This window comes from Pristiophorus japonicus, chromosome 15, assembly GCF_044704955.1.
Source record: "Pristiophorus japonicus isolate sPriJap1 chromosome 15, sPriJap1.hap1, whole genome shotgun sequence".
NCBI classification, from domain to species: Eukaryota; Metazoa; Chordata; class Chondrichthyes; family Pristiophoridae; genus Pristiophorus; species Pristiophorus japonicus.
This window is the reverse complement of record NC_091991.1, coordinates 49,782,170-49,854,258: the sequence shown is the minus strand read 5'-3', so window position 1 is coordinate 49,854,258 and position 72,089 is coordinate 49,782,170. Positions and strand designations below refer to the sequence as shown.

General features: G+C 46.1%; 1 protein-coding gene across 3 annotated transcripts; it reads right to left on the bottom strand.

Annotated features, from left to right (window-relative positions):
* Nucleotides 1–13,880: 13,880 nt before the first annotated feature.
* Nucleotides 13,881–35,872, bottom strand: cdkn1d (cyclin-dependent kinase inhibitor 1D). 3 transcript variants are annotated; one of them, XM_070900407.1, is made up of 3 exons: nucleotides 35,760–35,872; nucleotides 34,170–34,573; nucleotides 13,881–17,266 (listed from the first exon to the last, which is right to left on the bottom strand). In XM_070900407.1, the coding sequence occupies exons 2-3, from the start codon at nucleotides 34,564–34,566 to the stop codon at nucleotides 17,208–17,210; spliced, it is 456 nt and encodes a 151-aa protein (XP_070756508.1). In that variant the 5' UTR covers nucleotides 34,567–34,573; nucleotides 35,760–35,872; the 3' UTR covers nucleotides 13,881–17,207. The 3 variants fall into 3 exon arrangements, with proteins under 3 accessions (XP_070756508.1, XP_070756510.1, XP_070756509.1); XM_070900409.1 differs by lacking the exon at nucleotides 35,760–35,872 and adding an exon at nucleotides 34,948–35,255; XM_070900408.1 differs by lacking the exon at nucleotides 35,760–35,872 and adding an exon at nucleotides 34,952–35,254.
* Nucleotides 35,873–72,089: the final 36,217 nt, after the last annotated feature.

Here is a 72,089-nt window from a genome sequence, read left to right as displayed (position 1 = left end):
CCATTCTAGGATTCTATTTAAATACGCAATAATTTTTTTAAGTCATTCAGATGTTTAGCCTGCATTGAAACCCATCGCCATGTTTAAGAGTCTTGAAACCAAACTATTGAGGAAACCACATAAGTAGCTTATGTTTGCCTGATATGAAATGCACACTATCTCTTATCGCCCCCACTTGCCTAACTCCGGAGAATTGAGGCACAGGTTGGAAAGAGCTAAGGCTTAGGGGGCCCACAAATGTGCGGCAACCCAATACTGCAGTTTAAGCAGATTAAAGATCTTTTATATTACAAGATGTGTCCTGGTTGAACAGCCTAAGAGTCTTGCTGTTCAAAATTTACTTTCAATTCATGGCAGCACTCTCCCTGTGAACCGGCAGCAGTGAGGCAGCTCATGTGCAGAGTGGCCATGCCAGATTGGCACTGCACACGTGCAGTGTAATTGCATTGTGATGTCATCAACGAGTGATGTCACAATGCACAAAAAAAGCATGGCATTATGTCAGATCTCATCAAGCGGCCCCTATATAATGATACTATTGGTACCATGTTTACAAGACCAAGTTAGACCAGAGCTGGATGCTAAGACCTAGAGAAAACCTGGCCACGGGTCTACAAACTTTGATAGTTTTAGCTTCATCTCGCCAAAAGAAGTGAGACATGGAAGTCAGAAACAAAGGAAACCTCCTATAGGAGTGACGTAAACAGTGCAGCTTGGAGCACAGAGTACTGGTAAGCTTTGTGCTGCTTCTCCAACTAGGCCCATCCTTCTGGTAAATGTACAATCCTCCTGACACATACCATACTCCATTGAATGCTGGATGGATCAGCTGTAGATACAGAGCTTCAGCTGCAGCTCTGCAAGCAATCATGATAGTTGAAGAATAATCAGGTGTTCTCATATGTGATCTCCAAGTAACACCTTCCAGCAGCTGTGATTCCAAGCCTCGGTGATTCATTATCAGCTATATGATAGAAACTTGCCTTCAAAATGGTGGAAGGATAGCTTGTAATCTGCCACTCACTCTGACATTCAAGACATCCAAGTCCAATGTCAGTTTTAATTGTTACCTGCTGCTTAATATATGAATGCTAAGTTTTTCTTTCTTTAATACAGGTGGGTTTTGGCAAAGATATGTGCTCATTGTGAGTCTTACTCTCTCTGCAGGGTACTGCACGATAGTGCTGTAAGCCGGGCTGAGTTGTAACTAGTGCACAGTTAAATGCGTTGTTACAAGAAGTCTTTCCACAAAAACAATGGTGACATTATGCAGTTGGTTCACAGGGCCATGCTGCTGTCTATTGTTACCACCAGATGGCACAATGTACTTCTACCAAATGCTGAAGCGCTTGGCTGATGTAACAGTTGGTCAGAAAATATGTATGATGTTATTTATTCAATTCGTTTGTAAAATATATCTTTCCAAATAAGTGAATAATTTAGATAACTTACATTTATTAATCCCAATGTTATGATGTATGAAACAATATTAATTTTGCACTGAAACTGATGTGTGGTATGATGAAATAATTATATACAGAGGGTCTAATGAGTTAGATGGGTCGCTTTCAACTTGTGGACTTACTGAGCTATTAAGAAAATGGTAGCATTTCTATGAGTTGTAAATTTGCATTGTGCGTTATCTGTCCTTAGGTCATCGTTGAGACAATAGCATCACACTGAATGGCTGTTATAGGAACATAGGAGCAGGTGTAGGCCATTTAGCCCCTTGAGCCTGTTCCACAATTCAATTCAGTAAGATCATGGATGATCTGTGACCCAACTCCATATACCTGTCTTTGCGCCATGTCCCTTAATGTCTTTGGTTAACAAAAATCTATCAATCTCAGACTTAAAATTGACAATTGACCCAGCTTCAACGGATGCTTGTGGAAAAGAGTTCCAAACTTCTCACACTCTTAGCGTGTAGAAGTGTTTCTTAACTTCACTCCTGAAAGACCTGGCTCTAATTTTTAGGCTATGACCCCATCCTAGAATTTCCAACAAGTGGAAATATTTTCTCTCTGTCTCCCCTATCAGTTCTCCTTAATATTTTGAAAACATCAATCAAATCACCGTTTAATCATGTAAACTACAGGGAATACAACCCTATTTTGCATAATCTCTCCTCATAATTTAAACCTTGGAGTCCAGGTATCATTCTACTAAATCTACGCTGCATTCCCTCCAAGGCCAATGCATCTTTCCTGCGCTGTGGTGAATAGAACTGAATACAGTTTTCCAGGTGTGGTCTAACCAGGGCTTTATTTAACTGCAGCATGACTTCAAGTCCTCTTGATATAAATGCCAGCATTCCATTAGCCTTTTTGATTATATTTTGTACCTATGCATGACATTTAATGATCTATGTATATGGACCCTTAAGTCTCTTTGGACCTCCGATGCTTCTAGCTTTTCACCATTTAGAAAGTACTTCAATCTACCCTTTTTAGGGCCAAAGTGGATGACCTCACATTTGCCTATCCACAATCCATTTGCCACAGTTTTACCCATTCATTTAATCTATTAATATCTCTTTGTAGTTTTATGTTTCCATCTATACTGCTTACAATGCTGCCTATCTTTGTGTCATCGGCAAACTTGGATATGTGCCTTTCTATCCCGTCATCTAAGTTGTTAATAAATACAGTGAATAGTTAAGGCCCCAACACAGATCCCTATAGGACGTCATTAGTCACATCCTGCCAATTAGAGTTTTTTTTTATTTGTTCATGGGCGTCACTGGCAAGGCCAGCATTTATGGCCTATCCCTAATTGTCCTTGAGAAGATGGTGGTGAGCTGCCTTCTTGAACCGCTGCAGTCCTTTTGGTGAAGATATTCCCATAGTGCTGTTAGGGAGGGAGTTCCAGGATTTTGACCCGGTGACGATGAAGGAACGGCAATATATTTCCAAATCAGGATGGTGTGTAACTTGGAGGGGATCTTGGAGGTGATTGTGTTCCCATTCACCTGCTGCCCTTGCCCTTCTAGGTGGTAGAACACAGGTTTGGGAGGTGTTACCGAAGAAGCCATGGCGAGTTGTTGCAGTGCATCTTATAGATGGTACACACTGTGGCCATGGTGGAGAGAGTGAATTTTTAAGGTGGTGGATGGTTTGCCAATCAAACGGGCTGCTTTGTCCTGGATGATGTCGAGCTTCTTGAGTGTTGTTGGAGCTGCACTCATCCAGACAAGTGGAGAGTATGCCATCACACTCCTGACTTGTGCCTGTAGATGGTGGAAAGGCTTTGGGTAGAGATCATAGAAACATAGAAACATAGAAAATAGGTGCAGGAGTAGGCCATTTGGCCCTTTGGCTGGGGGAGGCATGCATTTGGACTGGGATAAGGCACTTTGACTGGCCCTTGTTGTCTTCTGGGGAGCTCTGTCCTCTCTTGTTTCAAGAAGTCAAAGTGGATCGAGTTACAATTTGCAAAGTCGGTGAGATCTTGGAATGGGCGGATCCAGTGACACATTCCTGTGAAACTTCAGGGTGTGGCTTAACTTCCAAGGGGACCAATCAGAAATAAGGGGTGGAGCCTGATGGCCATTTTTGAGGTACAAATAAGCACGTCCATTGTTTAACTTAATGTTGAGTCTGGAAGGCTATAAAGTGCGAAATTGAAAGATGAGGTGTTGTTCCTCGAGCTTCTGTTGAGCTTCATTGGAACAGTGTAGGAGGCCAAGGATGGAGAGGTCAGCGTGCGAGTGGGGTGGAGAATTAAAATGTAAGGTGACCGGAAACTCAGGATTATGCTGGTGGACTGAACGGAGGTGTTCTGCAAAGCGATCACCCAATCTGCGTTTGAAACATAGAAACATAGAAAATAGGTGCAGGAGTAGGCCATTCGGCCCTTCGAGCCTGCACCGCCATTCAATAAGATCATGGCTAATCATTCCCTCAGTACCCCTTTCCTGCTTTCTCTCCATACCCCCTGATCCCCTTAGCCGTAAGGACCATATCTAACTCCCTCTTGAATATATCCAATGAACTGGCATCAACAACTCTCTGCGGCAGAGAATTCCATAGGTTAATAACTTTCTGAGTGAAGAAGTTTCTCCTCATCTCAGTCCTAAATGGCCTACCCCTTATCCTAAGACAATGTCCCCTGGTTCTGGACTTCCCCAACATCGGGAACATTCTTCCCGCATCCAACCTGTCCAGTCCCGTCAGAATCTTATACGTTTCTATGAGATCCCCTCTCATCCTTCTAAACTCCAATGAATAAAGGCCCAGTTGATCCAGTCTTTCCTCATATGACAGTCCAGCCATCCCTGGAATCAGTCTGGTGAACCTTCGCTGCACTCCCTCAATAGCAAGAATGTCCTTCCTCAGACTAGGAGACCACAACTGTACACAATATTCCAGGTGAGGCCTCACTAAGGCCCTGTACAACTGCAGTAAGACCTCCCTGCTCCTATACTCAAATCCCCTAGCTATGAAGGCCAATATACCATTTGCCTTCTTCACCGCCTGCTGTACCTGCATGCCAACTTTTAATGACTGATGAACCATGACAGCCAGGTCTCGTTGCACCTCCCCTTTTCCTAATCTGTCGCCATCCAGATAATATTCTGTCTTCGTGTTTTTGCCTCCAAAATGGATAATCTCACATTTATCCACATTATACTGCATCTGCCATGCATTTGCCCACTCACCTAACCTGTCCAAGTCACCCTGCAGCCTCTTAGCGTCCTTATCACAGCTCACACCACCACCCAGTTTAGTGTCATCCGCAAACTTGGAGATATTACATTCTATTCCTTCATCTAAATCGTTAATGTATATTGTAAAGAGCTGGGGTCCCAGCACTGAACCCTGCGGCACTAGTCACTGCCTGCCATTCTGAAAAGGACCCATTTATCCCCATTCTCTGCTTCCTGTTTGCCAACCAGTTCTCTATCCACGTCAGTACATTACCCCGAATACCATGCGCTTTGATTTTGCACACCAATCTCTTGTGTGGGACCTTGTCAAAAGCCTTTTGAAAGTCCAAATACACAACATCCACTGGTTCTCCCTTGTCCACTCTGCTAGTTACATCCTCAAAAAATTCCAGAAGATTTGTCAAGCATCGTGGTTTGGGGAGGTACTGCCGAAGAAGCCTTGGTGAGTTGCTGCAATGCATCTTGTAGATGGTATACACTGCAGCCATGGTACACCGGTGCTGGAGGGGGTGAATGTTTAAGGTGGTGGATGAGGTGCCAATCAAGCGGGTTGCTTTGTCCTGGATGGTGTCGAGTTTCTTGAATGTTGTTGGAGCTGCACTCATCCAGGCAAGTGGAGAGTATTCCATCACACACCTGCCCATTATCCCTACTCTTTGTCTCCTGCTGCTCAGCCAATCTCCTAACCAGGATAATAATTTGCCCTCAATTCATAAGCTTTAACTTTAACTAATAATCTCTTATGAGGGATTTTATTGAATTCCTTCTTAAAATCTATATAATTAACATCCAAATAAATTCCCCTGTCCACTACTTTAGTCACATCTTCAGAAAATTCAATCAGGTTTGTCAGGCATGACCTTTCACTCCATCTTTAACTATAGACTCTAGTCATTTCCCAACAACCGCAGCTAGGCTAACTGCTCTATAATTCCCTGGTTTCCCTCCCTCACCTTTCTTAAATAGCAGAGTGACATGTGCAATTTTACTATCTAAAGGAACGGTTCCTGAATCGAGAGAACTTTAGAAGATCATAGTTAGGACATCTGCAATGTTTTTACCTACTTCCTTTAAAGTCCCTGGGAAGAAAACCATCTGGTGCTGGGGAGTTGTCACTCTTTATTGCTATTGGCTCTGAATTAGTGGTCAGAATGATAATGTACTCTCAGAGTACACCATCATACCGCCTTTGAAACTGACCACAACTTCGGGATTTTCCACATGCACATGTCCCCTCCCCCCTCCCTCCCTCACTACAGAGCTGGCAATCAGTGAAATCTCATAAATCATTGAAACTGACAAAAACTTCGGTTCTTCTGTAGTAAGTACGTTGTTAAATTGCTCACTAAAGGTTAGACCTAAAGTGATTAGGTGCAACTGGAGTTTTAACAACGTATTGACTGCTAAACAAATGTTAAGGGCCTGGAAAACTAATATTAATTTTGTGCAGTGTGAAATTTGTCCATTTTAATATTGAAAATTTTAAGAACATTTTCAAAATTTTTTTTTTTCACGTTTACATAACACAACATAAGAACATAAGAAATAGGAACAGGAGTAGGCCATACGACCCCTTGAGCCTGCTCTGCCATTCAATAAGATCATGGTCAGGCTTGCCTTTTCCCCATGCGAGAACCCCAATCGTTCTTTTGCTCTCTCTATTTTAAAAAGTTAGAATTTTAAGGGCATACCCACTTCCTTGTTCGCTGTCTGTGCAAATTTTGCCTGTTTGATTGGCTGTTTAGACGTCACATTTTACAATTATATTAGGAAACAGAGGGTGGTTAAATTCAATGTGGGCCCCTTAAAAACTGACAAGGGGATCCACATTAACTTCCGTTGAATTGAATTCAAGGTGGGAAAACCCGAAGTTCTCGACACAGGGGTTGGGAGAGTACTTGCAGAGTGCTTCAGGGCCAGTAGAAAACACCTTTGCTTCGCTCCTGACCACAAATTCAGAGCTATTATTTTCTTCATTACTGTTAATTTGCTTACGTTAATTTTGGTGAGTGCTGGACCCTGTTTTAATATTAGTGTCCTTGGGATGTCCAGCATGCTATCCTCCTCCTCTGCTATAAATACTGGCACAAGGTAATTATTTAACGTGTCTGCCATTTCCTTATTTTCAGTTATATTATTGCCATTGTCAGTTTTTAAGGGGCCCACATTGATTTTAACCACCTTCTGTTTCCTAATATAATTGTAAAAGTTTCTTGTATTGGTTTTGATATCCCTTGCAAGTTTCTTTTCATACTCTCTTTTTGTAGCTCTATCTGTTTTGTCACCCTCTGCTGTTCTTTGTATCTCTCCCATTCACCAGGATCTGTGCTAGTTTTTATATTCTAGTCGGCTTTTTCTTTTAGTTTTATGTTGTCCCTTATCTCTTTAGTCGTCTATGGCTACTTTTTTGGCAAGTAGAGCTCTTGCCCCTTAGGGTATACTGGTTCTGTATCACGTTACATTCTTTTTTGAACACTCCCTACTGACCTTCTGTTGTTTACCCATTAACAGATTTGCCCAGTTTACTGTGGAGGTGCGGACAGTCTCTGGGGCCAAAATTGCCCTTTTCTATAAGGCATGTGGCCGCCGAGTCTCCAGCATGTTAGAAATTTCCCTTCCACAGTTTTGAAGCAATGTAGGGGACTGCTCCGCTCATTTTCCCTTCGCAGCGTGCACGCGCCAGCTCCTTACCGACTGGCGGTGAGCTCTTCCCCAAATTGCCCCATGGGAAATTGCCCTTTTCGAAAATTGCCCTGCGGGAGCGACACAGCCGCCGGTCGGTGCCACTGACAGCTTTTTCTGCCGGTGCTCTTTCTTTGGCTTGATGCTACTGGCAACTCCATCTTATTTTTTGTTTGTCGGCTGACTATGGCCGTGGGTTCTGCCGGGCCGCCAACAGGCAGCCTGCTACCCCTTCTTGGGTGCCAGGCTGCTGGCCCAGCCAAAAACCCTCCCTGGTGGCCCAGTGTTTGCCACTAAAGTGGCTGCAGAGTTCACACCTTTAACTGAAGGGGAGGGAATTTGTGATGCGCTAGCACGATGACTAGTGGTGTTGGCCACTACGACCCACCCCCACTTCCGGTCAGCTAGTGACGGCCACTCTGCCCTGCTTCCACATCCTCCCTGATGGTGAGGCCCCTTCCACCCCGCTTCACAAAAAAGCACTAATTGCTGAATTTCTCCGGTTTAACCGCCCCATGCATTGGGGCAGCCGGAACACTTCAAGAGCGGTAGGTTCGACTCGTTTCGGGTGGTGAACAATTTCAGCCCCTCTGTCTCATCTTGTTCAAGTCGGCTTTAAGAAAGAAAGATTTGTATTTATATAGCGCCTTCAATGACTACTGGATGTCTCAAAGCTCTTTACAGTCAATGAAGTACTTTTAGAGTGTAGTTACTGTTATAATGTAGGAAATGTGCAGCCAATTTGCGCACAGGAAACTCCCACAAACAGCAATGTGATAATGACCAGATAATCTGTTTTTGTTATGTTGATTGAGGGCCAAATATTGGCCAGGAGACTTGGGATAACTCCCCTGCTCTTCTTCGAAATAGTGCCATGGGATCTTTTACATTCACCTGAGAGAGCAGATGGGGCCACGGTTTAACGTCTCATTCAAAAGACAGCACATCCGACAGTGCAGCACTCCCTCAGCCCTTCACTGGAGTGTCAGCCAAGATTTATGTGCTCAAGTCCCTGGAGTGGGATTTGAACCCACAACTTTCTGACTCAGAGGAGAGTGTGCCGACCCACTGAGCCACAGCTGACATTAAATCTAGAATCTTAGTAGCTGTTCTGCGTTTCTCCCTTTTAAAAACAACATTGAACTCAATCATATTATAGTCGTTATTAAATAAATGTTCACACACCATTAGGCTGTTAACTGAATCTGGCTCATTTCTCATTATTCAATCTAACATGGCCTGCCCTCTTGTTGGTTCTGGGACATATGGTTGCAGAAAACTATCCTGAACATATTCAAGAAATTTGCTACCTTTCTGACATGTGCTAGTCTGCTTAACCCAATCTATATGGAACTTAAAATACTCCATTAAAATCACTCTGCCTTTACTACATGCTAAACATCTGACTAGGTTCAATAAGAATTTGTAATATTTTACTGTTTTTAAGGTACAGAAGGAATTGGTTTTATTTGTGATTTGCTGTGTGATGCAGCAGATAAACCAGAAGAGGAAGAATAAGAGAAGGGAGGATTAATGCAAATGAATTACTGTTTGTCAGGAATCCAAACAACTGAGTTAACTCAACAATTCCAACTTCTATTAGTCATTCAAGACACCTGCTTGAAGTCTTTTTTAGTTTCCAGTATGAATAAGGAATCAATTTTCTGAAAGAAAAGTTCTGTTACCATTTTTTTGGGGGGGGAGGGGGGGTGACGAGGTGGGGGAGAGTTTACATTCCAGCCTTGTTTCAATATTATTTATTCTATTCTGGAAAAAGCTCTCGAAAAGATGCAACTCTGTTTTTTAATTTTCTTTAAAAAACATTTAGAAGATTTTCTCTTTCCCCGTGTCATGAACCATTTGTCAACCAAAAAGGCATCCAACTGGTTCCTGGGGCTTTAATACTTTCCCTTGATGGCATACCAACTCAAGCATTAGCTGCATGTGCAATACCCCCCATTCTACCCGCTACAGTACAATGTGTTGACCAGATATGCTGCCAGCTCTATATTTATTTTTCGGTAAAGTGTTGTGCTGATGGAGGTGATGAATTCAGAAGGATGGAACACATTTTGACATCCAAGGGATGATTTTTCTTGAAGTGTGTCAGTTTTAGTAGCACACATTGCAAGAGGATGCAGGCCCAGAATGGCCGAATAGCACCTGTCTCCTCTGTGATCGTTTTCGCCTGAAACGATCGTAACTATGTAAATGAAAGGTAAATAAAAGTGATGTGACATCACCGCTGCCTGCAACCAGATTTCCTGCCTTTGCGTTGCTCACAGGTCAGGAGCAAGACCCGCCCATAAAACAGGGCGCCAGGTTTCAGGGTGAAGTGTTCCTGCAGCACTTTGGTTAAAATGTTACAGGGGTTCATTCCTAAAAATTGGGACAAGACCTTTTGTGGAACTCTACTCACTGCTGGTAAGAAATTATTGTTATGGTCACAGGGAACACCTTTAAATTAAAAAAATCTTGGGAAAGCTTCAGTGGTCTCTGCTGACCCGAGTGGGTGTTCCTTTTTGATCAAATGAAATCTTGCTTATTTGGAAGAGGAGGAAGAACATGCAGGGGGGCTGGGGGGTGGAGGTTAGGCATCATATGAGGATGAAGGTGGTACCCAAGTCAAAATATTTATTGGACCGGTGAACACTCTTGGATTTTACTGACAGCAGGGATAAGAAAAGGAGCTTTGTGCCCTGCTGAAGACCTGATACCATAATCCATGGCAAGAATGACCTCCCTATAGCAATGTAAATCATCACTACTTTAAATATCTTTGCATTGGAGTCATTCTAGCTGACACGTGATAACTAACACCATCACCAAGGCGACTAGAGAAAAGCCAACATCCTGAGAATTAATGTTTTAAAAATTGGTGCATAGGAGCATACAGCTCTGCATGTTTGAGTCTATACGTACACAAAGTTTTCTATGAAGATCAGGCATATCTAGGTTAGAGCTCTTGGATTCTACTGTGTAAGAGGATTTGCCAAAGTACATGGTGGTTATTAATGGGACCAATTTAGTCCTTTAGGCTTCTGTTGGAGAAGTGTGCCCCCTATATGAACGAGCATATCAATCCATCAATGTTCATTTGGTGTTTGCTAATAAGCACTGAATTATGTTAGTGATTCCTCCAAGAAGCCAGCCCTTTATTTCTATTCAAAGAGGGGTACAAATGATTGCCTCATAATGCAGGTATCAAGAAAACTGCTTGGGTGGCTGTAGTCACTTTCACAATTCAGTGCTTCTTATCATGCAGCAGATAAACATTGATAGAATAATATCCCTTCCTATTCATTTAGGGAGCACTTTTTGATCTCTGTCAGCCATGCTCCTTGAGGGGACTGCTTCAGGTTGTGGCATTTCCAATGATGTGTCTTCAGCCTGACCCTGCCTACTTACTGGATCTGGTGACGTTATCGGAGGTGGAGGAAGGAGTGTAGTGATGGGGTTTCCATTATGAGAGACAGAACCTCTTCCCTCTGCCTTTGTGTCCAGCCCATTCTCGAAGTGAGATTGTTAAAAAATGCAGGAAGACAATTTAAACCCACAAGTCATGTGGCCCAAGAAATTGACTACACAATAAAGGCACTTATTTTATTTGTGTTCCTGTCTCAGGAGAGAGCAGCCTCCATGTTCCACTCTGCCACTTTCATATCTGATGCCAGGTGATAGCCTGCCCAGGCACCTCCAAGGCAAATTTGTTCAGGGTTTTTCAGAATAGGATTACAGGACTCATCAAAAAAATGAGCATTAAAATACATGTGGTTAATTTGATGGGTTGCTGTCTGTTGATATGCAGTTTTCAGTCTGGAATTTTTATTTTTGTGATATCCAAGTTGCTTTTAGAAGAACAAAGTTGTGTATGAGGTTTCTAGTAACAAAACTTCCTCCTTTTGTGCTTTCTTCTGTTCCATAAGGGTAACTTTTGTTCAAGTATTCCTCCATTTTATAGGGTGGGGGGGGGGGGGTAATTTTAATGTAGCTGATCCAATGGGAAACTGATGGGATGGGATCGGCTGCCCGTCTTAAACTGCACCTGATTTTAATGGGCAGCAAAATCGGACTGGGTGTAAAATGGGCAGCTGATCCCATCCTGCCAGATTCCCACCAAGCACGTTAGGTTCTAATTGGTTTGAAAATTGCACTGTGAATATTAGCATACAAATACTTAACACATTCCTATGAAATTCTTTATAACATAAAGGGGTTAGTTAACTCCTTTGTTCGAATAGCAAAGGAATTTCATAGGAACTTGTTAAATGTTTGCACACTAATATTCGCGTAACTTAATTTGAAGGCCATAGCTACACAGATCTGATTTTTTGCTTTAAAAAATGTTAACTATTAACTGAACAGAGACCATCAGTTGTGCCAGGCTGCTCTGTGAAGTCAGAGCAGGAGTATTCCCATTCAATTCAGAACAGCTTCCCTGGAAATGGGACCATTTTAAAATACAATCTAGAATTACTGAAACCTGGGAAACCATCACAACAGCTACGGAAGGAGAGTTGATAACATGGTTGGCACCTCCTGATCAGTACTTGGTGACGGGGGTGAGGGGGAAAGCTGGAGATCTGACATCATGGCACATGCTGTTTCTAGTTGTATATATGTGTAATCAACTGTGACTGGTTAATGTCTATGCAGGAGGTACTGATATCATCATGTTCTTACTTCGGGCATAGCCACCGGCCAAACAATCCCATGCAAATACTGGGATTAAGTGGCAGCCATTCTGTACTGGGACTAGGTGCACTGAATGGATGCAAATATGGGAGAGCGATGTACTTAGGCTTCTTCCTGGTGACAAGGAGGTAGAGATTCTGCTGATCACCTGCCGTAACTTATGTGGACTGGTGGAAACCCTCGAGAAGTGATGTAAATGGCCAAAAACAGCCCATGATGATGTCCGAGTAAGAACTGAGCTGACCATGTGCAGTTGTGTTGATACTTCATAGTGTCACAATGCCTGCCAAATCTGCATCAGCACTTCTATTCGTGCACTCTCAAAGAATGATGGCACTCTAGAAAAAATTATATTGGGTGGTCTCGACTGTAGAAAATTAGGTTTACAATGCGGTTGCTACCAGCTGCACAAGACCCACACACCAGGAGCAGGCAGTATCAGATTAATATAAAAGAAGCTTTAAACGCCACCAGCATAAAAGTGGTTCCTATTTACTCTGTAAAGCAAATGGGGTATAATTCATGATTCAGAATTGAATTATGTGCACTGTAGGCTATAAACACAGCAAGAGGTGCCAGTACTCCTCATAAAGGAACTTAACAGTCGAGATGGAAATAGTTCTGGTCTTTGAATTTACATAACTGAAGAGTGTTGTTCACTGATCACACAATGAATTAAATTAAATCGGCTCTATTTTCTGAAGCAGGTAGACGATAGTTGCGATTAAAATCTTGGGGTGAACAGTTTTATGCCTAGTGTTTGATTTATGGTTTGCTAAGAACTGGAGACAATTGCATGTAAGGTTTTTTCTAGCTTACTCTGACAATCTTTTGAATTTCGGTTTGACTGTCAAACAGCAACTGACACATTTCACTTACTTCAACTGTTACGTGTACAGAAACAACTCTATGATACCAATTTAAATTTAAATTTACTGCTTTCCACTATACAACATTTTTGGGGACGTGCAAGATAATTGAGCTTTGCTCTACAAGGCCATTAGTGTTCATAGAATCATAGAAATTTACAGCATGGAAGGAAATCATTTCGGTCCATCGTATCCACGCCGGCCGACAAAGAGCTATCCAGTCTAATCCCACTTTCCAGTCTAATCCCACTGGTCCGTAACCCTGTAGGTTACGGCACTTTAAGTGCATATCCAGGTATTTTTAAAAATGTGGTGAGGGTTCCTGCCTCTACCACCCTTTCAGGCAGTGAGTTCCAAACCCCCACCACCCTCTGGGTGAAAACATTTCCCCTCAACTCCTCTAAACACCACCCCCCCCCGCCTCAATTATTTTAAATCTATGCCCCCTGGTTGTTGACCTCTCTGCTAAGGAAAATAGGTCCTTCCTTTCCACTCTATCTAGCCTCTCATAATGTTATACACCTCAATAAGGTCTCCCCTCAGCCTCCTCTGTTCCAAAGAAAACAACCCCAGCCTATCCAATCTTTCCTCATAGCTAAAATTCTCCAGTCCCGGCAACATCCTTGTAATTCTCCTCTGTTCCCTCTTTCCTGTAAGGTGGTGACCACAACTGCACGCAGTACTCTAGCTGTGGCCTAACTAATGTTCTATAGTGTATAGTGTTGCACAAATTATCAACATAAAAGCATTGAAAAAACAGCTGCAAACAGTTGTTATCAAAACAAATTCTGCATATTCCTGTGACATTGCTGCAGTGTTTATTCAATACTGTCAGAGACCAAGAATTTTCCAGTATAATTGCTGTGCAACACCACCAAAGGACTGTATGTTTCAGTCTCTACATACCCTCATTCCTCAGTAGTGAAATAATGAATTACCTCGTAACAGTAACAAGCTACAAGAAATCATGCAAATGTCTTTTATTCATAAAGATACCATAAGATACAACACATACCAGAGATTCTTCTATATAATTTAAAAATCTCATGATTGTTTAGTAGGTACATGTACAGCCATACTGTACTGAGCCATATAGGTCACAATATTTCCAGAATCGATCCCTCAACCCCAGTGATGATGAGCCAGTTATTTACAACTGGAGATGATAAAACCAGTGAAGGTGCTTGTTCCGATCACTATTCAGTGACCCCTGCTGGAATGCACATGCATGGATATTGGGTGAGGGTAGGTTTGGGCTCAGATGTCATGGGATCACCTAATATCCATTAAATTCTTTAATGGCCTGCTGAGACTCATTGTTAGGTTCATACATGAAGAAAGGCCATTTGAGTGAGGTATCAAAAGGCTACTGGCCCCCATGGAACAATATCCAACGTAAGTGCTTTCAGGCAGATGTGGAGAATTTGGAAAGGTAAACTATTTTTTAAAAAGGTATGGTTATCTTACACTTGAACAGTGAGTGCCGGCAGCACAGGTCACGGATCAAACTTGAGGGTTTCCTTGGTTCTAATGTTCCACATTAAACAGTGCATTTACCAATTAAACCATTGGAGGCATTCTGTTTTTTCTAAATCTAGGTAACTTATTCACTAACTCCAGTGACACTGACAAACCCATTATAAAGAACAGAGCCGCCTCCTCTGTCTTCTGCTGACAGCGGCTATTACAGGTATCAAAATATCTCTCTCCATTGTCATGTTGTGAATGTTATTTGATTTATTTTACAGGGCTCTGGCATGTGATCTGATAAGTGACAGTTGATTTAACTATAATGCAACAACTCAGATCTCACTTAGAGAGGGGAAAACACTTGGATGGTAATATTAACCCTCACACTGCTACCTGGACTGATGACAGAATAAGGGATTCCTTCATTAACGTTACAGCCTGGGAAAATGTACGAGGAGAATCTAGTCTTTACATTTTAGTATAATCAGATGAGCATCAAATGAACTCTGCATTAATTGGCTAAAAACAAAAAGCATGATGTAGAGGTGTTTTAAGATATCAGGTTGTCGATTTCTTGTCTACAGAATGATGAGTGGGAAGCTGTTTGTTTGAGGTTATAGGGAATGAAAAGGAAACTATTCAAGACAGAAAAAGTTAGGGTAGGAAATAAAATCATGACAAAAAGAATATTCCTGGTAAAGTTAGCTGGTATTGTTGCTGATAACTGGGGAAGAGAACAAGAGCAAAAGAGAAGCAGAAGACGACAGAAAGATGACCGATTTTTTTCTCTCTCATTGGGTTTGTAGACGTCTATAATACTTTATATACTGAATATAGAACTACGGCAAATATCAGTCCAACCAGAATGACATAAAGCAAACATTCACAAAGCTGTACACCTTTTCTAACAAATTAGTCGCCACTCAGGACACAAAATTGGAGTTAGGATTTTATGGAGTAAGGATGAAGGTTAATCTGAAATAAGTAGTTTTGATAGTTAAAAATTCTGATACAGTATTTCCTACACATTAGTCACGTTAAAAATGGCCAAACTCTAGTTTTTCATGGAAGCTGAAGGATTCTCATGTTCTATTCAGCTGAGCAAGCTGGTAATAGTTTTGTAAATAAGAAATTGGTAATGCCCGTACTGACAGGTCATCATCATCATAGGCAGTCCCTCGAAGCGAGGATGACTTGCTTCCACGCCAAAATGGGATGAGTTCACAGGTGTTTCAATGAAGGACCTAATATTCCAGATCCCGAACTACATTGTGAAGGGTGGAAGATGCCTGCGCTTGGATTTTTTGAACATGTGGTGGCTGGTGTGCTTCAGAGAGCTAGGTCTTGGTCCAGTGGCAAGGATTACCCAAGAGTAACTGGACCAGCTCTGCTGCACAGAGCGCGCATACATATCGCAGTGTGGGCTGGCCCGTGCTGCCCCTGGGCCCTCGCCTCTCCTGGGCCCCGGTCACTTCCCTCTACGGACTCTTGCCGCTCCTTCGCCCCTCCTGCTGTGCCTGCCCGCACTGCAATCAGCGACCTGGCTTCGTAGCCGTTGCCCTCCTGCAGCAGCATGCGCTGCTCCCTGGAGTGGTATGCCACCACACGCTGCTCTCTCCAATGGCCCCGGCCTGCTGATGGTCTTACAGGCCGGGATTGTGCTGATTTCCGGGCCGGGCCACCACATGCTGCTCCCTCCAATGGCCCCGGCCTACTACACTGACAGGTAACAATGGGGCAAGTGAGGTGTCATTTCTGTATCTGTAGATTGCCTTTTTTGACGTTTGTCTAGTTAAGAATCAAGTCACCAGAATGCTCATGGCATCTTTTCCTTCTCCAAAAAATACCACTCTGGACAGTTAAACTCTTCTTGCAAAGGTGAACAGAGTAGGAGAAACCTAAATATGGAAAAATCAGTAATGTTCAACCAAAATTTAAACAAGCTTGGTATACAAAAAAACAGGGCTCAAAGAAAAGTATCTGAAAAATAATTGGACTCCCAACAATTCTGGGGAGGACGGGGGGGGGATCGTCTGCCCAACTACCTTTCATGCTCCAGTGAGGGGTGCATAATCTTTCCAATTGCTTCCTTGGTTTTCTGCTCTTTTCAATCTTGTGGACAGTCTACACCCTTACACTGATGAATCAAACAGGCTTCAAGATTATCTGGGGCAGCCTAGCTTGTTTAATTTTCAGTTCAAAGCAACAGTATTGGAGATTACTGATCTTTGGCTAATGTGACAGAGCCTGTAATTTGACTATACTGTTGACAACCTCAACATCACAACTCCTCAATGCAGCGCTGCCGTGCAATACATTTATGTGAAGGTAGAGACTAAATCAAAGGACTGCAAAAGAAGACTGCTTCAAAATAAGAACAAAAACAAAAATGAGATTGTGTGCTGAGGTTCGCCATGAGGAAACTGCTACTGAAATTCATTTTGCACACGAAGTCTTTATGCTATAGAACAGATGGGAATCATTTCTTTAACAAAAAGAGCAATAAGAAGTCTGGGTTTGACTTTTTCCAAGACCAGTTAATTGTTTTTGTCCTGCAAGGGTTAGCCTTTATTTTTAGCATCCAAAAGATGTCCGAGATAGAAAATCCAAAAGCAAATGTCCAAATAAAATGAGGTGTTCAATATTTGTACTTCATTTTTTTTTAACCCAATTCGTAGATAATCTGTAGTTTAACAAGAATTCTATAAAGTTTGAATATAAAAGATCTTCATGCTACATTTTCTTCAGGAATCCACGGCAGTTTTATTTCAAATGATGCTCAGTCCCTTTGAGACCATCGTGAGGTTTTCGATCCTGGAATTCTACTTTTTTCTGCTGTGGTGGATTGGACGGGTGCATCTCTTCTTCGCAGAATAGTAATCTGAGAGAGAAACAGAGACAGACTGAGCACACAAAATCAGTGCAGCAATCAAACGCAACACACAGTAACAGTAAAAGCCTTTACTATGATGTATGAAATAATTTTGCCCACTTTGGACCACCTATTCAAAAAGACACATGGGCTCAGATTTTAAAGGGGGGGGGGGGTGTGGACAGTGTGCATGACTCCCTTAGCGGGCGGTGAATCCAGGGATGTGGCAGCCCCGCCGATCTCGACAGCCTGGTCTCACTTTTCTTGCTGACCCGCCCAAACCTGGCCACATCCACTATCTGGCCGGGTGGTGGGAGTGGGTGTTCGGCGGCAAGTAGCCGCAGCCAGGTAAGTGGTGAAGGGGGCTCTGGATGCATTCGGGGGAAGAGGGATTCTCGGGTGAGAGAGGCCCCAGCCTTCCTTGTGAGGCCTGGAGCTGTTCCTCTTGGCCCCAGGAAACCTAAAATGAAATGTAATTACTTACCTGCCTGAGCCTCTTCTGGCCCAGAATCCCTCTTCCTGACAGGTCTGGCCTATCGGGCAAGCTTCATTGCTCCTCTGCTTAGGCCTCTGACTTATACTGCAGTTGGGTTCCGATTCCATAATCGGGACCCGATCTGCATATTTAAACAGGACCTCGCTGCCTTCCTGTGGGTATCCCGCTCGCCTGCTCAAAAGAGCAATTTAACATTGGGATATGGCAGGAAGGCAGCAAGATCAGAAGGGGTAAGTGATTGCCCTCATTTTAACTCTTCCCCCCCACCCGGTTTCTTCCAGGCCTGCAGGCGGGGGGACTGGGGGATGTTAAAATCATGCCCATGGTTCAAATGTGCACTGCTCCACCCCAAAGAAAGCAGTACCTTATTTTAAGCCAGCTTCATTCATTAAAACACCAATAAGTGCTGCTTAAAATGCCAAGCAGTTATAAAGTAAAATCTTCATACAACTAACAGTTGAACATAAATGTTTTGGCCATTCAAAGAATACTTTTCAATTTAAAATTATAGGCACCCTGCCACTCGAGGTAGCTGACCAGCTATACAAGTACAACAGCTCCAGGCGAGTCATGTTTATTGGTTGGGTAATAAAAAACAATATGTTCACCCTTGGCGACATGCTGTGCTACAGTGATATGCAGTGAAAGGACACAATTGTGATCCACTTCCCGACGTGCTGAGCTCCTGATCACAGTTGTGTCACTAGGGGCAGGTGGGTGCTGAGCACAGCAGAGGCCAGCCAATTTCCCTAGCGAGGGATGCAGACACGAGGGAAAATCATCCATGGGCCACTCGGCACATCTTCTGGAGACTCGACAGTCGACAGTAATATACATGGTGCACTGCAGCTTCCATTTGTGCTGGCATAATAAACTGCAATACATGAGCAGTATTTAAAACTTGAGATTCGTTTTTTTATATTTAGTCGGTAAAGCAATCCAGTGCGAGTATTTAAGATTCCTAAAAAAAAATATTTTTAAATTACAGCTTTAAAAATAAAATTGTAGACTGTGAGATAATGCAAGTGCACCCCACAGCAAGGGGTGGGGGGTTGCCCCTCAGAACACTTCTCCATTTAGGATCCCATAATGGGTTGAGTACCTGTGGGCCCAGCTATTGATTTTATTCTTTTTCTATCCTATTTATCATGAAATCCAAGTAAATATCAAAAGTAACGAGTGCTGTACATTGAATACTTCTACATGTACATGTAATACTGCTACCTGTACATCGAATAAGTCTATCATTTTGGTTATTTTCTTCACAAATGTGGTTAGAACTTACTTGTGAAGGCTATTATCGTGTGAACACTGCAACCATCTTTATACCATTTCTGTAATCACTCTAAATGAATGTATTTGCAGTTAGTCTTCATGTTCTCCTGTAATATGTGCAGTTTGGCAGCTATTTTTGCCATGGCCACAAGAACCTGTCAGTAATTTAGGGTGCATATGCAAGTGTGAAACTGCCTAGAAACAGGCTGTTGGAGTTATCAGTCGTTTTATAGGACACTAGTATGGAAATGACAATTACAACTTGAGATTTTTCACGGTTTTGTAAATTTTACTTTACAATATTCAGCATTAGTAATTTACAAAGTTCATATTTTGAAAGCTGTATAAGGTTTGGATTAAAATTCCAAGACACTGTTGTGTCGTGAAAGGATGCAGTCAGGGAAAACCACAACATACCATATAAAAATAGAAAGCCTCTAGGTCCAATTTTAACCCGGATAGGAATTGGGTGGGCAGGGACTTCGGCAGCATAAGATTCCGGCAAATTGAAGACCTTTGCCTCGCCTGCATGACCCAGTCAGTTCAGGAAGGGGGAGGGGCATGGGAGGCCTAACCTTTCCTTGTGAGGCATGGAGGAGCTATTGACCTTTTTATTTCTCCTTGGTGTAGATTGAGTTGGTTGGGAAGGGCTGTGGAAAGGCTTGAAGTGAAGGAAATGAGCTGAAATATGGCAGTTTGCCTGAGCAAAGGGAATATGTAGCATATTCTTGGTGGGGAGGGAGCTCGATGTAAAATAGCAAAAATAAAGTTGACCAGTGGCAGGACGTGCCCATTACTGGAATTAATTCTCAATTAAACAGTGCAACACCAATCTCCATGACTCTACATCAGCTCCCTCCATAACACCTGCTTCCTCTTCATCATCCTCTTCCGGTGGGCCTGCACTCCTTTGTGCAGCAAGCATCAGACCATGCAACTGCCACCTGACCTTTTAATTAGATGGTGGTCTTCAGTCCCGAACAGGGTCACTGTCCTTTGGTGTACATCCTGGAGCAGCACCTCCACCTTTACAGCATCAGAAGAAGAAGTGTTGCCCACAGGTTTCTGTTGGACCATTGTGAACAATTAGTCCATTTTTTCCACAAATGCAGTTTAATGGTGAGAAATAGTCATTAAATAGCTGCTGCCTCACTCCTATCCAAGAGCCTACAGGCCAAGCTGTCTGGGCAAACTGTTCTAGTATAAATAGCCTATTCAAATTAGGAAGGGATCAATTGCAAAATGCCATGTAGCCTGCCTCAAGCTCCCGGCACAGGTGCAGCTAAATTATTAAAATACTATTGAAAAAAAAAAGCAAAGTTTAAAAAGCTGAATGTCTTTCAGTGACAGATTTGTAATTCTGGTTCTTCCAGTACTTGTGCAAATTCATTTAAATCTTATGTATAATATTATTGTACTGCTTTTATGGGATTGCATTCCATTTATTGAAGTTCACTTTACTTATCCCAGATTGGCTGATTTGATCTTCTGATTCACTCCCAGCCATGGCCCTCCCAATTACATACCTGATTGGCTGACTAAATCACATGATCAACTCTAAGTCTTGGTCCTACAAGTCACATCCCCCAGATCTGCTCTATTCCTGCTCTTCCCCACTCTCTTCATCCCTGCAGCTGCCCAGACTACCATTCATTTTAACATAACTTTACATTTATTTACATCAGAAGTCCTATGTAGACAACAATCTACAACTGAAGTAACTCGTCGTATTTTACATTCGCATTGCATTGTATTGCAGTATTGTCATTAAACTACATTCCTTTCCGTTGGAAGCACTGAAGCTCTACAAGTGCTGTTTCACCAGATGCCCTTGATAAAATATAGGAAAGCTAAATGGTTCCCACTGATGGCTCGTAGCATTTTGGGTCTGACTGGAGCTGGGGAGTCCTCTCAGCCATCTTTTGCCAAAGTATTTTTGCCTATATGGACGTCAGCCCAGCACTGGGAAAGATCTCGACCACATTGTTAATGCTGAAGGTGAAACATTTGCATCATCAAAATGTTGCCAAATCTACCCTGCAATATAAACAGGCAATTTGGCACCAAGAGAAATCAGCACAATTATGTAACTACTTCTATGTACAAGGGCCATTAGAATCACGGTTTATTAGTATAAAGTGGTAGTTGTTCGTACAATAAAATGTGGCTGCTTAAGTTTACCTTTTCCAATTACATTTCGACTGCCAAGTTAGAACCATTGTGAAAGATGTATATCAGTGTATTTTTATATTACACTACACACACAATATTGAAATGGGTTCAAATTCTAGAAACTTCCAATAAGGACTCAGCTGGGAGGCCTGACATAGGAAGGAACTTTAGATCTTATGTAACACAATAGGAGTTATAATACAAACCACCGGTGAGGATTTTTAAACACTAAATTCAAGTAATCTTTCACATTTAAACTTGAACCAAATGGGTTTTGTAACCTTCAGAGACAGTCTAAATCAGAGACAATGAGACAAAGAAGTTTGATCAATTTATTCTAAAATCTGTAATTTTTTCCACGTTTATTATCAGAAAATGTTGAGTTTAAAATTAAAAAAAAAAAGACAAGTGGCTGCATTTTGAAAACTTTGATTAAACAAACCGCGATTACTTGCATACACCTGTGTTTGTTTATATTATATTAAGAGCACATAAATCTAGGCTGACATTCCAGTGCAGTGCTGAGGGAGTGCTGCACTGTCGGAGCAGCCGTCTTTCAGATGAGACATTAAATAGACGTCTGCTCTCTCAGGTGGACGTAAAAGATCCCATGGCACTATTTCGAAGAAGAGCACGGGAGTTATCCTGGCCAATCATCATCATCATAGGCAGTCCCTCAGGGTCGAGGATGACTTGCTTCCACACTAAAAATGAGTACTCAGGTGAAAGATGCCTGTGCGCGAATTCTTTTAACGTGGGGTAACCGTTGCACACTAGCTTGACGGAATAAGGTCTTGGTCCAGTGGCAAGGGGATCCAAGACGACTGGAGACCAGACTCCGCCACAATATTTATTCTGGCCAATATTAATCCTTCAACCAACATAACAAAAACAGATGATCTGGTCATTATCATATTGCTGTTTGTGGGAGCTTGCTGTGTGCAAATTGGGTGCCACATTTCCTGCATTACAACAGTGACTACACTCCAAAAGTACTTAGTTAGTTGTAAAATGCTTTGAGGCGTCCGGTGGTCATGAAAGGTGCAATATAAATGCAAGTCTTTTTTCTTTCTTTATTAGGATCCTAAACACTCAATTTATTACAGCTGTACAAACAACTCCCCGTACAGTAACTTTTTGTGTTTTAAATGAATTAAGATGCTGCTGGTGGCAGAGAAGATGGCGAAACCCGGTAATGGGTAAAAGATGGTGGTAGACTGGTCAGAAGGGAGGGCAGGGGAAGGAGGTAGCGATGTTACGCGATTGAGGAAGATGAGGAGGAGGGGGGAGGGGGGGAAGAGGGGAGGCATAAGGGCCCAAAAACTGGTTGCACTGCACGTTAGGCCACACTGTACTACGCCCATCACCCCCACCCCTGCCCCACTCAGTGCTCACACCTAAACATGCCCCATGCTTCCAGAAACCAGCTCCTTAATATTTCCAAATGACTTAATGCTTGGGACCTTCAGTTATTCAATCATGCAGGACCCCGGGGCACCCTCCCATATCCCGCGATTCACTCCAAGTCCTTTCAGATTCCAGAACTACCACAACTGATCTGCCAAACCCAGTAAACCAAACCCTCCACGGTAGTACTAGACCCCAGAACTGCTCCAATCCAACCGAAGCCCAGCAATACCTATAACTGTTGCCAAGGCCCACAACCCTACCTCCCACTACTGCTAAACCCCACATACCCACTTCCAATCCACTATGTGTCACTTACCATTTACCTGAGCTTTATAAAAAGGCACAATAAAATTAAATCCTTACTAAAGCAACATTAATGAATGGTTAAGCCCACTGATTTATAGTTTTCATGGAAAAATGAACAGAATTGTGGAAATTGATTCTCAAAACACTAGTAAACATCCCCGAATACCATGTGATAAAAACTTTATTTTTTCAGTCCCTATAAATCAGTAGCCCTGATAATTTGTGTGTTACATAGCTTAACATCCCTACTGTTATAAAACACATGTCCTCTGACTCACTGTGACCAATGTCACCAGAGATCCATTGATATAAGTATAAGCAAATTTATTCTAAATAAATGTCTTGTGGCTGATTAACATTTAAGCAATAAAGAGAATCACCATGTCTGTTCCCTATAACTTCAAAGATAATTTTAACAATCACACTTTAAAAAAGGGGGAAAAAAAAAGACATTTCTGACCTACAGCCTGAAGAGCAAACAATCTGAACACCCCAGGTCTTTGAGCACCTAGCTGAAACCAACAAGCACATTTCAATCTCAAAGTTTGCTGATCAAACAACAATTAAGCTCCAAATGGCCTTTGAACCTGTATGTTCATATAACAATGATTAGACTTGTGGCCTTAAGGAGGCACAACATTAGCAAAACAATACATTCTCCATTACATAATGTAACAGTCCTGCCCGTACAATACATCTAGAGATGAAGAATAGAACAAAAAGCATGGATTTCTTAAAAAGTCATGTTTAACCAGCATTATTGAATTATTTGAAGAAATAACAGAGAGTATACAAGGACAATGTAGTGGATGTGGTAAACATAGACTTTCAGAAGGCCTTCAATAAGATGCCACGTAAGAGACTCATGACAAAGGTCAGAGTGTGTGGAGTCAGGGGCCAAGTAGCAGAATTAGTTTAAAGATGGCTGCAAACCAGAAAAAAGAGGGTAGGAATTAAGGGAAGTTTCTCAGACGGTCAGAAAGTGGGCAGTGGTATCCTGCAGGGATCTGTGCTGGGACACTGTTTACCATCTCCATAAATTATTTGAAATTGCTCCTGTTTCTTTTTTTAATGCTAGATCTTGTTCTTAGCCCGAGTTCTGATTTATAGTTACAGGAACATAAAATTTGGGCCAAAAGAGAAATTTTTAGTACATGGTATTCTGGAATGGTTACCAATGCTTTTGAAATTGAATTCTGTGACTGCATTTTTTTGTGAAAATAAAATGAGTGACTTTCATTATTAATTATTATATGTTCCTTTACATACATGTCTAATATTCTTGCTCAACTTTTAAAAAATAAATCCAGATACATAGCAAGTTGGCAAGCAACAAGTACCAGCTTGGAACTAGGTAAATTCCAGCAACATGGAAGGGTTCCTCTGATTTTTCAACACTGGGGAGTGTTTGGGTAATGACACATTGGGCTGTTTGGGGCTGAGATTGGGAGAGACTTCTTCACTCGGGGAGTTGTTGGCCTGTGGGGTTCCCTGCCGCAGAGAGTTGTTGATGCCAGTTCATTGGATGTGTTCGGGAGGGAGTTGGATGTGGTCCTTGCGGCTGGGGGGGGGGGGGGGGTCGGGGGTGTGGAGGGAGGTGCTGGGGTGGGTGATCAGCCATGATCTTGTTGAATGACGGTGCAGGCTCGAAGGGCCGAATGGCCTACTCCTGCACCTATTTTCTATGTTTCTAGGTTTCCAACCACAAATGGTGAATGGCAATTATGGGGAGGGATCTGGCATGGTTTACAAGTTTCAGGACACGGGTGACTCTGGAAAGCAAATTAAACGGGTGGAGATCTAACTCCCTTGCCCTGCAGCCTCTTTCCAGCTCTTTCCCCTTTCCCATACACGGTCTCCTTCCCACCACTGCTCACTTGTATGCCCTTCTCTTGCTTCCTCCACCCTGACATTCCCACTGCCTTCCCGACCCGTTACCACCGCCCCATTTACTTCTCCCTCCCTACCATCCATCTCACCCATCACTTTCCTCTCCTCCCCACCTGCAGCCTGACCTAAAAGTGCTTCCAGGGCTATAAATCATCTATCTTATTAAAAAAAAAGTGATTTGAAAGAAAATTAATTGTTTCCAGCTTGTGTCAGGAAAAAAGCAAAGAGGGTCAATGTCAGGGTTTACAGGGATGGGGAGGCAGGGGGCTGTGGCAACTAGCCAGGCCTGAAATCTCAAAGGCACAGAGGTAGGCAGTAAAGCAACCAAGAACCTAGCTTTGAGAGGGAACAGTCAGTGAGTCATAGGGAGCAAGGTGCATAGTGGATGGCCAGGCCCAAGGCCCAAAAGCAGTGGGGGTGAGAACTAAAGTGGCTGAAGCTATAATGTAGTATGCAGCAGACAGGGAACTAGCTGAGAATAAATGGGAAGAGGTCAAAAGTAGCAGAGGCAGGCCTGGTTTAGGCCATTGGCAGTGGGGGCCTCAGCAGGGGCAGCCAAAAAAATTAAAGTTTAAATTTAATTTAACTTACCTTCGAAAGTATGAAGCTGGGCCCACAATGCCATCTAGGCTGGGGAAGTAGTAGGCAACAGCGACACCTACCTTAGGAACCAAGTAATACAGGACTTAAGAGGTAAGTAAAATTAATAGAAAATATGACAGAAATAGGACTGACAGACAAAAATGTAAGGGGTAAAATAGTAATGTATATGAAACAACAGAAATTGTGCACAGATGGAAGATTTTTAATATATTATATACAGATGTGTTATTTTGACTATACACTCAGGCTGTGATTTTACAAACCTCGGCAGGTCCGTGGCGGGCGAGGTCGGCGGCAGGTCCCGTCCGCTGCTGGCTCCATTCCGGCATCGGAAATGAATTTTCCTAGTTTGGGCTTGTTAATCTCTCCCAGCGCGTTTGCCAGCCAATCAGAGCAAGCTGGTCTGGTGACAATATTTGATGAATAGTCATCAGCCGGTTTCCTTAAAGGGACCATGGCCAACTTTATTTTGACAGTTGTGCTGTCAGTGTTCTACAGCATTGAGGTGCTGCAAACACTGACAAGCACTGCACAGAGGTGCAAGACTGCACTCAGGCTCTCCCATGACTCCCTCCATCACAGCACACAGAGATGTCCTCTTCCCTTCCCATGCATGGAAGAGACCTCCCTAGGAGACCAATGCAGCCCGGTTGCACATTGCAAGAGGGCACAAGCAGGGATGTGGTCAGGAGGACTTGGATGAAGTGCCATCAATGCTCCAATTATTTCAGAAGATCAGGAAAATGCAAGTACAAAGTCACCTCATTCTGCTGTGCCTCATCACATCCCCATCACTCTGCCTTCCCTACTCTACTCCTGCACATCCTTACTCACACCAACTTACCTTGGACCTCCACCCATCCCTCTCTATCTATCTACATTATCACATTCCCATCTCACTAGCCACTCCTCACACACCCTCATCCTAGTGCAATCATACCAAATAGCAACACACAAGGGTAAGCACTTGAGTGTTTAATGCAATGTTCATGTAAAGTTTCTGTTAATGTGGTGTCAAACATTGAAACCTTTATTTTCGTTCTTGGACAGATTTGTGTGCACCTTTGGAATTGGCTTAGTGAGATGCAGTAAATGGTGAGACATAATGGTGCCCCCCACAATGGTGATGAATCAGAAAGGACTGGCTTGGGCACTGTAGGGATGCTTTATGATGTTGGTGTGGGGTGGTTCCAACCTGGCGCATCGTGTGGCAGCCGGGTGTATAGCGTCAAGTGAAGTAAATCTGGCCATTTGAGGCCATCCCTGTGCAGCATCAGGTAATTGTGAAGAAGGTTGGTGGTGTTGTGGATGCTGCTGGTGTGCCTGATGCTGCTGGTGTTGTTGGGGCTGATCGTGGTGAGATTCTGAGAGCCAAGATGAGAGTATAAAGGGCACCCTTGCTGATGGAATAGATGGCAGGTGAAGTAGAGATGACAGAAGCGATTGGTCAATGGTGAGAGGTAATGAAGTCTGACTGGATGGAGACATGTGTTATGACTTGCAGCATGGTGAATCTGTTGTGGAAATGCAGTGAGGAAGAGTTTGTGGCTGAGGAAAGATATCTCTAAGATGGGTGCTTTTACTTTACATTTAAAGTTGTCAACTCAACAGTTGATTCAATGGCCACGGAACTCCCATCTCTACTTGACAGACGTGATCCACAACCAGCGTGGATCCTGTAGGCCAATTCAGGTCATTGGTGGCTTGTTTAGAGCCACTTAAGAATGATGCAGAAGATAAGAGAAAAATCATTCTTAAGTGGCTCTAAACAAGCCATTAATGACCTGAATTGGGCCCCCCGCTGCGAACCCACCGCTGTGTGTTGGGTCTGCTCAGTGCTGACAAACCAGACATCGGGGAAAGGCGTGTGGTGACGTGTTGACAGCGAGATCCCGACCGGCTGGGGGGAAAAAACTTTCCCACCCGATCCAGCTTCTGGGCGAGGTGAAGGCAGAATGTTCCTGTGGTATGGCGATGCCTCCTGTGCAACTGTATCGGCTTGTTTTCTCTTTATTGCTCTGCTCTATTGCTTTCCTACATTACAACAGTGACTTCATTGGCTGTAAAGCATTTTGAAACATCCGGTGGTTGTGAAAGGTGCTATATAAATGTAAGTCTTTCTTTCCTAATCTTCCAACATGGTAGAGACAGGGATATTCCAATGTGAATGCCAATATGGCAAGATTGGAATGGGTAAGTCTCTGCAAATGTGCAAGACAGCCAGCCATGCAAATCAACTAACAACTTCTAGAGTCTCAAAATAGTAAAAGCAACCAAGTTGAATGGTTCAGTTATAAAATTATTAGTAATGTAGCAACTTGAAGGCACCTCCACCTCAACTGATTCCCCATTTCTAGGTTGTCTGCCCATTTTCTACAAGACCCCTGCATCAATTGTAAATTAAAGCACAATGGCGGAAGACGTGACACGTTGTGACATCGCCATTATGCATTAATTTAAATTATTACTCCAGCTCGTGCATTTCCCCTTTCGCCATCTGACATCAATTTTGGTGGAAAATCATACTGGATGCAAATGTGGAGGGAAGGAACTGTGGAGTGCACTCCCAAACCATTTCCTGCCTCAGTTATGCTAAAAAATGGGTAGAGGATGGACAAAAATTCTAGGCCCATATTTTTAATTATAAATTATGAACTTTAACTCCATTTTTGATGTCATGGCAATTACCTTCCTGTAAAAGATAGATCATATTAATTATTTTCAATGTTTAAAGCAAACCAAGAAAGGGTAAACATTTCCTTCATTTGCTATTTGTAGTGAAATTACAAACACATTCTTTATATATATTTATGATTTCATTACATAATGTTGAGAAAATCTCTCTAGTTTACACTTTAAAACTGTCACTATTTAAAAGTTCATGGTGTAGAAAATTGATGTACTGATGCGTAGAAGTACAGAGTATTGGGTTTGCAGCTTTCCCAGGGAGAGTTAACTGTATTTTGTCTCAGTGTTCAGAGGAGAACAGGTGAGCTGAAGGTTGGTGTGTAGAAAGAAACCCCAAAGTGATATGGGAACACAATGGAGCCCACCAGGCTACTAACTGCAGAAGCAGGTCGCGAAGCTGGCCGACATCCACTCTCGGGGCACAAATTAAAGGGTGCCAGCGCTCCAGGCCACCATCTTTTTTGGATTGGCAATTCTAGGGTCGGCTCCACGATGGAGGCCCTAGCGAGGTCCGGGTCACCATCGTGCAGCCCTGCACTTCGTCTTGGATGCCGGGCTGCTGGCCCGGTCCCATGCTGCCCTAGTGGAGGCCATCAGAGGTCTTGCAGAGTATGCAGCGGCCCTCCCCTTTAAGCAAAGGGGAGGGACGTTCAAGTGCGTTAGCGCTACGCAGAGCTTGACTCAGCATCCCAGCAGCGCCCCAGGAACCACTATCAAAGGAAGTGGAGCGCGCGAGATTGTTCTCTGCTTCCTTGGAGGGGAGTTAAGCTGAATTCATAGAAAATAGGTGCAGGAGTAGGCCATTCAGCCCTTCGAGCTTGCACCACCATTCAATAAGATCATGGCTGATCATTCAACCTCAGTACCCCTTTCCTGCTTTCTCTCCATACCCCTAGATTCCTTTAGCCATAAGGGCCATATCTAACTCCCTCTTGAATATATCCAATGAACTGGCATCAACAACTCTCTGCAGTAGGGAATTCCACAGGTTAACAACTCTGAGTGAAGAGGTTTCTCCTCATCTCAGTTCTAAATGGCTTACCCTTTATCCTTAGACTATGTCCCCTGGTTCTGGACTTCCCCAACATCGGGAACATTCTTCCTGCATCTAACCTATCCAGTCCCGTCCCGTCAGAATCTTATACGTTTCTATGATATCCCCTCTCATCCTTCTAAATGCCAGTGAATACAGGCCCAGTCGATCCAATCTCTCCTCATATGTCAGTCCTGCCATCCCGGGAATCAGTCTGGTGAACCTTCGCTGCACTCTCTCAATAGCAAGAACATCCTTCCTCGGGTTAGGAGACCAAAACTGAACACAATAGTCCACGTGGGGCCTCACTAAGGCCCTGTACAACTGCAGTAAGACCTCCCTGCTCCTATACTCAAATCTCCTAGCTATGAAGGCCAATATACCATTTGCCTTCTTCACCGCCTGCTGTACCTGCATGCCAACTTTTAATGACTGATGAACCATGACAGCCAGGTCTCGTTGCACCTCCTCTTTTCCTAATCTGCCGCCATTCAGACAATATTCTGCCTTTGTGTTTTTGCCACCAAAGTGGATAACCTCACATTTATCCACATTATACTGCATCTTCCACGCGTTTGCCCCTTCACCTAACCTGTCCAAGTCACCCTGCAGCCTCTTAGCATCCTCCTCACAGCTTAGTGTCATCTGCAAACTTGGGAGATATTACATTCAATTCCTTCATCTAAATCATTAATGTATATTGTAAACAGCTGGGGTCCCAGCACTGAACCCTCCGGCACCCCACTAGTCACTGCCTGCCATTCTGAAAAGGACCCGTTTATTCCGACTCTCTGCTTCTTGTCTGCCAACCAGTTATCTATCCACGTCAGTACATTACCCTCAATTCCATGTGCTTTCATTTTGCACACCAATCTCTTGTCAAAAGCCTTTTAAAAGTCCAAATACACCACATCCACTGGTTCTCCCTTGTCCACTCTACCAGTTATATCCTCAAAAAATTCTAGAAGATTTGTAAAGCAGGATTTCCCTTTCATAAATCCATGCTGACTTGGACTGATCCCGTCACTGCTTTCCAAATGCACTGCTATTCAGCGACAGCACTTCTGCACCGAGCGCAGAAAGTCCTGGCCCCAAATGGTTACCGCCCCTAATTGGAGCGCAGGGGCAATTTCACCCCCATTGGCTCTAAACTCCTTTAACTTGGGCCACACTTATTTTTATTTTTTGCGCACAATGGCGACTTTCAGCCTTAGCTCTTTAAACTTTACGGACCTGGAGGATTGGAAGAAACTGCTCCCTGACTGGTGGATTTAAACCAAGTTAATTAACCGTTACCAATTGTCAGTTTAAAGAACTAATGCTAAAGCCTCCAAGTTTTCAAACTTCGAGCAGCAGCAAGCTCAGAGGTGGAAGAATTAGCATTTGAACCACCTTCTGTATCCATGCCTTTTTCTTTAAACTTGTGCGAATACACTTTGCTTTTAAAATTCAACATTTAAAAGTAACAATTTTTCCCAAATCCTCTGTTGAAATGTGATTTAAAACTTAAGTAGTGTGCGCTTTGATAGATTGAATCTTTTCCTGTTCTGAACTTTGTTTGATTATGTATCCACAATCAAAATATGTATTCTCTTATCTACTGGATTAGGTAGATGGGGACTGAGGAGAAATGCTTCTCCCGACACATTTATTACCAAAATACCATCAACTCCTCTCATCATACCTTTTGTTAAATCTACAAAACAGTTGGGCCCCAAGTTAGTTCTTGAACCCTTTAAGTGCCCCCACATGGAGGCAAACCTTTATGTATTTTTTGTGCAAATGTTATTTTTTGCTGATTAATGACTTTGTTATTTTAGCTTTTATATAAAAAACATGCTGTATTACAAATCATAGGAAAATTACAAGCTGTTGGTAGAGATAGTAAAATGAACTCCAGTATTCGAGTTTAAAAAAATGTTGGCACTAATGCAACCTGGCATTAGGCAGCCAGATTTGGTTTAAACCAGACTGTCTGTCCGTTCTTGAAATGGTTAAGAGAGGCCCAGTGGGCCAACCTCTTGTTTAAACAAGTTTCATTCATTTGATGACCTCAGTTCTCAGTGATTTTTTTAACGCCAACAGAAGTACAAATATCACACATGTGAAATATTCAAATATCACTGCCATTTATAATGCTTATTATACACCTGTGAAACACCACTTAGTGTCATTACTGTGTGCTGTGTTCCAAATCATTTTAATCCCAGATCAAAATTCCAATTTATTTTGTTAAAATAAACGCTTTCACATAAGTGATAGTAACTGCATTACCATCAATCTATGAAAACCACAGTACATTTCTGTTAAGTTCATTCATATTTTTCCAAGAAATATGTTTTATACACTTCTACTGTTTTGAAAGAGCAATCCAAATAAAGTAGATGGTGCTTCTAGAGTAAACGTTTTTTTTTAAATGATACATTATACTTGAAGGGTGGATTGGAACTGCTTTAAGCACTTGAGGAAATTTAGAGTGGCTGGATTCTACTCAGTAGAATAACAGTTAGCAGATCACCATTTGCAATGTTGAGAAAGAGATGAAGGCTTTGAAGCTCTACACTTAAAACTACCTTTTAACTGGGGCTGCTACTTCAATTTTGTCAAACACAAATTTAAAACTGAGAAGAGAGATTTATTTAAGTTTCAAATTGAAATTACAACTCTTATTTGACTAATTTTCAGATTCTAAGGGAGAGATTGAGGCCTTCCGACCAAGGAAATAGGGCAGTAGTGTCCTAAAATGGTGGGGAAATACCTACGCCCAGTTCGCGTTGTCACTGTGGCCACTGCAATCTTCCACCCAGCCATACTGTGGCCAGCCAGCATGCCCGTCTGAGTCAGGCAGTAGACCCTTTTAATATGCAAAGTGGGGTCCTATGACATATCCCCTTTGCTATTTTAGGACAGAGCTGGGCGGAGCACGCACCTCCCGAGATGGAATCCCCATCCAGGGATTTACATTTTTCCAGCCTGGTGACTGGCCAGGCCGCCCAATATTGCAGCAAGTAGGCTGCCCTGTGGCTTAAGTTTTCTGCTCGTAACCCACCTGCTAAATGCTAATGAGGTCTGGCCCTCAAAATGGACCAAGCCTCCCATCAGGACTATTGGGCAGCTGATTTCGATGGCTGGCCACCCAAAGTCCGCACTGGTGGAAATCTACCCAATAATTTGACGTTTATAGAAATAATCAAATGGGAAAGTATGTAAATCAAATTTTGCAAAAAAGTATTATGTACAAATTGATCATATTTTCCTAGCAAAAGATCAAAAATACAATTAGGAGGACTTCTACACACAAACTAACACTCCTGTTTTCTTAACAGGAAAGAACATACAAGCATTAACCACGTCAAAGACCAAATCATCTATTAGAATAGCTCTCTATAATTTTTAACAACTGAACAAAATATTTCCGATTTAAAATGCACTTGACTGGCTGGATGTGTTACAGGAAGATGATGATCCAAGTGTGTTTTTCTGAATTGGGAGTGGATCATAGAATGAAAAGTATATATCCACAATCCATCAGCAATTCCAATAATGACAGTTCAGTGTATTATGTATTAATATATAAACAACTTACATTTATATAGCACCTTTACTGTGGAAAATTGTCCTCAGGCACTTCACAGAGGACTGAGGAAAATTGACTCCAAGTCAATGGAGGAGTGACCAAAAGCTTGGTCAAAGTGATGGATTTTAAAGGAAGAGAAGCAGAGGGTCTTGGAAAAAGAATTCCAGAGAGTGGCACCAAGGCGGCTGAAGGCATGGCCACCAATGATGCGACGGAGAGCGGGAAATAAGCGGGTGGCTGTAGTCAGAGGAATGGAGAGTTCAGGCAGGGAAAAGGGGTTGTAGGTTCAGGAGGTTATAGAGATAGGAAGAAGTGAAGCTATAGAGGACTTGAAGTCAAGGATAAAAATTTAAATCTTGAGGCATTGGGAAGTAGGAGCCAAAGTATGTGAGCGAGAACGGGGGTGACAGACAAGCAGCAGAGCTCTCACTGAGCTGGAGATTATACAGGGTCATCATCATCATAGGCAGTCCCTCAAATCGAGGATGACTTGCTTCCACGTCAAAAAGTTCACAGGTGTTTCAATGATGGACCTAAAATTCCAGGTCTGAACTAAATCTTGAAGTGTGGAAGATGCCTGTGCGTGGATTATTTTTACGTGGGGTGGCCGTTGCACACCCGCCACCACACGGGCTTGACAGAGCTAGGTCTTGTTCCAGTAGCAAGGATTAACCAAGACGACTGGAGACCTGCTTTGCCGCACTCCTGGGCCCCGATCACGCTCCTCTACAATTTCTCGCCGCTCCTTCGCCCCGATCTCGCCGCTCCTGATGTACCTGCCCACGCTCCAATCACCGACCTGGACCTTGATGACGTTCCTTTTCACTGCCGTTGCTCTCCTGCTCTAGCACATGCGGCTCCCTGGTGTGGTACGCAGCCACGCTGCTCCTTCTGCTCCCCGGCCTGCTCAGATGGTGCTTGCAGGCCAGGGGTCGCACTGACTGCTGGGTGAAGGATTGGAAGCCAGCAAGGAAAGCATAGTAGTAATTGAATCTAGGTGACAAGGCATGATGAGGATTTCAGCAGTGGATTAGGTAGGGGCAGATGGTGATGTTGCAGGAGTGAAAGTAAGTGATCTTAGTGATGGAGAGGAAATACAGTCAGATTGGGGTCAAACGGCATGCCACAGTTACAAACAGTCTGGTTCAACCCAAGACAGGGGCAAGGAAGGGGAATGGAGTCAGTAGTGAGGGAATGGAATTTGTGGTGGAGGCCAAAAACATTCTTTGGTCTTTCCAATGTTTAGCTGGATGAAGTCAAGTCTTGTCCAAGTCAGTCAGACTGCACAAAGACAGCAGAGTAGTTGAGAGAGGTGATGGAAAGGTGGAATTTGGTGTCAATCAGTATACATGTCTGATCGCCAAACTGAAGAATGTATGAAAATTAGAACTTAAAAAATATATATAGTGCGAATCTGCATAAAGCGAATAGAACTTGTAAAGAAAACGAAATCCACATGTACCTGTTATGCAGGTCTGTCGCCTTCTCTTTGGCTCAGGCGTCACCTGGGCTTTTACTTCCTTGCTCTGATCGTCCAGTGCTGCAGAGCTACTCTTCACTGTAACTTCCTGCAGTCCACACAAGTGTTTCGCTCCACTGATAACGCGGCTCCTGTAAAAAGCTGGGACATCTTGACATTTCAGTTCTTCCCATTCAAGGGTCCCTTCCGATGGAATTTCCCTACCGAAGTCATAATTCCATTTTTGTCCGGCAGCTTCAATATTTGCCCGGAGTAAATGCTGAAAATCTTGCTGTAGCTGCTCGTGATCAACGGGGCCGAATAAGTTTCTTCGGACATGGTTCGCTTTGCCCTTAAGATCTATTTCCAGTTTCCGTTCTTCAGAATGTAGACCCATCATAGTGTCCCTGAACAGAGAACCATATAGGAGACAATCTTTAGCTCAAAATTGCAGCTTCGCAAAAATTATATACAACCTCAAAATTACGTATCTATTATTCCACGGTGATCTTTCCCTTTCAAAAGTTTGTGAATGTGTCAGTTACTGGATGAAATTACATCAGTCAGGGCACACTAGGCAATTCACAACAAACTGAGCCGCTGAAACAGTTTGCAGCAGACTCCCAACTTCAATCTGTTACAATACTGGTTTACATGGCGCAATTGCACATTCCTGTGAAACGGCAGAATTAATGTGTGTGCGCGCGAAAGGAGGGTGGGGGGATTTCTGTGAATTAATCTACCGAGCGGTGCATGTCTGATAAAGTTGCAGCAATCGCACCTACAAGTATCTGTGGTTTTCTCGGTTATCACACAACTGCTTAAGCGTCAAACCCCGTCAGGTCTGCGAGTTGCAATCTCCTCCCGTGCTGAAACCACCGACTTCCACTCCTCTCGCCGCAATGTGCACCCAGTGACGGAGCTTAAATGCCTTTTTCATCAGGCGTTTGAGCATTGCCTCCTTCGAGCCGCATTTCCCCGCCAGCGGTTCAGTGGCGCTAAGTCCCATTAACTGTAGGTTGTGCAATAATCGCATTCCACACACCGCAGGCAGCATTTCCCGTTACAAACACAAAACCCCAAACCACTGACGCACGAACCGTTTCTCTCTGGGCTGACTTTATAAATAATCATCTGTGTGCCCAATTCAGGAGAGGCTGGGATGGGTCAGACGCGCCCTGATTGACAGGCGCGCACAGCTAAACACAAACACTTTACCACAGGACCGAGCAACGCTCCCACTTCGCATCGTTTGGAAATAGATTGCACACTTAAAACCCTTGCCTCTGCGTGCCTTAGTTCTGTCCACTTGACTTGCTCATTATTGGATACGCCATTGAGAATTCAGCAATTGCACCAAACCATCGCCGAGTGCAATACTTCACGCTTGCTCGAAAGCAGCAAACGTTTTTTAAAATAGATTTAATATTTATATCGTCTATAAACCACAGAGACATTAAGTAAATCACTGTTAACGGCATTTAAAGTTAGTCCAGTACTCATGCAGGTTTGCATTAAACTATGGCACTACTTTGCTCAACTGTTCCGCTCTTCGGGAAATGACAACAAAAATTACAAAATGCTTAAACTCGCCGTTAGAGGTGACAGTAGTGGGAATTCAGGAGCTGCCGTTCTCCTCACGCTGGCCGGCTGCCGCCTCCAGATCATCTTGGGATTTCCAGGTTTCCCACGTGATAACATCACCATCCCATCCAACCCTGGAGCTGTCAGTCAGACAGGCGCTTCAATTAATGCTGCACACAGTAACAAATTATAATACTGGGGCACTGCAAACTGTACACGATAATACTTCACGGTGAAGCACGGCATGCTGCACAGCTTACATTTTTCTAGCATAATCTACGGAAAGCTGTGTACTTTACAGTGTGGAGAAACAATGGTGTCCACCAAACGGGGGAAGAGGGACAAGCGAAAGGGTAGGATGATGAGCAGTGAGCCAGAAAGAACTTGCATTTATAAAGTGCTTTTCACTTCCTCAGCACGTGTTTTGTGGCCAATTAATTATTGTTGATTTACAGTCATTATTATGTAGGCAAATATAGCAGGCAATCTGTGCACTGCAAGGTCTCACAAACTGCATGACCAGTTAATTTATTTTTAGTGATGTTGGTTGAAGGATACATTTTGGCTAGGACATAGGGAGAACTTGCCTGCTCTTCATAGAATCATAGAACTTTACAGCACGGAAGGAGGCCATTTTGGCCCATCATGTCCCCGCCGGCCGAACAAGAGCTATCCAGCCTAATCCCACTTTCCAGTTCCTGGTCCTTAGCCCTGTAGGTTACGGCATTTTACATGCACATCCAAGTATTTTTTAAATGTGAGGGTTTCTGCCTCTACCACCCTTTCAAGCAGTGAGTTCCAGACCCCAACCACCCTCTGGGTGAAGAAATTCCCCTCATATCTCCTCTAAATCTCCCCCCAATTACTTGAAATCTATGTCCCCTGGTTGTTGACTCCCTCTGCCAAGGGAAACAGGTCCTTCCTATCCACTCTATCCAGGCCCCTCATATTATACACCTCAATCTAGTCTCCCCTCAGCCTCCTCTGTTCCAAAGAAAATAGACCCAGCATCTCTGATCTTTCCTCATAGCCAAAATTCTCCAGTCTAGGCAACATTCTTGTAAATTTCCTCTGCATCCTTTCCAGTGCAATCACATATTTCCTGTAATGTGGTGACCAGAACTGCACACAGTACTCCAGCTGTGGCCTAACCAGTATTTTATACAGTTCAAGCATAATGTCCTTGCTCTTGTATTCCATGCCTCGACTAATAAAGGAAAGTATTCCACATACAAAAGCAAAATACTGGAATCTGGAATAAAAACAGAAAATGCTGGAAATCTCAGCAGGTCAGGCAGCATCTGTGGCGAGAAAGCAGAGCTAATGTTTTGGGTCGATGAGCCTTTCGTCAGTATTCCATGCCTTCTTAACCACCTTATCTACCTGGTCTGCTACCTTCAGAGATCTGTGGACCTACACTCTAAGGTCCCTTTGTTCATTTTTCAGTGTTGTACCATTTAATGTGTATCCCTTGCCTTGTTAGACCTCCCCAAATACATTACCTCATTTATCCGGATTGAATTCAATTTGCCACTGTTCTGCCCACCTGACCAGTACATTGATATCTTCCTGCAGTTCACAGCTTTCTTCTTCATTATCAACCACACAGTTTATTTTAGTGTCATCTGCAAACTTCTTTATCATACCCTCAACATTCAAGTCCAAGTCATTGATATATACCACAAAAGGGACCCAGCACTGAGTCCTGTGGTTCCCCAATGGATACATCCAGTCACAAAAATGCCCATCAACCATTACCCTTTGCTTCCTGTCTCTGAGCCAATTTTGGATCCAACTTGCCACTTTGCCCTGGATCCCATGGGCTTTTACTTTCGTGACCAATTTGCTATGTGGGACTTTATCAAAAGCTTTGCTAAAATCCATATATACTACATCATACACACTGTCCTCATTGGCCCTCCTGGTTACCTCCTCAAAAAATTCAATCAATCTTTGAATAGTGCCACGAGATCTTTTGTGTATACCTGAGGTGGCATCTCACCTGAAACACATTGCAATACTCTCAGAACTGCACCTGTCAGTCTAAGTGATGCGCTTGAATCAATTTACCCTGAATTGGCACCAGGGAGGTTGATGGAATCTAGGCCAGAAGCATGTACGCGATGCAAGAGCTAAAATGATTGGATTCAGTTTTGCCACATTAAGTTCGAGGAAAATTCATCTCATTAGGCATTACTATTGAACAGGCAGGTTGGAAAATAGAAGTGCATGTTGGAGATGAACTAGGTGTTTTTGACGCACAAGCTGATCCTATGCTTCTGGATCATATCACCAAGGAATAGCACATAATGAGGAGCAGATAAGGAATGGTGTTCTGGGGTGTACCGAAGATGTGGCATTGGAGGAGAAACCATTTAAGAAGATGTAATGTTTTCTAACCAGGAGACAGAATGCCATGGTGGTGGACTGGAGAGAAAAAGACTTGCATTTATATAGCACATTTCACGACCACCTGATGTCCCAGAATGCTTTACAGCCAATGAAGTACTATTGAGGTGTGGTCACTGATGTTATGAAGGACATGCGGCAGCCAATTTGTGCACAGCAAGTTCCCACGAACAGCAATGTGATAATGACCAGATAATCTGTTTTAGTGATGTTGATTGAGGGATAAATATTGGCAAAGACACCGGGGATAACTCTACTGCTCTCCTTCGAAATAGTGCCATGGGATCTTTGACATCTACCTGAGAGAGCAGACGGGACCTTGGGTTATCGTCTCACCTGAAAGACGGAGAGATGTTGAAGTGGTCATTCAAGTGATATTCGCACCAATTTTAACCTAACCTGCCGTGCGGGAATGGGGCAGGTTCGGGTCAGATGCCTGTTGTACATCCTACCCGACATTACTTTCCATTGACTTGAATGACAGTAAAATCAGACAGGTTGCAAAACGCACATCTGACCCAAATTCACCCTATTCCCACTGGGAGGATTCGGTTAAAATCATCATCATCATAGGCAGTCCCTTGGAATCGAGGAAAACTTGCTTTCACTCTTAGCATGAGTTCTTAGGTGGCTGTACCGTCCAATACGAGAACCACAGTCTCTGTCACAGGTGGGACAGATAGTTGTTGAGGGAAAGGGTGGGCAGGGAGCCTGGTTTGCCGCACGCTCCTTCCGCTGCCTGCGCTTGATTTCTGCATGCTCTTGGCGACGATACTCGAGGAGCTCAGCGCCCTCCCGGATGCACTTCCTCCACTTAGGGCGGTCTATGGCCAGGAACTCCCAGGTGTCAGTGGGGATGTTGCACTTTGTCAGGGAGGCTTTGAGGGTGTCCTTGTAACATTTCTTCTGCCCGCCTTTGGCTCGTTTGCCGTGAACGAGTTCCGAGTAGAGCGCTTGCTTTGTGAGTCTCGTGTCTGCCATGCGAACTATGTGGCCTGCCCAGTGGAGCTGATCAAGTGTGGTCAGTGCTTCAATGCTGGGGATGTTGGCCTGGACGAGGACGTTAATGTTTGTGCATCTGTCCTCCCAGGGGATTTGAAGGATCATGCGGAGACATCGCTGGTGGTATTTCTCCAGCGACTTGAGGTGTCTATTGTACATGGTCCATGTCTCTGAGCCATACAGGAGGGCGGGTATTACTACAGCCCTGTAGACCATGAGCTTGGTGACAGTTTTGAGGGCCTGGTCTTCAAACACTCTTTTCCTCAGGCGGCTGAAGGGTGCACTGGCGCATTGGAGGCGGTGCTGGATCTCGTCGTTAATGCCAGATCTTGTTGATAGGAGGCTCCCGAGATAAGGGAAGTGGTCCACATTGTCCAGGGCCACACCGTGGATCTTGATGTCTGGGGGGCAGTGTTGTGCGGTGAGGACAGGCTGGTGGAGGACCTATGTCTTACTGATGTTTAGCATAAGACACATATGTTCATACGTCTCGGTAAATACGTCCACTATGTCCTGGAGTTCAGCCTTTGTGTGTGCACAACGCAGGCGTCGTCCACGTACTGTAGCTCGTTGACAGAGGTTGGAGTGGTCTTGGACCTGGCCTGGAGACGGCGAAGGTTGAACAGCTTCCCACTCGTTCTGTAGTTTAGCTCCACTCCAGCGGGGAGCTTGTCAACTGTGAGGTGGAGCATGGCAGCGAGGAAGATTAAGAGGGTTGGGGCGATGACGCAGCCCTGCTTGACCCTGGTCCGGACGTGAATTGGGTCTGTGATGGATCCATTAGTAAGGATCACGGCCTGTATATCATCGTGGAGCAGGTGGAGGATGGTGAGCGTACTTTTGGGGGCATCCGAAGCGGAGGAGGGCGCTCCATAGACCCTCGCGGTTGACAGTGTCAAAGGCCTTTGTAAGGTCGAAGAAGGCCATGTATAAGGGCTGGCGCTGTTCCCTGCATTTTTCCTGTAGCTGTTGAGCTGCAAAAATCATGTCCGTTGTGCCCCGGAAGGGACGAAATCCGCACTGCGACTCCAGGAGCTACTCAGCCACAGGAGAAGACGGTTGAGGAGGAATCTAGCGACGACTTTCCCAGTGATTGATAGCAGGGAAATTCCTCTGTAGTTGCCGCAGTTGGACTTGTCTCCTGTTTTTAAAGATGGTCACGTTCACTGCATCTCTAAGATCTACCGGCATGCTCTCCTCCCTCCAGATGAGGTCGTGTATTCGCACCAGTAGTGCCTCTCCGCCATACTTCAGTGCAGGCGACCCATGGCCACAGGTTGCTGTTTCTCACTTTGATCAGTACAGTCTCAGTGCGGTTGATAGGGTGGAAACCAGACAAAGGAGTATTGAACAGGAAGTGGTGGAGACATAATTGCAAGGCGACAGTGCAGAATAATAGCTCACGGACAGGTACTGAAACTGCACAGTTTGTGGTATTAATACAGGTGAGTGCTTTTTAACAAAAATGGTTTGTATGCTACAAACTACACATAAAATACATGGTAATAACATGAGGAATCTGCCAACTGAACATACAGTATCACAACTCACCGGCACTGTGAACAAAACATACTGCAATAAACCACAGACAGCATGACTAGAGACATTGAGTATATTAACATAAATGCATTCCAAACTACACAGAGTGTGCAATGATAATATGCATTCACTGCAGATATATATCCTGTAGATAGTAATAATACAAGGACACAGCAATTCCACAATTACCCCAATAACATACAAGCGTTGGGAACCGCACAGAGTATATTGTAGTAACACACATTTTACCTGTATAGAATGTGCAAATGTTGGAGCTACTACATGTGATACATATAGACATTAGGAGCTATACATACAGCTCCATGCTACCAGCAGGCCCTTGCACACGGTGAGAGACCTAGCATTGGCATTAATGGGCAGAAAAATAGTGGTGAATGTTTCTAATGAGCATTCAAGATCCCATCAGTGGCATGGGGCCTTGGAACACTCCCTCTCACTGTGGCCCTGAAATTCCATGGGTGTTCTCCCGATGTAACTCGCAATGAAGCAAATGGCAGAAAATGCCCTTTGTTTGTCTGAGAGTTCCACTGATCTCCCAAGGAAGTTATGGGTGGGGGATCAGAACACTTGCAGAATTTCCACATCTGCAAATTTACAATACCGATTTGCCTCAAAGGAGCACTTGTACAATGACATTAATTTTATGTTCATGCCTTTGGAGTGTTTCCTAATTATAATGAAAATAATTCGCTAATACGAAAAGACTATCACATTACTTTGGCTTTTCACTGGGTTGCAGTATGTAATTGGTGCAAAACCAACTCTGAAGACTCCTAGGTGGACAGTTCGATCGCGTTATTTAAAAAAAAACTTTTAATATGATCAAAGTTGACGATCATGTCAGATCTTGTAACATCAAAATGTAACTAATGTTTGGCTGCCGATAAGCGGAGCTCTGTGCACGCCTGCAGGCACACGTGTACAGCTCGACTTCCATGGCCAGAGAGTGTAGTATTACTGAGGTCTGTTCTCAGCGGAATCCGCTGCCGGATCTCCAACTGTCCGAAAGGCTCCTAGATTCAATAAGCGAAAAAGAGTTTTAAAAAAAATGAAAAGCTCTCGCTATGTATTTGGGATCAGTCCGGTGACACCGGGCATTGCAGAAACCCTCAGACTTCAGCTCCCCACAAAGCCTGGCGCTATTGCATTTCATTAAGGAGGGCAGTTCATGATCCGACGTGCTCTTTTCTCCGAGCCGGTTTCCAGCGCTGCCTTGGCGCTTCTTGTTGCGCTGCCCGCCTGCCCGCCATGTGCAGCCTGCAGCAGCGGTCACGTTGTGTTTATTTGTGCCGAATCCTATCCGGCACGTGGAACGGACACGTGAGGCAACGCGCGTCCCTGGAAGTATGCCCGGATCCAGGGTAACTAGTGTGGAGCAAGGAGAGAAGTGCTGTGTCGTTCTACATTAGTGCACATATTCACATTTTCGCTCATGATGCGAGTTTCACTGTTAAACACCACGCTCCGTGCCTTGCTGTCCCAGTTCAGGCTCCTGCGCCTTGTCGCTGTTGTCTTGCAGTGCTCGGTGTGCGTGCTGCAGGCGTTCAGTTAAGGCGTGGAGCAGCCAGCTCGTGTTACACCAGCAAGATTGACGTGGGCACTGATTGTTCTCGCCGGGGGAACTGTGTAAATGGGAAGAATGCAACTGCATTGCCGCAGATTCCCAACGCTGCATCGCGCACCATTAAATCCCTGATTACTTAGCAAGTTTCAAACTAAACTGTCATTAGAAAGGTTCCCTGTCCTAAAAAGTCATCACATTTAAAGAGAGAGGAACGTTTCTTAATGTTTAATATTTGAATAACATTTATGATCTATACAGAATACTAAATCTCCACTTGTAGGGGGAGAGTCCAGGTGATTTATAACAGCAAAAGAAGACGAGGTTTCAATAAAATCTCTATAGGCCTTTTAACTCGCTTTTGATTATCGTGACGCAAAGGGGAACAGCACATGTATTAATGGTGAAGTGATAATTAGCATTAAGTGGGAGATAGGCACTCTCGCCAGAGTAATAAATGTATCTCCATTTAAAAGTCTTGTGTATGTCGCGCATCACACCTCATGTGCACAGCAACAAATATATACCACACCAGAATACTACACAATGTTTATGTAGCATGAATGATCTATATATTACTTTTCTGATTGGCTTAAATACTACAGGGATGAATTTCCTTGCTTTTTTTTGCATATTTCCAGTGTGCACTCGGGGCAAATCAATCTTCGGAGTGGTATTTTCAAGGGCTCCTGCGTTTGTGCACTGTATGGAGACAGAACCTAAACACCGCGCCCCTCTCACCACTGGAATCGCGCATGAGCCTAGCCGCAGGGCTGTGGCCTATGGCCTCAACCATACTTTCCTCCCTGAGGAGAAGGTCAGGGGATCAGAGGGGGGAGGATGAGAGCGAGAGTATGATCCAGAAAGGAAGACGGATCACATTCGCTCCCCTCTGTTGGACGTGGATCACATTCTTCCAACGGGATGAATTAGTGAATCCCTTCTCACACACTGAGCAGGTGAACAGCCTCTCCCCAGTATGAACTTACTGGTGTGTCAGAAGGTTGGATACACACATGCACCCCACACATGCACCCACATGCCCGCACCCCTTGGTCTATTGACTGGGCAAATTCTTACTAGTTTCCTGCTATAGTAGCACCACCTGAGATCCGGAGGCCATTGAGTATTTGCTTTCCATTTACTATTTTAATGAGCGTTTCTTAAATTTGCAGTCTTGACCTTGGCCCCTCCTGAATTAAAGAATTTTTATCACTTCCAGAAGGAAAAAAAAAATCTCCAAAGAAGTAACTAACCCACTAATTAGTCTTTCAATTTAGGACACAGCTTTTGGCACTAAAACATGCTATGATTGGCTCTCCATGATCACATGACCTGATTGCTGATTAGTCCACTTGGACAATGAGCCACACCCAGAGGTTTCTCTGGAATGTGTAATTGGAACCGCCCAGCCCAAGTTCTGAGTGACGTTGCAAAGTGTAATTCGAGCCATTCTGAATTCAGACCCCAGACCGGAGAGAGCTCCCCCATCCCAGCACTAGTTCCTGACAACCCAAGCCCAAGTTCCTGACTCCCCCCAGCCCGAGTTCATGCCCCCCCCAGCCCAAATTCATGATCCCCCAGCCCAAGTTCCTTATCCCCCAGCCCAAGTTCCTTAACCCCCCCCAGCCCAAGTTCAACCCTCCCCTCCCCAGCCCAAGTTCAACCCTCCCCCCCAGCCAAGTTCATCCCTCCTCCCCAGCCCAAGTTCATGCCCCCCAGCCCAAATTCATGATCCCCCCAGCCCAAGTTCCTTACCTCCCCAACCCAAGTTCCTTAACCCCCCCAGCCCAAGTTCAAACCCCCACAGCCCAAGTTCATCCCTCCCCCCCAGCCCAAGTTCATGCCTCCCCCAGCCCAAGTTCCTGACCCCATCCCAGCCCAAGTCCCTGATCTTACCCCCCACCCACAACGCCATAGATGATGCCTTGTGTGTGGATCACGAACTGTTAACAGGTTTATTTGGTATGAAGTGAATAGTGACATTGTCGTGACTTCCAGATTTCATCCACTCCAACCTTGTCCCTTATCACACAGGTACTGAGCTTTCCGAAATATCATGTGTGGGTGTAAAGGGGGTTGGAAGAATGTAATCCGTCTCCCCTGAGTTTCCTCTATATCCTCTCCGATCCCTCTCCCACTTCCCTTCCGTCTCCCCCCCAGTCTCTGTCTCTCCCCCCGCCCCAGTCTCTATCTCTACTCACCCCGTCTTCTGTCCATCACCTCCCCTTTCTCTCTTCCCCATCTCCCTCTCGCCCCCGTCTCTCGCCCCCCCCATCTCTCTCTCCTCCCAACCATCTCTCTCTCCCCATCCCCCGTCTCTCTCCCCATCCCCGCTTCTCTCTCCCCCCTCCCATCTCTCTCTCACTCCCCCCCCCATCTGTCACTTTCTCCCCTACCCCTGTCTCTCTCTCTCCCTCGTCTCTCTGTCTCACCGAGCCCCCACCACCCCGTCGCTCTCGCTCTTACTACCCCCCCATCCTGCCATCTCTTATTCCCTTCCCCACATCCGATCTCTCTCACTCCCCACCCCCGTTTCTCTCACCCCCCCCCCGACTCTCTCACTCTCTCTCCCCTGCTCGTCTCTCTCTTCCCCTCCCCCGCCACCCCCGTCTCTCACTCTCTTACTCCACCGTCCCTGTCTCTCTCTCTCTCTCTCTCCCCCGCCCCACTCCCGTCTCTCACTCTCTCTCCCCACGCCCCCATCTCTCCCTCCCTCCCTCCCCCCCCCCACCCCCGCAACCCGGTCTCCCTCTCACCACCCTCCCATCTCTCACCACCACTGTCTCTCTAACCGCGATCTCTCTCACTCACCCCTTCCTCGCCATTCTCTCTCCCCCTCCCCATCTCTCCCTCTCTCCCTCATCTCTCTCTCACTCCCCCCACCCTCCTAATTCTCTCTCCCTCCCCCAGCTCACTCTTCCTCCCTCTTCCCCATCACTCTCCCTCCCCCCATCTCACTCACTCCCCTCCCCATACCCCATTTCTATCTCTCTCTCCCCGCCACCCGATCTCTCCCCCACCCCATCCGTCTCTCTCCCCCCCCGTCTCTCTCTCTTTCTCCCCCCCGTCTCTCTCTCCCCAGTCCCATCTCTCTCCCTAGCCCCGTCTCGCTCTCTCCCCCCATCTCTCTCTCTCTCTTTCTCTCCCCCCATCACAACCCCCTTCTCTCTCCCTCCTCCCCCACCCCAGGCTCTCTCTCCCTCCTTCCACCCTGGCTCCCTCTCTTCTCCCCCCGTCTCTCTCTCTCCCCCCATCTATCTCTCCCCTATCTCTACCCCTCCTGTCTCTACCCCCTGTCTCTATCCGCCCCGTCTCTCTCCCCTCCTGCTCTCTGCCCCATCTCTCCCCTGCGACTCTCTCTCCCCCCTTCTCTCTCTCTCCCCCCATCTCTCCCCCTGTCTCTCTCTGTTTCTCCCCCCCGACTCTCCCCACCCCATCTCTCTCTCTCCCCCATCTCTCTCTCTCCCCCCCCCTCATCTCTCTTCCCCCCCCGTTTCTCCCACACCACCCTCCACATCTCTCTCTCCCTTCCCGTCTCTCTCCCCACCATCTCGCTCTCTCTCCCCCACCCCCCGTCTCTCACTCTCTCCACTGCCCCCTGTCTCCCTCCCTCTCCATGTCTCTCTCTCTCTCCTTACCCCCCACACCTCATATCTCTCTTCCCCCCCGCCCCCACTGTCCCACTCTCCCTCCCTCACCATCTCAATCCCCCCGTCTCTCACACTCCCCTGTCTCTCTCTATCTCCCCCATCTCTCTCTCCCTCTCCCTCCCCCGACCCCCCATCTCTCTCTCCTTTCCCAGCTCACTCTCCCTCCCCCTCCCCATCTCCCCCCCATCTCTTTCACTCCCCTCCCCAAACCCCATCTCTATCTCTCTCTCCTCCCCACCTGTCTCTCTCTCCGCCTCCCCACCCATCTCTTCCCCCTTCTCTCTCCCCCGTCTCTCTTTTCCTTCGTCTCACTTTCTCTCTCCCCGTCTCTTTCCCACACCCCGTCTCTCTCTCCCCACCCCAGTCTCACTCGCTCACCTCCCCCTAGTCTCTCTCCTCCCCCCATCTCTCTCTCTCCCTGTCTCTCTCTCTCCACCCCCATCTCTCGCTCTCTCTCCCTGACTCACCCCCCCGTCACTCTCTCTCTCCCCTCCATCTCTCTCTCTCTCTCTCTCTCCTCCTCTATCTCTCTCTCCCCTGTCTCTCTCTCTCCCCCCCGTCTCTCTCTCTCTCCCCTGTCCCTATCATCCCCTTGTCACTCTCTCTTCCCCCCCGTCACTCTCTCTCTCCCCCCCCCATCTCTCTCTCTCCTCCCCCCATCTCTCGCTCTCCCTGTCTCTCTCTCTCCATCCCCCATCTCTTTCTCTCTCCCTGACTCTCTCACTACCCCGTCACTCTCTCTCTCGCCCCCCATCTCTCTCTCTCTCTCTCCTCCTCCATCTCTCTCTCCCCCATCTCTCTCTTTCTCCCCGTCTCTCTCTCTCTCTCTCTCCCTTGTCTTTATCATCCCCTTGTCACTCTCTCTCTCCCTCGTCACTCTCTCTCTCCCCCCATCTCTCTCTCTCCCCCCCTATCTCTCTCTCCTCCCCAACATCTCTCTCTCTCCCCCCGCCCCATGTCTCTTCCCTCACTCCCAGTCTCTCTCGTTCTCTCTCTCCCATTCCCATCTCTCTTTCTCCCCCACCCCGTCTCTCTCCCACCCCACTGTCTATCTCTCTCTCCCGTCTTTCTTTCTCCCCCGTCTCTCTCTCTCTCTCCCCACACCCAGTCTCTCTCTCTCTCTCTCCCCCCGTCTCTCTCTCCCCACACCCAGTCTCTCTCTCTCTCTCTCTCTCCCCAACCCCCGCCCCGTCTCTCTCGCTCTCTCCCCCTCCGTCTCTCTCTCTCTCTCTCTCTCTCTCCGACTACCTCTGATGGTTTCTCTCCCATCGAAGGCCACGAAAATGTTCCAAGTAATGCAAAAGCTAGAAGCAAATCAGCTGCAGCGGACAGCTCCACGCGACTCGTGGTTTGGCTCCCACCTCCGACTCTTGGCTTCCTCGTATGTCGCACTGCGCATGTGCGGCCGAATTGAGGGCCCATTCTCAAAAAGGGGGTGGAGTCCAATGCTCGCATGCGCAGAAGGACACACAAAAAACAAATGCAAATAGTTGCTCTGTTTATTTTATGAGCCAAGAACAAATATAGTTACAGTTGCAGAACACTAGATAATGGAGGATCGTCACAAAGCTAACTACAGTCTACTTTCTGTTATGAATAGTGACAGTATCATGATTTCTGGATTTTATCCACTCCAATGCTGTCCCTTATCAGGCACGCACCGTGCTTTCCGAGAAATTGTGTGTGGGTGTAAAGGGGGTTGGAAGAACATGATCCATCTTCCCTGAGTTCCCTCTATATGCTCTCTGATCCCCTCTCCCGCTTCCCCTTTCACTCTCCCCAGTCTCTGTCTCTCACCCCCCCCATCAAGTCCCTGTCTCTCACCCCCCCCCCCCAAGTCCCTGTCTCTCCCCCACGTCTCTTTGTCTCCCTTCTCACCCCAGTCTCAGTCTATACCCCCTGTCTCTCTATCTTTCTCCTCCCCCCGTCTCTCTCTCTCCCCCCATCTCTCTCACCCCCGTCTCTCTCCCTCTCAACTCCCTGTCTCTCTCTCTCTCCCCACCCCCCGTTTCTCTCTCTCTCTCCCCCCCCCATCTCTCTCTCTCTCCCCCATCTTTCTCTCTCTCTCCCTCCACCCCACCCCCCATCTCTCTCCCTCCTCCCCCATCCCAGGTTCTCTCTCCCTCCCTCCACCCTGGCTCTCTCTCTTCTATCCCAGTCTCTCTCTCTCTCTCTCTCTCTCCCTCCACCCCACCCCCCATCTCTCTCCCTCCTCACCCACCCCAGGTTCTCTCTCCCTCCCTCCACCCTGGCTCTTCTTCTATCCCAATCTCTCTCTCTCCCCCATCTATCTCTCCCCTGTCTCTACCCCTCCCGTCTCTACCCCCCTGTCTCTATCTGCCCCGTCTCTCACCCCCCTGCACTCTGCCCCCATCTTTCCCCACGTCTCTCTCTCCCCAACTTCTCTCTCTCTGCCCGCTATCTCTCCCCGTCTCTCTCTCTCTTTCTCCCCCCGACTCCCTCTTCCCCCCCATCTCTCTCCCTTCCCCCCGTCTCTCTCTCTCCCCCGCTCATCTCTCTCTCCCCCCCATTTCTCCCACACCACCCCCCACATCTCTCTCTCTCTCGCTTCCCGTCTCTCTCCCCCCCATCTCTCTCTCTCTCTCGCCCCCATCCCCCGTCTCTCACTCTCTCTCTTCACTGCCCCCTGTCTCTCTCCCTCTCCCCGTCTCTCTCTCTCCTTACCCCCACATCCATATCTCCTTCCCCCACTCCGGCTCTCTCTTCCCCCCCGCCCCCACCGTCATAGTCTCCCTCCCCCACCATCTCAACCCCCCCGTCGCACACTCCCCCGTCTCTCTCTATCTCCCCCGTCTCTCTCTCCCTCTCCCTCCTCTGACCTCCCTGTCTCTCTCTCCCTCCTCCAGCTCACTGTCGCTCCCCCCTCCCCATCTCTCCCTCCCCCCATCACTCTCACTCCCCTCCCTGCAACCCGTCTCTATCTCTCGCTCTCCCCCACCTGTCTCTCTCCCCCGTCTCTCTCCCCCAGTCTCACTCTCCTCCCCCCATCTCTCTCTCCCCCCCATCTCTTTCTCTCCCCCCCGTCTCTCTCTCTCCACCCCCCATCTCTCTCTCTCCCCATCTCTCTCAGCCCCCCGTCACTCTCTCTCTCTCCCCTCCCGTCTCTCTCTTTTTCTCCTCCCCCCGTCTCTCTCTCTCTCTCCCGCATCTTTCTCCCCTGTCTCTCTCTCTCTCCCCCCATATCTCTCTCTCCCGCCCCCCCCCATTCTCTCTCTTCCCCCCCGTCTCTCTCTCTCTCTTTCCCCTGTCTATCACCCCCTTGTCACTCTCTCCCCCCACTGTCTCTCTCTCACTCTCTCCCCCTCATCTCTCTCTCTCCCCTGTTTCTCCCACACTCCCCCCCCCACATCTCTCTCTCTCTCCCTTCCTATCTCTTTCCCCCATCTCTCTCTCTCCCCTACCCCCGTCTCTCACTCTCTCTCTCTCCACTGCCCCCTGTCTCTCTCCCTCTCCGTCTCTCTCTCTCTCCTTACCCCCCACACCCGGTATCTCTCTCTTCCCCCCTGCCCCCACCGTCCCACTCTCCCGCCCCCACCATCTCAATCCCCCCGTCTCTCACACTCCCCCCGTCTCTCTCTCTCTCCCCATCTCTCTCTCTCCCTCTCCCTCCTCCGACCCCTCTGTCTCTCTCTCCCTCCCCCAGCTCACTCTCCCACCCCCCTCCCCATCTCTCCCTCCCCTCCCCATCACTTTCACTCCCCTCCCCACACCCTGTCTCTATCTCTCTCTCCCCCCCACCTGTTTCTCTCTCCCCCTCCCCACCCATCTCTCTCTTCCCCCGTCTCTCCCCCCCCGTCTCTCTCTTCCCCTGTCTCACTTTCTCTCTCCCCCCGTCTCTCTCTCCACCCCCCATCTCGCTCTCTCTTCCTGTCTCTTTCACCCCCCTGTCACTCTCTCTACCCCCCCTGTCTCTCTCTCTCTCCTCCCCCATCTCTCTCTCTCTCTTTCCTCCCCACATTTCTCTCTCCCCCCCTCTCTCTCTCCCCCCCTCTCTCTCTCCCCCCATATCTCTCTTTCCACCCACATCTCTTTCCCCGTCTCTCTCTCTCTCCCACCCCCCGTCTCTCTCTCCCCACCCCAGTCTCACTCGCTCGCTTCCTCTCGTCTCTCTCTCTCCCCCCGTCTCTCTCTCCACCCCCCATCTCGCTCTCTCTTCCTGTCTCTTTCACCCCCCTGTCACTCTCTCTACCCCCCCCTGTCTCTCTCTCTCTCCTTCCCCATCTCTCTCTCTCTCTTTCCTCCCCACATTTCTCTCTCCCCCCCTCTCTCTCTCCCCCCATATCTCTCTTTCCACCCACATCTCTTCCCCCGTCTCTCTCTCTCTCCCACCCGCCGTCTCTCTCTCCCCACCCCAGTCTCACTCGCTCGCTTCCTCTCGTCTCTCTCTCTCCCCCTGTCTCGCTCTCTCCTCCTCCCATCTCTTTCTTCCCCGTCTCTCTCTCTCCCCATATCTCTCTCTCCCCCCCATTTCTCTCTCTCTCACCCCCCGTCTCTCTCTCCCTGTCTCTATCACCCCCTTGTCACTCTCTCTCTCCCCCCATCTCTCTCTCCCCCATCTCTTTCTCCCCCGCCCCCTATGTCTCTTCCCTCACCCCCTGTCTCTCTCGCTCTCTCTCTCCCCTCTCCATCTCTCTCTCTCCCCCTCCCCATCTCCCTCCCACCCCCTGACTATCCCTCTCCCCCCGTCTCTCTCTCTCTCCCTCTATCTCTCTCTCTCGCTCCCAATCATGTATTCAACCAGCATTGTAACCCATGTATAATCTGACCTAAGTTGTACACTGTGAGAACACTGACCACTAGGTGGTGAACTTGTGGGAGACACTCCTAACCTGGACCTTCAGATATAAAAGGGGAAGCTCCACCCACTTCCATCACTTGAGTGCAATGGAATAAAGGACAGGTCACAGACTGACCTTCTCTCAAGCATGGGCCTCATGTGTATTTATATTGTATAGTAAGAACATATCAATGGCAATGAGAAACTGGGATTTAAACCACGCGAGCATGGCCACGAGCAGAACAGACGAGAGGTACTGTGTTAAGGAATGGTTGGGACAGAGATTCAACATTGTTAAAACAGCGCACAGTTCTCCAGGCAGACAAGGGCAGTCGGGCATGCCCCAACATGTAGTCGAACCCAGAGGGGGAGTTCGATAGAGACAATGGCAAGCTGAACGGTGATTCACGCCATTGCAAGGGACAATGCGGCCAGTAATGGGGCCATCAACAGCTGTTAATGGTGCACTCAAAGACAATAACGGGCAGTCAGGGACGATCGACTGGCAAGGGACCTTTTGTTTCAAACAGCAGCTCATGTTGGAGGCGTGGAGGCACGGACTCAGCCGGAGTTTGCAGAGATGAGCAAAATACCTGCAGAAATTGCAGAAATGAATGCTGGGGGAAATCGCTGGAAGCTGAAGTTCAGCGAGTTCATGTGGAGCACGTATACAATTCATACACCAGGACGCCACCGATAATGAGGAAAGTGCTCCTTAATAGCATCCCAGTATCAATGGAGCTAGACACGGGGGCCAGCCAGTCCCTGATGGGTATCAAACTGTTCGAAAAGTTGTGGGCGTCCAAGGCCAGGAGGCCAAAATTATCGCCGATTGACGCACAGCTACGGACATACACAAAGCAGATCATTCCGGTGCTAGGCAGCGCCACGGTAGTCGTGACCCACAAAAATTCGGAGAACAGGTTGCCACTCTGGGTTGTCTCGGGGGACAGTCCCACACTACTGGGGAGGAGTTGGCTTGCTGTCATGAACTGGAAATGGGGTGATGTCAGTGCAATTTCCTCTGTGGAGCGAGTAGCATGCTCACAGATCCTGGACAAATTTGACTCATTATTTCAACCCGGCATTGGCACTTTCATGGGGGCCAAGGTAGTGATTCACATAAACCCGGACGCCAGGCCAGTACACCACAAGGCCAGAGCGGTGCCGTACGTGATGCGGGAAAAGATAGAAGGTGAATTGGACCCCCTGCTGAGGGAAGGCATCATCTCACCAGTCGAATTCAGTGACTGGGCGAGCCCGATTGTGGCGGTGCTCAAGGCGGATGGGTCGGACAGGATATGTGGCGATTACAAGGCCACCATCAATCGGGTGTCACTTCAAGACCAGTACCCGCTACCGAGAGCGGAGAACCTCTTTGCGACGCTATCCGGTGGCAAACTTTTTTCAAAATTAGACCTGACCTCAGCTTACATGACCCAGGAGCTGGCGAGTGAGTCGAAGAAGCTGACCACCATCACGACACACAAGGGTTGTTTGAGTACAACAGATGTCCATTCGGGATTCGCTCGGCCGCTGCGATCTTCCAACGAAATATGGAAAGCCTCCTCAAGTCGATTCCAGGGACGGTGGTTTTTCAGGACGACATCCTCATCACGGGTTACGATACTGAAGAACACCTCCACAACCTGGAGGAGGTGCTACGCAGACTGAACCGGGTAGGGCTGCGACTGAAAAAGGCGAAGTGCGTCTTCCTAGCTCCAGAGGTAGAATTCCTGGGAATGAGGGTAGCAGCAGAGGGGATCAGCCCTACTGCGTCCAAGACGGAAGCGATCCAGAGAGCACCCAGACCCCGTAACACGATGGAGCTGCATTCATTCCTGGGGCTCCTGAACTATTTTGGTAACTTTCTTCCCAAATTGAGCACGCTGCTAGAGCCGCTACGCGTGCTCCTACGCAAAGGTCGTGAATGGGTCTGGGGGGACAGCCAGGAAAGGGCTTTTAATAGAGCACGCAATTTGTTATGTTCCAATAATCTGTTAACGCTATATGACCCATGTAAGAAACTTGTTTTAACGTGCGATGCGTCGTCCTATGTGTCGGGTGTGTGTTGCAGCATGTCAATGCCAAGGGTCAGTTACAGCCGGTAGCTTATGTCTCCAGAAGTCTGTCCCAGGCAGAAAGGGGCTACGGGATGGTAGAAAAGGAGGTGCTTGCATGAGTATATGCGGTAAAGGAAATGCACCAGTACTGATTGGCAGGAAATTTGAGCTGGAGACAGATCACAAACCCCTAACGTCCCTTTTGACCGACAACAAGGCCATAAATGCAAACGCATCGGCCCGCATACAGAGGTGGGCACTCACGTTAGCCGCCTATGACTACACTATTCGGCACAGACCGGGCACCAAAAACTGCGCCGATGCACTCAGCAGGCTCCCACTAACCACCACCGAGGGGGCTACCGAGCATGCTGCTGAGATGGTCATGGCTGTTGAAGCTTTTGGAAGCGAAGGCTCACCCGTGACAGCCCGTCAGATTAAAGTCTGGACAAATAGAGACCCGCTATTGTCTCTAGTCAAGAAATGTGTCCTGAATGGGGACTGGGCAGCCACGTACAGGGCATGCCCTGAGGAATTTAAACCATTTCACAGGCGCAGGGATGAACTCTCGATTCAGGCTGATTGCCTACTGTGGGGAAACCGCGTAGTCATGCCCCAGATGGGCAGAGAGGTGTTCATCAGAGAACTCCACAAGGAGCACCCGGGCATTGTCACGATGAAGGCAATTGCCAGGTCACACGTTTGGTGGCCAGGGATAGACGCAGATCTGGAACTTTGTGTTCGCAGGTGCAACACGTGTGCCCAGCTGGGCAATGCGCCCAGGGAAGCCCCCATTAGCCCCTGGCCATGGCCTGCCAAGCCTTGGTCACGCATCCATGACTACGCAGGTCCTTTCATGGGAAAAATATTTTTGGTTGTAGTAGACGCCTACTCCAAATCGATCGAGTGTGACATTTTAAATTCAAGCACATCCTCTGCCACGGTAGAAAGTCTACGGGCAATGTTCGCCGCCCACGGTCTACCGGACATCTTGGTCAGCGACAATGGCCCGTGCTTCACAAGCACTGAATTCCAGGACTTCATGGCAGGCAATGGAATTAACCATGTCAGAACGGCACCGTTCAAGCCGGCCTCAAACTGCCAGGCAGAACGAGCAGTGCAGATAATCAAACAGGGGATGCTCAGAATCCAAGGGGGTTCCCTAAAATGCCGCTTATCACGCCTCCTGTTGGCCTACAGATCCCGACTACACTCGCTCACAGGGGTTCAACCCGCAGAGCTGCTAATGAAAAGGACGCTCAAAACCCGGTTATCCCTTATACACCCCAGCATGAAAGAAATTGTCGAGAGCAGGCGCCAGTCACAATATGACTACCATGACAGGAATGCGAGGGCGTGATGTATTGATGTAAATGACCCTGTTTTTGTCCTCAACTACGCTGCAGGGCCCAAATGGCTCGCAGGCACTGTGGTTGCCAAAGAGGGAAATAGGATTCTGGTAGTTAAAGTTACCAATGGACAAATCTGTCGCAAACATGTGGATCAAACAAAAAGGAGGTTCAGCAACCCCATACAAGAAGCAGAGGAAGAACACGATATAGAGTTCACTCCTCCACAGGTGACCGAACACAGGAACCAAAGGGAGAAGAGCCCAGTCACTGTGGGCAGTCCGGACAGGCCTGAGGCACCGCAAACAGAGACACTCAAGCCAGCGCCCAACAACCGGAGCCCCAACTCAGGCGCTCTACAAGAGAGCGTAAACCACCAGAGAGACTCAACCTGTGATCCCAATAAGACTTTGGGCGTTGGGGGAAGTGAATGTCATGTATTCAACCAGCATTGTAACCCATGTATAATCTGACCTAAGTTGTACACTGTGAGAACAATGACCACTAGGTGGTGAACTTGTGGGAGACACTCCTAACCTGGACCTTCAGATATAAAAGGGAAAGCTCCACCCACTTCCATCACTTGAGTGCTATGGAATAAAGGATAGGTCACAGACTGACATTCTCTCAAGCATGGGCCTCGTGTGCATTTATACTGTATAGTAAGGACGTATCACTCCCCACACCCAGTTTCTATCTCGCACCCGTCTCTCTCTCTCTCTCTCTCTCTCCCCACACACAGTCTCTCTCTCTCTCTCTCTCTCCCCATATCTCTCTCTCTTTCCCCACATCCAGTCTCTATACCTCTCTCTCTCCCCCCGTCTCTCTCTCTCTCCCCACACCCAGTCTCTATCTCTCTCTCTCTTTCCCCCAGTCTCTCTCTCTCCCCACACCCAGTCTCTCTCTCTCTCCCCACACCCAGTCTCTATCTCTCTCTCTCTTCCCCCATCTCTCTCTCTCTCCCCACACCAAGTCTCTCTCTCTCTCTCTCTCGCTCTCTCTCTCTCCCCCCCCCCCCGTCTCTCTCTCTCTCTCTCTCCCACTACCTCTGCGGTTTTCTCTCACATAGAAGGCCACAAAAATTTTCCAAGTAATGCAAAAGCTAGAAGCAAATCAGCGGCAGCGGACAGCTCCACGCGACTCGTGGTTTGGTTCCCACTTCCGACTTCCGGCTTCCTCGTATGTCACACTGCGCATGCATGACCAAATCGAGGGCCCATTCTCAAAAAGGAGGCGGAGTCCAATGCGTACATGTGAGAAGGACACACAAAAAACAAATGCATATAGTCGCTCTGTTTATTTTACGAGCCAAGAATAAATATAATTACAGTTGCAGAACACTAGATAACAGAGGATCGTCACAAAGCTAACTACAGTTCTACTTTCTGTTGTGAATAGTGACAGTATCATGATTTCCGGATTTTATCCACTCCAATGATGTTCCTTGTCAGACACGCACCGAGCTTTCTGAGAAATTGTGTGTGGGTGTAAAGGGGGTTGGAAGAACATGATCCATCTTCCCTGAGTTCCCTCTATATGCTCTCCGATCCCCTCTCCCGCTTCCCCTTTCTCTCCCCCTAGTCTCTGTCTCTCACACTCCTCCCAGTCCCTGTCTCTCCCCCACGTTTCTTTGTCTCTCTGTCCCCCAGTCTCTGTCTATCCTCCCCTGTCTCTCTATCTCTCTCTTCCCCCCATCTCTCTTCTCCCCCCGTCTCTCTTTCTCCACCACACCCCACCCTCCCGTCTCTGTCTCCTCCACCCTCTTCTCTCTCTCTGCCCCCTCCATCTCTCACTCTCTCCACCGCCCATTGTCTCTCTCCACCACCCGCCCATCTCTCTCTCTCTCCATCCCCCTCAGTCTCTCACTCCCTCCCCTCCAACCCCCCAGTCTCTCTCTCTCGCTTCCCCTCCCATCTCTCCCTATCCAACCCCCCCATCTCTCTCTCGCTCCCTCATCTCTTTCTCCCCCCATCTCTCACTCTCTCTCCCTCCCCCCCATCTCTCACTCTCTCTCCCTCCCCTGCTGTCTCTCTCTCTCCCCCATCTCTCTCTCTCTCTCTCTCTTCCCCCCATCTCCCTCTCCCCCGTCTCTCTCTCTCTCGACCCCGTCGCTCCACCCCCATCTCTCTCTCTCTCTCCACACTCCTCCCCCCGTCTCTCTCTCTCTCTCTCACCACCCCATCTCTCTTTCTCTCTCTCCCCCGCCCCCAGTCTCTCTCTCTCTCTCCCTCCCTCCCTCCCTCCCAATCTCTCTCTCTCCTTCCCCCCATCTCTCCTCCCCCGTCTCTCTCTCCCCCCCGCCTCTCTCTCTCGCCACCCGAGTCTCTCCCTCTCTCCACCCCCCATTTCTCACTCTCTCTCTCCCTCCCCATTCTCTTCTCCCCGCTCTCTCCCCCCTTTCTCTCTCTCTCCCCCGTCTCTCTCTCTCTCCCCGTCTCTCTCTCTCTCTCTCTCTCTCTCATCCCCCCGTCTCTCCACCCCTGTCTCTCTCTCTCCCCCTCCCCCCGTCTCTACTCCCCTGTCTCTCTCCCCTGTCTCTTTCTCTCTCCCCCCCCGTCTCTCTCTCTCTCACCTCCTCCCCGCTCTCACCCCTCCCCCCGTCTCTCTCTCTCCCCCTGTCACTCTCTTTCTCCCGCACCATCTCTCTCTCACCCCCGTCACTCTCTCTCCCCCGCACCATCTCTCTCCCTCCCCCCGTCACTCTCTCTCCTTCCCCCCCATACCCCAGTCTCTCACTCTCTCTCCCCGGCAGCAGACAGCTCCACATGTCCCATGGTTTGGCTCCCATTTCCGGCTTCCTCGTATGTCGCACTGCGCATGCGCGACCGAATCGAGGGCCCATTCTCAAAAAGGGGGCGGAGTCCAATGCGCGCATGCGCAGAAGGACACACAAAAAACTAGTGCAACGAGTTGCTCTGTTTATTTTACCAGCCAAGAACAAATATAATTGCAGTTGCAGAACACTAGATAACAGAGGATCATCACAAAGCTAACTACAGTGACTTCCAGCTTCCACTCCACTGATGTCCCTTATCACACAGGCACCGAACTTTCTGAAAAATCGGGTGTGGGCAGTAAAGGGGGTTGGAAGAACATGATCCGTCTCTCCCCCATTTCTCTCTTTCACCTACCGTCACTCTCTCTATCCCCCACCCCGTCTCTCTCTCCCCCCTCCCATCTCTCTTGCCCCCTCATCCCTCTCTCTCCCCCATCTCTCTCTCTCTTACTCTCCCCCCGTCTCTCTCTCTCTCTCTTTCTCTCTCTCCCCATCCCATCTCTCTCTCTCTGTCTCCCCATCCCATCTCTCTCTCCCCGCCCCCTCCCATCTCTCTCTCTCTCTCCCACCCCGTCTCTCTCCCTCTCCCCCCCATCTCTCTCCTGCCTCGTCTCGCCCTCTCTCTCTCCCCACAGGCTGTCACTCTCCCCCTCCCGTCTCTCTCACTCTCCCACTATCTCTGATGGTTTCTCTTCTATAGAAGGCCACAAAAATGTTCCAAGTAATGCAAAAGCTAGAAGCAAATCAGCTGCAGCGGACAGCTCCACGCAACTGGTTTGGCTCCCACTTCTGACTTCCGGATTCCTCGTATGTTGCACTGCGCATGCGCGACCGAAGTGAGGGCCCATCCTCAAAAATGGGGTGGAGTCCATTGTGCGCATGCGCAGAAGGACACATACAAAACTAGTGCAAATAGTCACGCCGTTTATTTTACCAGCCAAGGACACATATAATTAGAGTTGCAGAACACTAGATAACAGAGGATCATCACAAAGCTAACTACAGTTCTTCTTTCTGTAGGCTGCCTGACAAGACTGGATCAAATTAGACATTGCAGGGTTGTCTGCAGCAGGCAGGATCTAATTACACATTCCAGACAAACTGTTGGGTGCGTCTTGTCCTCCAAGGGGACCAATTAGAAATTTGATCCTCCGCACTTGTGTTGCAAATAAACCCAGCCGTCAATCTTTGTGTCAGGAAAATCGATTTTCCTCCATTAAATTGTTTCCTTGTGCTTGTCCCTTCCCACGATCCATCCACCAAGTCCTGAATGCCCTCATTTAAATATACGTTAATGAAGGCCAGCAGTGCTGTAGCTTTGAGTTCTCTGCTTTTACACTTGCAAAGTTCTTTGAGGAATAGCCTGAGATTTATAAAGCACAGGATTTGCCAGAATCAATTGAAGCATGTGGAAGTGAATAGTTTCTGAGCCTAAAATCTCTGGAGAATTTGATTAGTGATTTCTGGAGCTGGGGAACAGTTCTTGTAGCATTTATTTGCCATTTTGCCTACACAGACCCTGTTATGTATGCAACCCCAGGCAACCTGTATCATACTGCCACCAGAGGGCTTACCTGTTGGAGTCTCAAGGGATCCCAGCATCCCTTGGGAGCACTGTATATAAGCAGGCCTCCCATGCTGTACCAGCACTCTGGAGTCTGAATGAAGGAGCTAAGGTCACAATTACTCATTGTCTACCGTACTCAGTTGCGTTACTTTATTATGAGCTTAGCAGACCCGGACTTAGTTTTCACTGACAAGGCGAAATCACTAGTATATTTTGCCTCCCCCCACCCCCCTCCCTCACCTTCTACCCACAGAGAGAGCTTCCCAGGGACAGATACCATTATCATAGGTGAGGAGGAGAAATAGAGCAGGATGGAGCAACGGTGAATCAGGCAGCAGGATGCAGCCCACCAGATATTACCCTCCATTAAATAAATAGCAGCACAGGTCATAAGAAGGTCTTACTGAGGAGTTGTGTATAAAAGTGCTCTTCATCAAAGAGGCAATAAGGGCTACTGCATGACAACCTGCAGCCACGCTTATCGTTCCACACTGCTCTCTCTGCGGCTATGAAGGTGATGATCATGCTTAACTATTATGGCACAAGCTCATTTCAGGCAGCCATGGATGATCTCTTTAACATCCGCCAGGCTGAAGTATGGGTATGCTTTGTCAGACAACTGATGCAGTTTTGTGGGGATCTTGGCTTCTGTTAGATCTCTTAATTTTCAATGAGATTCGAAATCCGGTCGTAGGTTAAAGTAATTTTATTTCAGCGGCGGCAGCAGTTCTTGGCAAAGTGCCAGCTCTTTGTTACACACTGGAGCACATGTCTGAAAATGGCTGAATTTATACTGGATCAACTTACAACAATGAACTCGCCCCCTTTGATACTAGTGGCTCAATTGACTCAACAGTATGAGTTGTTAACCCAAGGTTGGCTCTCATCCCAAAGTTCTGAGATGTCAAGTGTGATTGATGGCCTAATGCATCGTGCCATTTCACACGTACTCAATCTAACTGCTGTCTGTGTTTTCTCCCAACTTAACAGCTTGCTTGTATTCTCTATCAATCCCCCCTTTGATTCTTTCAAAAACTGAATCATAAAACATCAGGTATCACTGGTTAAACATTCTACAAAATAATTTCATACATGCTAATAGAGTTTCCTTCTAAAATTTGTTTATGTGTTTTGCCACATGTCCGGACTAGTAGCTTCCACACAAATTTACACCAACCCGAATTCCATCGTGGCCACATTGAAAGTCTGGTTTTAGTAGGTTAATTAACCTCATTCCAATTTAATCCAAATCAATATCTTAATTCAACCAGTAAACAACCTTCCCTTAAACATAACATACCCCTGTGCCACATACAGATGGTCTGCTGGGACCTGCAAGGTGTCTCACCTGCGGGACAGCAGCTATAGCCGCCTGGTCGCAACAGCATTTAATCAACATAAACATACAATATAAAAGTAAAATAATGACAATGAATAGAATTAAACCTTCCACCAATGAAGTTCCTATTGAACCTAGCCATTCAGTGGCTCCGCTCCACAAAGTGAATGATGGGGGTTGCTTAAGTTTTTCTACCTCCTTTTGGATATGCTCCGCTAAGTGGATAATTTCTTCGGAGCTATCTGGGATATATGTGCAACACTCAGCTCCGAGTAGGATGCAAGTACCTCCCTTTTCAGCCAGGATGTAGTCAAGGGCCATTCTATTCTGTAGGGCTACTGTGCGGATTGCTACCATTTCTGCATTGATTTTAACTACGGCCTCTGAGGTATCATTGGCTACCTGTTCCACAACTGATGCCACGTTAATGGATTCCCTTGCCAGTTTGGCGGTCCCATACCCAGGGACCAAAATGGCAAAGAACCTCTCTGTTTCTGTGATAGCTCTCTTAGGACGGCGTAGATGTTCCAACAGGGACTTTATATGATACATATATGGCACAATGTAGGCTAAATAGCAGGATCCCGTCCAATTCTGGGGCAGCCGAGGGTAGGCCTTGTGGCCACACACCCAATAGGTGCCATTATAGGCAATGAAGGTTAGCTGTTTCTTTGTCATCAACACTCCGGGGCCTGTCCAGGCCTTTCCATCTGTTTTATTCAGAATCCCTGTTACGTTAAGAACTCCCACATCGGCCCAGTTTTGATGGTTCTGTGGCTTGATTACATTATAATTCCGGGAGCAGTTACTATACCCCATATTTTGGCCCCCCGTCATGTTTCTAATCAGACAGACCGATTCCCCTGGTCTTCCTACCCCAGTTGTATTAGTGATAACAAAAAATGGGGGCCATTTGGAATTATTGTAGCACAGTTGGTACCCCCCTTCAAAAGTAGTCAGATTGTAACCTGCTGACTTCCAGTTAGATGCCCAGTCTTCCGTATCCTGAAACGCCTTGCCTGTTTTGTTTTGATTAATTATCCACTCAGCCATTTCCGAGATATTCAAGGGAATTGGCCTCAAGGGAATCCCTCCCTTTGAGTGAATAGGAATATGCGCACACACCCAACAACTGGAAATGTTACCTTGTTTGGCATAAACGTATGACATATGTAAAAAGGTATTTACATGTAATTCCCTGGGTACTCTACTATGTCCCTTTGGTGCAGAGGGTCGGCTAGTAAGAAGTAGGCAAATGCCTAGAATACCTACAGTCACTAGTACAGTAAATTTATACATTTTGGCAAGAAGTAATTGTCCTTATCAGATTTCAGCTTCAGTTACGGGTGCTCATTTAACATGTGAGGTGTGGATCCAGGCTTTCTTTCCTTGGACTTTAACAGCTGCCTGGGTGGTCAATAACACTTGGTAAGGTCCCTCTCACTTGGCACCCAAAGGTTCTTTATGCAACTTTTTCACAAAAATCCAGACTCCCGGGATGATGTCGCGTCCTCCTTCGGGTGGATTACCTCAAGCTGCTGATACCTGTCGGGAAACAGAACTAATAGCATTGGTTAGGTTCTGACAGTATGATAACAAAGTGTCACTCATTAAGTGAACATCAGCTTTCCGTAAATTGATAGTTCCTGGCAGCGACATGGGTCTTCCTGTTATAATTTCAAATGGGCTTAGACCTGCCGTTCTGTTTGGGGTTGCCCTATTGCTACATAGCACTATTGGTAGTGTCTGGGGCCATGGTGTTCCTTTTTGGTGATATTTGGCAAGCCGTTGTTTCAGAGTTCGATTCATTCGCTCTACTTGTCCTGATGATTGTGGGTGATAAGGACAGTGTAAATCCCACGTAATGTTCAGTAACCTACAGACTTCTTGGCAGACAACACCTGTGAAGTGATTTCGCTGATCTGAGTCAATGCTACTCAGGACTCCCCATCGGGGAATGTAATCCTTACACAAGACCTTTGCGGTGTGATTGGCTGTGGCTCTTTTAGTTGGGACAGCTTCTACCCATCTAGAGAATCTGTCGACCATGACAAGAATGTTAGTGTATCCTTGGCATGGAGGGAGATATATATAATCAACCTGCAGATGCTGGAATGGTCCGACAGGGGCAGGGGTCCTCAGTTGGGGCATTACCGTGATGGGTCCAGAATTATTTTTCTGGCAGACCACACAGCGGTCTGCTACCAGCTGGGCGTGTTTTTTAAATCCCCGACCCCACCAGCTTTTCTGGAACCGTGCCGTCATCTGTTGTGAGGCCAAGTGTCCCCACGAGTGGATCTGTTGGGCTAAAAAAGGCATAAGCGCTTGTGGCGCGACTGGCTTGTTGGTAACTCTTTGTCTCCAGACACCATCTTTGCATAGCTTACTTCCTGCCTCGATCCATGTCCATTTTTCCTCTCGGGAGCACTCGCTTTGCATTGTTTGAAGGTCTTGTGTCAGGGTCCTGAGTGCTTTCAATCTGCACATCTGTGTTAGTTCTTCTGAGGGAGCGCCCTGTGAGGTTGCATCTTTAGCTGCCTGGTCGGCTAGGGCAATTCCCTGTGCTTCTGTGGTATTTTCCTTGGTATGGGCCTTACACTTCAGGATGGACACTTCCTGAGGTAATTGTATGGCCTCTAGTAAGTCTCGGAGTTCTTTTCCATTTCGGATAGGTGTACCAGCAGCAGTGAGGAATCCTCTTTTCTGCCATAACTGACCAAAGTCCTGAGCGATTCCAAAAGCATAACGCGAATCTGTGTAGACATTAGCTGTCTGTCCTTCTGCTATTTGACATGCTTCTGACAGGGCCCGTAACTCGGCCTGTTGTGCTGACGTTCCTGAGGGTAAACATCCTTTTGCCATTACCTCATATAAGGTTGTAACTGCCCATCCTGCTTTTCTGGTACCATTGTCAACAAAGGAGGAACCATTTGTAAACAGGATGAGGTCTGGTTTGTGCAGAGGCTCCTCTGCTGCTAAGGCTGCTTCTTCTGTTTCTTTTAAAATCTCCACGCAGTCATGCTCTTCACATTCTCCCCCCTCTTGCTCCCTCGATTCTGACATCGGGAGCATAGTTGCGGGATTAGCCTGCTGGCCCGGACGATATGGAGATTAGGAGCTTCCAAAACTGCTGTCCAGTGGGTCCATCTAGCTGCCGTCACCTGAGACAACCTATTCATAGACAGCAAGGTGTGTATGGTGTGGGGACACTTGACAATCAGCTTTTGGTCGAGGACTAGACCCGCAGTTATCATTACTGCTCGACATGTAGCTTCCATGGCCCTTAGGCAACTTCCCCATCCGAGGGCTACCGCATCCAGTTTTGCTGAATAATAGCCAATAGGTCTTTGCTGATCCCCATGTTCTTATGTCAGTATAGCTGTCATGGATCCTTCTTTCTCATGGACAAAAAGGGTAAATGGCTTACCACTGTCGGGGATTCCCAGAGCCGGTGCCGAACACAAGGCCTTTTTCAAACTCAGGAAGGCCTCTTGCTGTTCCTTAGTGAGGGTGATGGCTTCTTTAGAGGCACGTTTCGCCGTTAAGATATCATTCAATGGCTGAGCAAGCTGTGTGAAGGAGTCAATCGAATATCTGTTAAAGTTACACAATCCCAAAAAAGACCTTAGCCCCTGAATAGTGGTGGGTTTTTTAGCAGCCCGAATGGCTGCAGTTCTATCCTGGATAAGTTCTCTCTTTCCTTGTGAAATCTTTTGTCCCAGGTATACAAACTCTTCTTGGGATATTTGTGCTTTGTCGATGCTGGCTTTATGTCATTTCAGCCAAAGGTGGTCCAACAGAACTCATAGATCTTGTTCATGCTGTTCTTCCGTGTTTGAAGCTAGCAGGATATCGTCTACATATTGGATGACTGTGGATGACTGTGGATGACAGGGGAGATAATTCTCGCAAATGGCTTTGTAAAGCCATGTGGAATACCATAGGGCTGTTGTGGAAACCGTGCAGTAACCGGGTCCAAGTATACTGTTGTCCTTGGACAGTGAAAGCAAACCACTGTTGAACCTCTGGTGCCAGAGGCACCGACCAAAATCAGTTGGCCATATCTATAACTGAGAAATATTTATGTTCCGGTTTGAGGGCATTAAAAATGATGGAGGGATCTGCGACCAAAGGAGCTTTTTGATCAATACACTGGTTAGTTTTCCTATAATCGACGGTGAAACGCCAAGTCTCATTAGATTTCTGTACCGGCCACACGGGGCTATTGGAGGAGCTATGCGTTTTAATAAGCACCCCTTGTTTCTCCAATTGCTGAATAACAGGTAGGATTCCCGCGATGGCAGTTGGACTGATGGGATTCTGTTTAGTACATGGAGGCTTGGTCCCGGTAAATGACGCAGGCTCCATCTGGAGTAGGCCACAATCGTTCTTATCTTTAGCCCATATCGGGTGTTCCTTCAACTCTTCTTTCTTCAAAGTTCTAATTGACCATGTCACCCGACCATACTCGAAATGCAACGATGAATCTACTTGGATTAGGACGTCCATTCCCAAAAGGGGTTGATCTACTGGGCCTATCCAGACCGGCATGGTTAGTTCATGTGGACCCAGCCCTATAAGTACCGGTGTTGTCCTTTTAATTTCCATTTTATGGCCCCTAACTCCATAGGCTGTACGTGCCCTACCATCCAACGGCAAAGTGTCTCCATATTGTAGGGTTAAGCATGTTCATTCCACCCCATGTCTAAAAGACAGTCCACATCCTTTTCGCCCACCCTCACAGTTATATATAGCCCATCTCCCCTTTGTTGTGTTAGTGCGAGGAGGGGAGCCAGGGCAGGCTCTAATCGTTTTTTGCTATCCCAAGTAACTCTTTCTGTTGTTGTATTGTCAGTCGCTTAAATGCTTCCATGAGGTCGTTATCTTGTAACAAGCTTGGTTTGTTGGCTGAGTTGTATCCCTGACTACGTCCTCTTCCCCTGCCGCGACCTTGCTGTTTTGCCCTGCACGTCTTGGCTCAGTGACCTTCTTTCCCACAATAATGACATTTTCTGGGTAATTTTCCTAATGACTGTTTATCAGAATCCTGGGATTTCCATCCCATAGCCTGCAGGGCTCGAACTTTAGCTCCCATATCCCTGTCTAATTGGTTACATCGATCCACCAACGCTGCAAAGGTAGTTCCTCTACCTTCCCAGTCTGGTAACACTACCTTAAGCATTTTGGACAGTTCTGGCTTTAGACCTGCCACGAAAGCTGCTTTCAGGGGTCCAAACACTTGTTCATCTAGTTCCTCATTCGTATGATTCATACCCGAATGTTCTAGCCACGTGCATCTAAACCGCTCGTCATACTCCAGGACCTCCTCTGTCCCTTTCTGTTGGCAGGCTGTAATTTTTCCCCAATCTTAGCTGGACTGAAGGTTTGTAGCCAGTGTTTAATCGCACCCTGCGTTTAATTCTTGCTCGTCCTGCCCCAAAGCTTCTTCTGCCTTGGTGTGCAATTTTCTTCCTTGTGTTTTTGGCACCATTATGGTCAAGATTTTCACTCCGTCCCAGAGATGAAGTTGATATATATTTCTTAGGCGGTCCAATTGTTCCCACATTTTCACTCCCCCTTTCTTTGGATTGGGCAACTCCTTGGACCATTTATCAATTTTCTCTGGGTCTGCCGGATCATGAACTAAGTATTTTGTATACTTCCTTTTCTTCGTTCTTTTGTTTCCATCCTCAGCCGCAGTCGCTTCTGATTTGACTATAACTTTTTTTTTAACCGGGGCAAAACGCATCCCTAATTCTTCATCCTCCGACCCTGTATCGTCGGAGGATTCAGAATCCGTATCTATTCCTTGATCGTGTCTTCGGGTTTGTGCTTTTAATTTATCCAAACATGGGTACCCTGGGAATTGACCGATACATTTTCCTTTTCCTATTACTGTCTCTTGACCTAATGATTTTTTTCCATTCTTTAATTTCACCTTTAAGATCTTTAACTTCCGCTTCCAACTTTTCAAGTTCAAGTTTTTTCTGTCTTAGTTGTTCACAAACCGCTTGCAATTGGTCCTTTGTACTGGTCAGGTCCCTATCATGTTGGGACTGCGTCATGATTTCATTCCACTGTTGGATCTGTCCCATAACAGTTAGGGACCATCTGGTTCATTCTTGATTTTTCATACGTGTCGTCCAAGGACCATTGTCCTTTGGAGGTACCGTACTTTTGTTCAATCTTGATACAGGTTATAGTTAAGTCGAATTGTTGCTCTATGTATTCTTTCAACTGTTGGAGGATTTCGTCTATCGAAACCTCAGGTAGGGCCCGCCCACCTTTAACAGTTGTAGGCAATTCTTTGCTCTTATCTTCTGCTGCCATAGTACTGATTTCTTTACTGGGGTCTCGAGTCGTAGGCTTTCCAGCCGGGTCAGTGGGTCGGTAATTAATTAACTAACACAATGCCAAAGTTAGTTGTCTATATGGGACCTCGAGCCGACTACCAACCGGAGGATTCGCAAACCGGAGGCTTTCGGAATCGCGTAGACAGGGGTGGGTGAATTTAGAGAATTGGCCGAGGACTTTTATAAAGAGGAGTCCATAACCTCAGTATGCCGAAGTAGGTCCGATGTCCAAAATTCAGTTTCTTCCCTCAGCGATCCTGTTCGTGACGCCAAAAATTTTTAGATCTCTTAATTTTCAATGATATTCGAAATCCGGTTGTAGGTTAAAGTAACTTTATTTCAGCGGCAGCAGCAGTTCTTGGTAGAGTGCCAGCTCTTTGTTACACACTGGAGCACATGTCTGAAAATGGCTGAATTTATACTGGATCAAGTTACAACAATGAACTCGCCCCCTTTGATACTAGTGGCTCAATTGACTTAACAGTATGAGTTGTTAACCCATGGTTGGCTCTCAGCCCAAAGTCCTGAGATGTCAAGTGTGATTAATGGCCTAATGCATCGTGCCATTTCACACGTACTCAATCTAACTGTTGTCTGTGTTTTCTCCCAACTTAACAGCTTGCTTGTATTCTCTATCAGCTTCCCCAAGATCCAGGGTGCAATTAGTGTCACACACAGAGTACTTTGTGTGTTCCCATACAGCACTCCTTCAACTACATCAATAGGAAGGGTTCCACTCTCTCAATATTCCGATTGTGTGTGTAGAGGATCCTACGTGTAAACGCCTGATATGCTGGAAATTGTCACAATCACAATGCATTCATACTTCAACATTCAGCCCTCCCTGACCTCTTCAGAGAAGAAAATCAGGCCAACTGATGGCTTTTGAGTGAAAATGTCTACCATCCACTCCCATGAATAATAACCCCATGAAGAGTGGCTTGAACCACAACAAAGGAACATCACAACTGAGCACATATCTTTAATGGATTGATCACTGGAAGGGCTGCTGGGTTCTTAAAGGCTTGCATTTGTCACCTGGGCAGGTTTGGGTGACTGCAGTATGCTTCAGATTGTGTGTCATATATAGTTGTAGCTTGATGCACCCATCACAACTTTGCTGATTAAAATGGGCTGGACTTTTACATGTTTGGTGAGGAGGGCCTGGCTTCATTGGAGCCAGAACTACATGGAGGAGACCATCACGATGATTGGCACTCAAAGTATGCTTCAGTGACTGCTGCAAGGGGTAACTGAAATCACCTCTTTTGCGCAACACAGTCTACCTTTGACATCATAACAGTACCTACTTCACACCCAATTTCAAATAAAAGGGACAGTCCCTCAATTCAGTACCCATCCTGCAACATGACAACATATCAGCCTCTTTGCCCTACATGATTGCACCAATAATCATCACCTGAGTGAATAAGTTAGCACCAAATAGAGACACCTTTTCCTGTATGACTCGAATCTCCATGAATGACAAAGCGTGATGTCAGTGCACATTCTATTTTATTACTATGAAGTTTGAAGTGACAAAAGCCACCCTACTATTTCCAAACACAGTGCATCCCCCTGGGTGGCCACGTGCGGCTTTCTATCACCTGTTTTAGTGCTTCTCCTAGATACAACCTGAGGGCCAGCACCATAAGAGGGGATTGGCTGTTTATGCTATACAAAAGAGTCAAGGGACTGAGATGGCCTTCATGTTGGTTGCCTTTTTGGAGTTTGGTCCTGGGAAGCTTGGTGTCGCATCCCATGTTCCACAGGCATGGTGCGCAGAGGGGGAAGGTCGAGTGACAGCAGTATCAGGCAGATGTATTCCAACCATCACCATTCTACTGGTCCCTGGATCTGTCACCTCACTAATGAAGAAGGTGGCTGGTCTAATGACAGCAATCAGATCCTGCAGGCATCGTAAATGCCATGGGCTGGAGGCTGCTGTGCAGGATACTATGTATTCTCTCCCCTCTTTCCAGCATAGTAGTAGTATAGACCAGTTAGCCTAATATCTGTGCTTGGGAAAGTGTTGGAGTCCATTATTAAAGAAGCAGTAGCAGGACATTTGGAAAAGCATAATTCGGTCAGGCAGAGTCAGCATGGATTTATGAAGGGGAAGTCATGTTTGACAAATTTGCTGGAATTCTTTGAGGATGTAACGAACAGGATGGATAAAGGGGAACCAGTGGATGTGGTGTATTTGGACTTCCAGAAGGCATTTGACAAGGTGCCATATAAAAGGTTACTGCACAAGATAAAAGTTCATGGGGTTGGGGGTAATATATTAGCATGGATAGAGGATTGGCTAATGAACAGAAAACGGAGAGTCAGGATAAATGGTTCATTCTCGGGTTGGCAATCAGTAACTAGTGGGGTGCCGCAGGGATCAGTGCTGGGACCCCAACTATTTACAATCTATATTAACGATTAGGAAAACAGGACCGAGTGTAACGTAGACAAGTTTGCTGATGATACAAAGATGGGAGGAAAAACAATGTGTGAGGAGGACACAACAAATCAAAGAGCAAGTTATTATTAAAATGGAGAAAAATTGCAAAGTGCTGCAGTACAGCCAGACCTGGGGGTACTTGTGCATGAAACATGAAAGGTTAGTATGCAGGTACAGCAAGTGATCAGGAAGGCCAATGGAATCTTGGCCTTTATCGCAAAGGGGATGGAGTATAAAAGCAGGAAAGTCTTGCTACAATTATACAGGGTATTGGTAAGGCCACACCTGGAATACTGCGTGTAGTTTTGGTTTCCATATTTACAAAAGGATATACTTGCTTTAGAGGCAGTTCAGAGAAGGTTCACTAGGTTGATTCCGGAGATGAGGGGGTTGACTTATGAGGAAAGGTTGAGTAGATTGGGCCTCTACTCATTGGAATTCAGAAGAATGAGAGGTAATCTTATCGAAACGTATAAGATTATGAGGGGGCTTGACAAGGTGGATGCAGAGAGGATGTTTCCACTGATAGGGAGACTAGAACTAGAGGGCATAATCTTAGAATAAGGGGCCGTCCATTTAAAACTGAGATGAGGAGAAATTTCTTCTCTGAGGGTTGTATATCTGTGGAATTCGCTGCCTCAGGGAGCTGTGGAAGCTGGGACATTGAATAAATTTAAGACAGAGATAGACAGTTTCTTAAATGATAAGGGGGTAAGGGGTTATGGGGAGCAGGCAGGGAGGTGGAGCTGAGTCCATGATTGGATCCGCCATGATCGTATTGAAGGCGGAGCAGGCTCGAGGGGCTGTATGGCCTACTCCTGCTCCTATATCTTATGTTCTTATGTAGTCTGTGTTTCTTACACTGGGTCTAGATATTTCTGGCACAGATTTTATGAGGAATGAAAAATTGAGCCTAACGTCTCAAATTTTCTATGAACAATACCTTGGGAGATCCAGTACTATTTTATAATAATAGTTGATACCTGGAATGTATTTGAAGCTGCAACACATCTTCAGGATTCAGATGACAATCATAACCTCTTTGGGATTTACTCTTCTGGGTTATGATCTTATCCAAGTTCCTCGTATTTTATTTTTTATAATTATATATATATATATATATATATATATGTAGCAATCTGAACATGATTCTAAGATAACAGTTTCCACAAAAGTTCAGATAATGTTATAAGCTGTGAGAGTGCCATTCGATCAGTTTTTAACTTTCATCTGTTTCATGAGACGAGGTTACTGCTCTGACATCACATCAATGCATCTTAAAAAAAAAGCACATTCTGTTGAGTTGGTCAATTTAATTTGGTTTTCACTTTTTTTGAATCAATAAAACAAACCGCACTGAAATATGGAATTGAGTCACTTGCACACATCATTGTTATGATAATAATGATTCAGGAGTCTTTTCCTTCCCCAAACCAAAAATCACAGTGAAAGATGGTTTGTATTTGCAAGCAGATTTTTATGAAGACAGTGCCCCTTTAATATGCCATTGATTGTTTTGGCACAAAGTGAAGCCGAGTGTGAAAATAATCACTGGTGTGTTAAAACACTGAGCTCATTATTGCCATTTAAATCCCATAACTGCTGGCTAATCCATAAGTAAAAATCAACTACGGTTTTAAAATCATATTTTTTTAACATTGTCTAAATCTTTAACTAGAGATTAACTGGTGTTTCAGAATGACTTTAAATTTAGAATGAGGGTGGAAGCAGCAGTGGGTAAAGACTTCATGAAGGGGCGTGTGGGCACAGCTAGAACTCTAAAAATCAACGTTCTGGGCAGTAGCCAATCACAGCTTTAACATTGATTCCACAGAGATCTAATAGTACATTTGATTGGTGGATACAACTTGTCTTACTTGCTGCGGCTGGCATTTATTTACCGAGGTCATTGACTAATCGTGTGCACAGACTTTTTATGACAAAGTCTCAACTTTAGCTAACAGTGGAATAACGTGTAAGTTATACACTCTCTGTGGCTTGTGTTTGTCACTGTACTGTCTGATATTCTCACCACTTAGAAAACACACACGTACACACATGCATGACATGAATTCATAATCTGTTACGTTAAGACTCACTGCTCTGTTGGTTGATTTGCATCTATTCCAGTTTCAGCAGCCAAGTAATTAGCTAGAACAAGAGAATGAGGGAAAGCACACTGTGAAATATCTGTGTCTTAACCTTCAGAAATTCACAACTTCTTGGCAAACATCACTCTGAATTTAATATTCTCCTCAAGCAGGTTGGAGGCAAGTTGTTACTTTTTTGTTTAGGCAGAATGGTCTAAGAATACCAAATTCTGTGGGGTTCAAAGTGTACTCTCTTATTCCTTTTGGTTATGTATTATATACTTACCCTGGGACTGCAAGAAACAACAGTAATGGTCTAGACTTGGATAGAAAGCTATGGTGCTCTTAATCCAATTTGAAAGCCACCAGCACTTTTCTAGACTCATAGATGCTGAACAATTGTATCTGTCTCTTCTGTACTCTCTAGGAAACCCATGAACCGTAGCTTGTTAAATCGGATCAACTTTGCAGATTCGTAATACATGTTTCACTTTTCTTATACATTTTTCAATGTGGTTTTCAAGATGAGATTGTTTATCGCCTTGGTTTCTGACCAGTCTAAAGTGACGAAATCCTTCAGAAAATAGAATTTCTGCATTTCTGCAGAGAATTGAGCATACCTGTCAGGAGCTTTATGCTCCCTCCTATTAGATGGCATGGAGATCAGATATGTGGAGATTGGTGACACACCAGACTGTCTGGCAGTCTAGATCTTGTTCCTAGGTCCCTTTCAAAATCTATGTGGTATCAATTGACGTGGAGGTGACTGCAGTTCAATCTTGCAGGTTTTCTGCAAGATGGTTCAGGTGGCAGTAATTGTTCACTTTCTTGCTACAAACATTGGAATTATACATCTGTATAGATTTTCTTAGGGTACGAGTTAGTTCTGATGCCTCCAAATCAAACACTCCAAGATCCAGTGACATACCGCACATTCTCCTAGAAGTACAAATCCTTAGCCTCCAAGATACCAGCAAATGCATTGCTGCTATGTAAGTAGGGCTCATCTCCACATAAGCCGGCACGACAGGAAACATAAAAGGAACCTGAGAACAAGACCTAGGCGTCTTGGTACCAGAAGAAGATTGGAGGGAAATATAGAGATAGACCTTTGCAGCTTTGCAGTTTCACAAACACAACTCCTTTTAAAATAAAACATTTTGGAACTATCAACTGATGAAATCCAGTTCTCTAGCAGTTGAACTAGTAACTTATTTAAGTCAACTCTGTTGTCAGCAATCACTGTTTCGAAAGAAACTTAAAAAAAAAAATAGATGGAGCAACAGAACGGAGTGTAACAATGATTGGAATTCTGTATATTTATAACATGGGCCATTGTAGTGAGAATGCGAGTTAAATAATGATCT

Coding starts and splice junctions, on each gene's coding strand:
- cdkn1d (XM_070900407.1), bottom strand. CDS start 34,566: ATGATGGGTCTACATTCTGAAGAACGGAAACTGGAAATAGATCTTAAG. Junction 17,267..34,169: donor GCGACAGACCTGCATAACAG/GTACATGTGGAT, acceptor TTTCTCTCTCAG/ATTACTATTCTGCGAAGAAG.